At 45.3% G+C, this 72089-nt stretch overlaps 1 pseudogene; it reads left to right on the top strand.

The window, feature by feature from the left end:
• Positions 1–23971: 23971 nt before the first annotated feature.
• LOC144252175 (ruvB-like 1) lies at positions 23972–46358 on the top strand (annotated as a pseudogene).
• The last annotated feature ends 25731 nt before the right edge of the window (positions 46359–72089 follow it).

Genomic DNA, 72089 nt, shown 5'->3' with positions numbered 1-72089 from the left:
ACCTGTACAGCCCTCACACATGCTCAGATACTCAGGACTTTTCAGACCAGTCCAGGCAACAGTAGGCATCCATTCATTGTCTGCAGTCTACAGATTCCTAGATGCATGGCATTCATTACCATCAAATGCATAATTTTCATCAAAAACTAATATATATATATATATATATATATATATATATATATATATATATATATATCATTCCAATCTGAATCAAGAAAATCAGAAATATCCCCAAATCCAAAGAGTGGATCCCCATTGTGATGCTACAAGTTGAAAATTCCACAGCTGACCTCATGGGATTGTTCACAGTCAAAAGACAGCTGCATGAAAAATATTACATGACATGACCTTCCTGCTATGTGAAAAGTGTCATGTGAAGTACACATGCATGTCTTCCTCAGACATGGGTTCATTTGCAAGACACCTTGTGCACTTGAAAATACTCCAAAAGGGGAGAAATCAGAACCACGTCTCCAAAGTATTTCAGCAGAGACCAACTCCATCTGTCTATCTATCTCTCAGTGAGTGTGTGTGCTCTTGTGTGTGTTCGTGTGTCTTTGTTTGTGTTTGTACCATGATAGCCGATACTTCATTGCCCCCATTGGAAAACTGACTCAGATAATGCCATCTGCCAAACTCCTAAAAACCAAAGTTCTTGCTGTTAGAATGAAACATTCCTTCCTGTTGGTTTGGATGTGTCCTTTAGGAATCACTGCTACATTTAGTATATTCAAATCATCAGAGTAGATCAGGTAACAAAAACATATATATTTTAAAATAATAATATATTAATGGAAACAACAAATACAGGATAGAGTAACAACTGTGTTACTAAACAAGGTCAAGGACAATGGCAAACTATAGATTCAAACTTTGAAGCAAATAATCATCAATGTAAATATTCCTGGGCTGCCTCAGCCCTGCCCAGGCACACAGCAGCAGAATGGTTTTGCAAGCATCCTCAGGAGGGCTGGAGCCTTCTTTGCAGGACGAGAGGGAGGTTGAGGCTGGATCCATCCATCATTCTTTTGGGAGAGGCTCCTTTTCCTCAGCACAAAGTTGGATTTTTTGTGAGGATTCTTGGCATAAAATACACTGGCCTGCGCTGGAATCCTCAGCTCTGGGAAGAGAGGGGTGTACAAAAAGAAGGTGGCACTCAGGAGGTGCTCCCTAGGACATGCCAACATCTGAGAGCCTGTGCCAGAAAAGGCCAGAGCCACAAACCTGAGAGCTCTCCAATTCAGCACCAATACCAACAAAGACAGCCTCCACAGTCCTCCCTGAGGAAGAACTAAGCAGAGCACTTCAACAGACCTAATGTCTGTTCCTACCAAAGGCTTTGGACTCCAGAACATCTCAGGTCCTCTTGCATCTGACAAAGCACACCACTAGATTTACATCTGAAATCTCCCACATGGGGCTCCTGTGCCAAAGATTCAGTCCCTACATGAGCCATCTTCATAGGTGGGTTTGGAGGGAAGCATTGGATGGTGAGTGCTCTAATGTCAACATGAAATTCTCATTCAAGATGAATACACTACTGGGAGGTGGGAGGGCCTGGAAGAAAGGTTGAGCATGGTTGGAGGAAGACCTAAACAGGGTTGCTCCCTGGGCAACAGTACATCGTTCCTGTTGGCTCCACTGAATCCTCATTCTCCAAGTAGAGGTCCTCCTTCTCCTCTCCATCTTTCTCTCTCTCCTTCTCTGCCAGCCTCGTTCTCTCTCTCCCAGTCTATGCCTGTGTGGCAAGGGCTGAGGAGCTCTCCACTGCCACACACTAGAGCTTTAAGGACAGCCTCAGTGCACAACCAAAGAGAAAGCTATGAAACCCAGAGAAAAGGCCTAGGATTCCTCCTCTGAGTTATTTTCCTCAAGTATGGCCACAATGAGGACAGGCTGACCAGCACGGATACCACCTTAGAGCCATGCTTTTGCGTTGGTGGAGCCCGCCTCCATGTGAACCAGGCTTCTGAGAATGGAGGCCACATTCCAAATGCTGCCCTACTGAGAACAATGGTTCCAAAGAACAGCAAAGGGACTGCTTCCCTCCAACATGGTGTATGGCCTAGTGGTGCCATGACCCCGAGTTGGGGAATACAACAGCCTGCTTCTCCTTCCTCTGAACACCTGTTTCCTGTCGCCCTCCTCTAACCTAGAGCCTGTTCTCCATCACTTCTGGGTTGGATGTGGGGATCTCTGCTATGAATTTCTTAGGCTACCAAGGCCCCAGACAGACTTCCTCTTCCATAGACTCTACTAACCTAACAGTAGGTTAAGATAGGAGACAAGTGATCCTAGAACTCATAGGGATGGTGGTCTTCAGGGTACATAGGCTGGGATAATGGCTGCTGTGGTGTTTGGCTCACAAAAACCAACCAACCAACCAAAGAAAAAGTACTGGCATTATTATCAGATGAGCTTTGTGGCTAAGTGCTCAGGAAGCCCTCATCTGACTTTAGTTAGGGATCTCACAACCTGGCTATTGTGATCACTCCTTGGCAAGTGGACTCAGGTGCGGAAGACCATGGAATTTATGCAAAAACAAATGATTCAGGCTGTCTCCCAGGCTGTGTTTTCTTCCCAATTTCTTCCTGTTACTGCTTGCTAGAATCCTGGCAATGCTCTGCCCAGGCAGTGGATTTCTGGTCACACAGAAGGCTTTCAATAGTACTGCTTCAGTCCACAAAATGCCAGTTCCATCTTTAGCCCATGCATTCCCATTTTCCTTTGAAACCACTCCTATCACAGACCATGAAAGCATACTGCTCCTGGAAAGAGGCTTTCCTCCTCACTCCTCAATGATGTCAGTTTTGTATGCCTGTTCATGTCCAGGGGAGGGCACCTGGTGGGGAGCCGCAATATCCACTGGGGTATACTATTGGACCTCAAGACCTTCCACCAGCAGAAGTGCAGTTGGCTTTGTGCACGAACCAACACACCTGTTGGAGTGTTCTTGGGGGTCAGAGACTACTCTTTGGTGCTAAGAGTTGACCTGAGTCCACATCCTGACCCTTGCTCTCTGCCATCTGATTGTCCCACTTACTCTGATGGCGAGAGATGATTTGGCCCAGCTCATAATCCTCCGGTTTCTCCTCAGTAAGCAAGTGTAGGTCGAGGGCGCTGCGGATGACGACAGGAGCCCTATCGTGGCAGGTCACCTGGAGCAGCATGGGAGACAGGCCTTCAGGAAATGGGCCTTGAAGTGACTACTCAAGGACAGTGGGCAGGGGCATTCCGGAGGCACCTCCACTCTAAATACAAGGGCAACATCCATGTCCCTACTACCTGAGGCTGACCTCCTGCTCATCGTGTGGGTTCTTCCCATAGGCTACTAGCCCAATCCTTGTACATAGGACTTCCTGGGCTTGCCATTGCTCTTTGTGGAGCTGCACTCCTCTCTGAGTGAAAGGACCCCACTACCTGCATACAGATGCAATCTCATCCCACAAGTTGGGAGGAATGGGACAATAGCCTCCAAGATCCCAGGTCTGCCCGAGGATGCAGGCGGCATTGGGAATGGCCTAGGCACAAAACCTAGAGGCTTTGGTCTGGATTGCCAGGGCCAAAAACAGACCCAGGAACATGACCACACACAGGAGTGCTGAAAGATAGCCACGAGAGCTCCTGGCCTCCAGAGGCTTAGTGCTGACTGGGATGTAGGAGGTCACCTCATTCGGCAAGTTTGGTCATTGGGTTACCTGGACATTTAGTGTGCTTGCTCCACATCCATATCGACTCTGCAGAGAGACTCTCTCAGCTCCTTGTTCAAGGAACATGGAGAACCTCACACTGCTGTCCTCCTCCATAGATGTCAGCATCCCATACAGGGGAACCTGCAACCTAGGTCCTGTCCTATTCTCATCTGTCACCCATACCTGCCCCTGCCCTTCTGGACTGCATGCTGCCACCTGACACACAGACTCCCTCAGACATGGCAGTGGACAAACTGCTGCTCTCCCTCACCTCAGCTCCAGCCCTTCACACTGACCTCTCCCTTCTTGATTCCCATCTATCCTCCTGATCATCCAGAAGCTCCAAATTCAAGAGGGCATGAGTAGTTCATGGTATTGGACCAGTGTCTGCTCCCCACCCAGGTGTAAGCACCAGGGGACACCCCTGCTCCCAGGCTTACCAGAACACTCTTGGCCATCTTTGGACTTTGTGTTTCTAAGTGGACACGAATTAAGCAGGTGTCTCCCACCTGCTTGTGGGAAAGCGGCCTGGAGGACTTGCAGGTTGATTCTGATAACTGTGGGGGATGGAACATCAGCAAACCCAGAAACAGAAAGCCACCCCAGCCTGTCAGTTGGCTCTATGAGCTTCTAGCACATATGTCCAGGTGCTGAGGCTTCTTATTTCCTCAGGTGGGAGTGGAATGGCAGCACAAGTACAGCTTGAATAAGGTAGGTGTTTACCTCCTTTCCCTTGACCTGGGGGCGTTTCCTCAAGATGAAATATTTTATTCCCGGATTCATGGACAGACACACGAGTGAGTGGTCAGAGACCTTGATTTCTGCAGAGTGAAGTGGAGAGAATTGTTAGGTGGCACTCAAGGATTATACCACAAAACACCCACAACCCCTGAGAGTCTCTGCCAGGCCCATGACACTTTGGTATTTGGGGGCCAAGGCCCACTTTCTCTTGGCTGTGAGTTATCCTGAGCCCACTGTGGATCATGTCTCCCCACTGTCTGATTGTCCTACTTACTCTCATCCTCAGACATCATACTCAGCAGCTCAAAGTTGTCCACATCCTCATGCTGCAACAAATTTTGGTCCAAGGCCCTGCGGATGAGGCTTGTCACCGTCTCCTGACAGGTCACCTGGATCAGGGTGGGACAAATGTCATCAGAGAATGGCTTTTAGAGGAGCTACCCAGAAGCCTTTGGTCAAACATTCAGGAGAAATCTCAGCTACATATACAAGGGCACAATCTTGTTATCCTGCTACCCGAGTGTGTCCTCCATATACCCCCTGGGTTCTTGCAATGTGCTACTAGAACAATCCTGGTACAAATATCTGCCTGTACCTGCCATCTCCCCTCCCCCTGGGGAGCCACATTCCACTCATGTCAAAGGACCAAACTGCCTATGCACAGACACACTCTCATCTCACTGAGATGAGAGCAATGGGCCATCGATCTGCGCACCAAGTGTGCTCTGGGATGCAGGCTGCCTTTGTGGGTGGAAGAGGCAGATGCACTGAAAATTTTCGTCCTGACTGCCACAACACAAAACTGACTCAGATACAAGAGCGTGCACTTGAGTGCTTCATGATAGCTTTGAGAGGCCCTGGCCTCTGGAAGCTCGGTGCGGGTCTGGTTGTAATGATGTACTTGACTCAGCACTGGCAGTCACTGAACATATCTCCTCTGCAGCTGGACACCTGCAGCATTAGCGTGTCTACTGCACATCCATAGAAATTCTGCCAAGAACCCCTTTAGCTCCATATTTACATACATGCAAAGGCTAACATTCCGAAGCTTTGGCATGACCCCCCAGGTGATCCCGACCCCAAATTCCTACACCTAGTCGTGCTAAGGAGGTTCTCTTCCCTGCCACCAGGAACACATCCCCTCCTACACATGTGACAAGTCACTGCCACCTCCTCTGCTCCAACTTCACTCATTGAGAATACCAAGTTCTAGGCACTGCAGCCTGCACCCTGGACATATCTCTGCCTTCATCTGTCCACAGCACTTCCGTCTGCACTTCTGGCCTGCAAAACCCACAATACACAGGCCCACTCACCACTGGAGCTGGGCATGCTGATGCTCTCCCTCCTCAGGTCAAGCCCTTAAGACGGACCTCTCTCTTCTTTATTTCCCACCACAGGCCAGGGGTTGGCTGTGTCTCCTGCCTTCCACTGTGTGGACACCCAGGAGGCAGCCCTGCTGTCAGGCTTACCAGGATGCACTTTGTCTCCCTCAGGCTCTGTCCCTCTAGGAGGACGTGAACAAAGCGGCTGTCTTCCACCTGCTCGCTGGGGTGAAGCAGTGAGGAGCTGCTACTGGTGACTTTTCTCATGCAGCACTCATTGCTTTGGGTGGCCTGGGGCAATGATCCTGCAGCCACTGCAGAGCTGCTGCTCACAGCTGCTGGGTTCATGGATGCCACTGCCACAGAAGGCTCCAAGAACTGTGGGGGATGACAACATCAGCAAAGCCCAGCAACTGCACCCCACCCACCCTGGCAGTTGGTTCTGTGGGCGTTCTACAACATCCATCCAGAACCTGAGGTTCTTGTCCCCTTGGAGGATGTGGAGTGGCACCAGGAGTAAAGAGTGAAGAAGTTGGCTGTTTACCTCATTTGGCTTGACCTTCAAAGACTTGCTGGCAGCTGTTTCCCTAAGAAGAAAGTTATAATCCACTCCTCCATCCAGGTCGTAATATACTTTCCCATCAGCAGGGATCCTCAGCTCTGGAGAGGCAGGGGCAGAGGCGTGGGAGGTGACACTCAAGGAATACACTACCCAACATCCCCCACAACTGAGAGCCTCTGCCAGCTCAGGTCTCACACACAGACCTGAGAGCCCCCGAATCCAACTACTGTTCCACCAAAGACTCCCCACTGATTCCTCCCTGAGGACCCTCTATGCACAGGAGGTCCACTACAGGAACACCTTTCAAGGAAATAGCCCCTTGTACCCCAGAACCTCTTAGTTCACGTTGGACCCACCAAAGAGAAATAGCTAGACTTTGTATCTGGATTGGTCCCCAAAGACTCATGTGTTCAAGGTTTTCTCCCCACTGCAGCAATGATCACAGGTGGGTTTGGGGAAAAGCACTTGATTGTGGGTGCCTCCACCTTTGCCAGTAGATTCATCCACTCATAGAGGGCTACACTAATTTGAGGGGTGTGGTTTGGAGGTGTGTTGAGCGTGGGTGGAGGATGTCCACAGCAGGGCTGTGCCATCCAGAGCAATATATTTCTCTTGAGTTCCCCACTTCTGCATTTCCTCCTCATGAGTATAAGTCTCATTCACATTTTTAATCAATTTATTGTTATACTTCTTGTTCGGCTTGTGTTTCTCCTTCTTGTTCTTGTTCTTCTTCATCTTCTCCTCATGCTTCTTCTTATAGTCATCTTGACCTTCCTATTCATGGTCTCCTCCTTCAACTTATTTTCATTTTCTACTCCTCCTTCTCCTCCTCCTCATCCTCCTCCTCCTAATCCTCCTCCTCCTCCTCCTCCTCTCATCCTCCTCCTCCTCCTCCTTCTCTCCTTCTTCTTCTTTCTCTCTCTCTCTCTCTCTCTCTCTCTCTCTCTCTCTCTCTCTCTCTCTCCTCCTCCTCCTCCTTCTCCTTCTTCTTATTTTATCTCTCTCTCTCTCTCTCTCTCTCTCTCTCTCTCTCTCTCTCTCCAAGAAGGGTTTACAAGCTGTGAAGGGTTCTATTCTACTACATACTTCTCTCTAGAAATGGCCTCTGGTCCTAAGTGGACTCAGTTTGCAATGAATAGAAAGATTGGAAGCTAGAAATGATTCTTCATTGAACTGCTTTTCTCATGTACTCGTCTAGGTCAGGAAAGGCTGCCAAAGTAGGCACCCTGTGGTTGTCTGTCTTCTTTGACACAAGACAAAGAAGCCTCTCTTCTTGGCCCCATGTGGATAATAGCTTTGCAATGCCTCCTCAGGCCAAGGAAAGAACACATGATAGGCAGGTCCACAGCCCCTGGGGAACATGAAGAACCTGCAGATTTATGCCTCATCATTACACTTTGTTTTGTGCACAAGTCCCACCATACTCTTCCTGGGCATTGGGTCAATGCACACTGTGTTTTGGCTCCCAGTTATCGTGAGCCCACTGTGACTCACTGCTCCCTACCCTCTGATGGTTCCACTTACTCTGATGGTTCGAGACAATTTGCAGAAGCTCATAGTTTTCTGGATCCTCCTGCTGGAGCAAGTGTGCATCTAAGGCCCTGCGGATGATGACTGGAGTGCTGTCCTGGCAGGTCACCTGAGCAGGGTTGGAGAAAGCTCATCAGAGAGGGAAGTTGGGAGTAGCTACCCAGAGGACAGTGCTCAAGGACAATCAGAGACAAGAGAGCTCTCAACACAAGGGCACCATCTTGTTACCCTGCTACCTGAGGCCTTCATGTGATCATGTGGGGTCTTCCTATGAGCCTCTAGTCCAATCTTGGTACAAGAGTTTGCTTCAACCTGCTATGCCCTACAGGGACAAGGGAATAAGGACCAAAAGGCTTTGTACAGACACACTCTAGTCCCATCAAGATGGGAGGAATGGTCCAGTGGACTTCCATATCCCTGCTCTGGTCTGGAATGCAGCTGCATTTTTGTGTGGACCAGGCACAAAACCTAGGTGGTTTGGTCTTGACAGCCAGGGCACAACACACACTAGGACTCTTTAATGATAGGCATGGAAGTTGCTGGGCTCGAGAGTGTCAGTGCTTGCTGGGGTGTCAGGAGGTTCGGACCCAGCAGGTGCAGTGGTTCAAAAAGTCTCCCCTGGAGGTGGACACCAGAGTCTCAGGATGGATACTCCACACCCAGGAAAATTCTGCAGAGAGACCCGCTAAATCTCTATTCACATACATGCAAACTAGGACACTAATGGGCCCCTCCAAGGCACCCAGTTGTCTGTGACCCACACCTACCCACCCTAATCATTTTACAATAGCTCCCTTCAACAACCAGCAACATATCCCCCTCCCACACACAAGAAAATGACTGCCAACTCCTCTGCTTCAACCTCCACAGTTCAATATACTCCTCCTCAATACCAAAATCAGTAGAGGATGGCCTGTACCCTCGATATTTCTCTGACTTCCTCTGAACCCAGCACTCACTCCTGCACTTCTGACCTGCACACCCCAAAACACGCAGGCCCACTTGCACCCAGACCTGGCATGGTGCTGCTCTCCCTCCTCTCTCTTCCTCATTTTATGCTCTCCTTCCTGACCTTCCATAAGCTCCCGTTCAAGAAGACAGGCCTAGTCCAAGGTGTTTGCTGTGGACTCGGTCTTCCTCAGTGTGGGCTCCCAGGAGACTCCCCTGCTCGAAGACTCACCAGGATGCTCTTATACTGTGTCGTCCTTTCATTTTCCAGGTAGACGTGAATGAGGCACCTGCCTCTCACCCGCCTGTTGTACTGGGGCCGTGGGGAGTACCCAGTGGAGACCCCTGATGTCCTGGACTCTGGCTCTGCCCCTTCCCTGGGAGAAGGCTCTGGCTCTGGGGTTGGCTGAGGAGCCATGACAGGAACTGAGCTTGTAGCTAGAGGAGAAAAGATGCCAACATGACTGCCTTGCCCTGAGCTTCACACAGACAGACAATACCCCTGCTGCCAGGAAGGACTCAGGCCCTTAGCCCACACAGGACCTCTTTGCAGACTGGGGTCACTTCCTGAATGGACAAAGGCTTATCCTAATTTCCAGCCCAACACCAGGCATACAGACTCCCCGCAGTGGGACAAGAGTCGGACCTTTCCTCATATACCCTTAGGTACTCACCCCGGTCCGCCTGGCTCTCAGGCTCTGCCTGGCTTGATATGCCATCTTCAGTTGGGGCCAGCAGGTGGTGTGCTTGATGCTCCAGGTACAAGCCAACCAGCAAGAGCCCCATATATGGCAGCAGCTGCTGCAGACTCAGAGAGCCTGGAGGCTGATGGGAAGCCTCGGAGTAGAAGTTCACCCAGGTCCCCAGGAAGGAAGGTGAGGCACTGTGGGGAGGCAGGTGTGGAGTCAGCAAAACCCTGGCCTTGCCTTCGCCATGGCCTCCAGAGAGAACCTCTGACCCTACACTTCTGAACCGTCCCTGGTTCTGAACACACCAGTCCACCTCAGACAAGACACAGTGGCTAGACAGGCAGGGATAGGACAGGTCACTACAGGCAAAGAACCTTCAACCAAGGAGCGTTAGATCCATGGTATGACCAGCTCTCCCCTCCTCTGGGCAGGCCTGACACTCTTCTTCCTCTTGGCTACATGCTCTGCAACCTGGAATGCACCTTCTAGGAGTGTCTGTCCTCCTGCCCACTCTTCTCGGGGCTCAAGAGACACCTCCTCCCCTGGCGTGGGCTGCAATGCTACCTCATTCTCTGTGAGCTCTCACTGAGTCCCCCTGAGTAGCGGTGGACCTCTCTTTTCCCATGAGTGCAGACCACATCTCTGTGGCCCTGGGGGAGGACAGGGAGGTGTAGTGTGGGGGGATCCATTGTCCCAGGTGCTTTCCCAGAGGACCATGACTACCTACAACTCCCTGCATTACCCCTCCTACTAATGAAGCCCCACACCTTACACTTCAGGCAGAACACAGAATTGGGGAGAGCAGCCTTTCCTCAGCCTTCCCAAGTCAAATCACCTTGCAGGTCCCTATTCTGGAAACAGGAGCCCACCCTCTTGACTCCAAGCCCATTCCATGTTGAAGTTGGTCCAGGGGTCCACCATAGTCACTGAAGAGGACAAAGTGCAGTTATGCCTCATGGAGTCAGGGATGCAGTCACATGTAGGATATGTACTCATGGCACCTGTGGTTTTAGGCTGACCTCCACGAAAAGGGACACAATGGCAGTCATTTGCACCCCATTTTTCACTGAATTATGAAACGTGACTGGAAACGTGTCTTCACACAGTGGGTGCTTTCTCCATGTTCATCAGTGAATGAGCCCAAACTGCTGATTCCCACATATCTCGGGGGGTGGGTGCTGCCATGTCCAAAGCCCCTGTCCAGCTATGTCCCAGCTAGGACGCTCTGTCCCACTATGTATACTAACATGTCTTTATTAACCCAAAAGTGCTTTTCCCAAGACCCGAGTTTTGAGACGCCTCTGGCACAGATCTACGTTCTTCACAAAGCCAACATCAACCAGAAAGACCACCTGGCCTCGCTGAGTCCACCTGGGAATGAGCTCAGTGCACACCATTGAGCTGTGGTGCCCAGTGTGTGGGGACTGCTCCACGGACCTCTGTGGATCAGCTGGAGTCAGGATGGTTTCTCTGCCTGAGAGGGAAAGTTCACTCCCCTTGCAAGGCTGTGGCAGGCACCTCCAGGACTCATCCCATTCGGGGCTGACATTCCACTATGAGTGTGGTCCTCTATCTCATTAGGTATCACAAAACTTTGGGTCCCTGAGAGGTACATGGCAGCCCCAAGACCCAGGCATGAGGGGGCTACACACTTGGGCTTGATGGTCTGGTGCTTACCTTGGGAACAAGAGATCCAGCACCTGCTGGGTGGGGATGGAATCCCAGGAGATTAACCCCATGTTGCTGCTAAATGTAGGTTCCTCCCACCAATGACAGGCAGGAGCTCATTCCTAAGCTGGTCCTGCCTGTAAGGTTCAAGGCTCTGTACCCTGATGGGCTCCTCCATGTTCTCATCATTTTCACCCTGGGTTGGGACCAAGAATGGTGGGTTCAAAATGGAAATGTTAACAAACAGAAAAATGACTTGTGCCAATACACTAGAGTCAAAGCACAAAGGGACAGTTCCCATCAGTACAAACACACACACACACACACACACACACACACACACACACAGTCAGAATAGGAGTCCTTTGCCATTCATCAGGGATCAGACTAGAGGGCCTGCTGGGGTCACCTGCCCTGTGCTACTCACTGTTACTCTTGAGCTCCTCTGCGACAATCGCCAGAGGCTCTGGCATCTAAGTTGAAGCCTCACCCAGTGTAACCACAAAAGTGCTAGTTGGCCCCTCTGAGATTCCTGGGAGCCTGAGGCTCGGCATTGTTTGCAAGGACAGGGGAACATCCTTCTCACTCCAGTGTCTCCAACCAAGTGAGCTCGGATGGCTTGGTCAGTGAAGTGGGTGCCTGGATACCAGGGTTCCATGTTCTGTTTGATCCATTGTCAAGGCAATGATGTCATTTCCTGTGCCCATACCTGAGCCTCTTTTCACATAAGACCACTTTCAAAAGCCCTATGGGCTGCTGATTTCTCCTCCATGCCTACCCATCTCAGGTGCGCAGGTGTTCACCAACAACTACCCAAATATACCCACCAGCATCTGCCCTGCTTGGTGCCACTAGAGTTCCAGCTTGGCGCCTTCAAAAATGCATTCACAACCAGTCCTTCCCTCTCAGCAGCTTTTGGACCCTGGTCCCATCATTGTGAAACTCATGGTGTGCCCAGTCTTTTCTGGAAAGTAGGGTAGCATCTAATCTCTAGGATTTATTGTGTCTATTGGCCCATAACACCCTCTATTCTCTCTGAAACCAGGGATGGGACTCACAGGTGGCTAAAGCACAAATGTAGAGATGGGACAATCACAAGAAGGGGAGAGACAAAGAATGCACCCTAACTCAATCAGGCCTGTGTCCCACACAGGGACATGGCCAATGTCCGTCCCATCGTGGCTGCAGTTCCCACTCTATACCATGGCAAGTTGGAGGGGACTGAGATGGAGAGGCTGCTCCCCTCTGCCATACAACTTCCCAAGGCTTCTCCTAAGATTTCAAAAGGGCCAAGTGTGTCTAGTGTTGGGGTCTCACAGAGACTCAGAGGTACCACAGCATCCTGCTGCCCAGAACCAGTTCACCCCTCACCTCAAGGGGGCTCAGCCTCTGGATTCATGGGAATTGAAGTGGGTACAGGTGATGGGATATCACCTCCAAGACTGAGTTATGCCAAGTCCATGACCCCTGTCTGCATCCCTGTCTCCAGCACCACTCCCCCCTCTCTCTTTCCTCCTCAGAGCAAACAAATCCATTTAGCAAGTGTGTCCTGTGATAAAGACATACAGTCACCCATCCTCTCATTACAAAAACACTGACGCTCAGCCAACATGGATCCTACCAGGAACACAGGCATGAACTCAGACTCCGATCCTCCCAGCCGAGCCTCAGTGGAGCCTGGACTCCCAGCCTCCTGAGTCAAGGAAACAGAGGTGCCTAGCCGAGCCACCTTGGATGCAGCCGCACACAAACTGAACTTATCAATGCCTCTTGCTCTCAGTTGTGAGTAAGAGGGGAAGTGGTGTTTCACAACCCTGGACATCAAGTGCAGCCTCCAGGCTTTGGGGTGTGCCCTGGCCTCTCTCTATCTGCCCAGGCCCTCCAACTCACACTGGCCTTTTACCCAACCTCCTCCTAGGGCCAAACTCAATCCTGCCTCTCAATTTCTGCTGCCTTCCCCAACACACTGCTCCCCAAAATGAGCAGGGCTGGCTCTCGGTTATCATGCTGATGCCAGCAGCAATGCCACCCCACTGACATAATTCTGAGTCCCAACCTAGGCACTCCAGCTGTCTTTGCCACACCTGGCCTGTCTGGGCTCTGGCTCTTGCTCTTTTCTTTCATGTGCATGTGTTTTGAGGTTTTGAGTTTCTCCCACTGCAGAATTGCAGCTGTAGCAGGGTAGAGCTCATGAGGGTGACATTCTGAGCCACATCCAATCCCATCAGGACTGTTGACTGGGGTGATGCTGGAACACAGTGATGAGTGAACACATGGGAGGTGGTTGGACCCACCTTGTCTCTGAGTGGCTTCCTTTCAGGACAGGAATGTAGGGATGGGAGCCCCTGGCGTGGGATGCTTTGGACAAGGCGTGACCATGGGCTCTTTCCTGGCAAAAATGGCTCCACTAAGCATGGAAAGCACTGTCATTCCTGGTGGCTAACAACAGCCCTGGATCCCAGAAAGGAACCCACACTCAAGACCTACACCTGAGTGTACGTGTCCTTGAGGAAATGAGGTCTCCTGATCCCAGGTGCAAAGGGGTAAGTCCTCTAACTCCAGGGGCCATGAACGGACATCTGAGTTTCCCTTGTCCTTCTTTCCCTCTCTGAACCCATGGTGTCCTCACACTAACCACAGTTAGGACCCTGGCTTCATTCCCCAATGAGGATCATTAGGCTCCATAAAGGACAGTCTCTAAGATGCTCAGTGGACCAACACCCTCTGCACAATGCATAACCCTATTCATCCAAGATGCAAGAGGATTTCTATTCAGAAAACCAGGAAAGGGAGAGCCTTTCTCAAGGACACAAGGACATTAGTGAGTGAGGGAGTGATTAATGGATGGAGAACTATTTCCACCACCAACTTCCAAGAGCATATATGGCCCTTTGGGCACAGGTCCGAACCCATTTTTTCCAATCAAGTTTTTCAGAGAAGTGAGGCTGCCTTCTAGATGGCACCTCCACACTAAGGGGGCCTCCTACTTCTTCCACAGGTACGTAGTGGGCAATGGGCCTCCCACTATGTGCATCCTAGAACACTCTGTGGGCATCTGTAGCCTTTCAAGACCCCAGAAACCATGCGGGCACCCCAGCACCAGCAGAGCATTTGTGCACATCACAACAATCACCCCGAGTGAGAACTCTCCATTCCACTCTGTACTATGCCCTGCCATCTGTACTGATCAGTCCAACCCCTCTCCTTCCTGTTTGTTGATTATACTACCATGGTTCCCACACATGGATGCCAGGGTGCTTGTGGCCCCCCCAACCATTTGAGTTCCAGGAACAGTGGAATGTGTTTGGGAACTTCTGGATGACGGGAAGTTCCACCCTCCAGGTTTTCATCTTCAATGTAATGAGTGCAGAGGGAGCCAGGAGGGCTCTGTCAGGTAGAGAGAGGTGGGAGCTCATGGAGCCTCAACTAAGTGCCCAGGACTCTGGGTTCAGAGCTGGCATTATGTGGAATTGTTGAGAGACATGAAGAAAACCCAGCTCACTGTACGCAGAGACAGCAGATGCCCTCATGTGGTCAGGCTGCTGTGCTTCTCAGAGCCCCAAGATGTTCCACAGATGTGGAGGTGGGGAACCCACGTGCCAGCCAGGCTGCTCCCGAGCACCTCTACCTGGATTCGAAAAATGTGACTCTGCATCAGAGTCATCACATCAATGTATCCCGGCCCCCCACCCCAAAAGTTCTCTCAGAGACACTGAGGTTCCACTGGCTCTGGACTTGCCCTTTTCTCTAGGATTCTGGGGGCACATTAATTAGGAGGTCACAACAATTCTCAGCACACAGGCTGAGCCCACTGAGATCCCAGGAGTATCCAGGCATTGCTTCTGTTTATAGTCCATCATGACCCACAACACTGTGGACATATATTGCACTCACCTAAAGAAACCACCAGGCCCAGGGCCTTCGTGCCACTGGCCTGCAGAGACCTGGAGGAGCAGGCAACCTATAGGCTGCGTGGAACCAAAGACCCTAGATCCTGGGATCTGAGCTGGACACACAGCTCATCTGCACACAGTCACCACTGTCACTGAGAGTGCAATTGAAATACCCGCAGAGTTGGCAGTGGACCTGGTATGCCCATGAGTGGGGGTGAACTGCATCCCTTGAAAATGATCGTATCCAGAGAAAGGCAAATTTTGTAGGATTTCACTTTTCTCAGATTCTTAATTATCAGGTTCGTAAAAAGATAAAGTACAATGTTCTTTTCCTGGGCCTCAAGGGCACTATAATTCAGCATTGATGGCAAGAGTATGTCCACGTTAGTTCTGGAGATGCATGGTGGTGATGCCTATACACCAACATGAACATGCTTAATGCCACTCAACTGTGTACTCCAAAATGTTTTAATTACAAAACGGATGTTTGGTGTCAATTACCACATTGTAAACACTTGGGAGACTGCTGATTGACTTATCTTAGCATAGTTTGTGTTGTGATGGCAGAATATAAGACACTGGGTAATTTATAGCACAGATTTTATTTCTCAAACTTGGGAGACTGGAAGACCAAGACCGGGGGCCAACTTGTAAGAACGTTCTTGTTGTGTCCTCCTGGGGAAGTAGGTGAAACAGGGACAAGGGCTGATTTGAGAAGCCCTTTCCCAGGGAAGGAGAATCCATGGCCTAAGCAAGTCTTCAAGTTCCCACCCACTAACACATCATAATGCAGAGACAGAATAGAATGACAGCCCATGCTTCCCAGAACATCCCAACTTTTGGCATGAGTCCATTTCTGCAACATTTCACAACTCATGATTTTGGATAAGACAAGAGTTAAGCTGAACACATGGGGAGAGGGCTCCCTTCTCGTTTGCTGCTTACAGTGTTGCAGGTGGCCTTACAAGGCATCACTGAGGTTCTGCACAACAGCTCCGACTGCCCCCCATCACATCCCCATGAAGCTGACTCACACACAAGTCCTGAACACTTCTAAGACCAGAAACCAGAAATGTTACAAGAAATCCAAGGGAGATTTGTTCATAGTCTGCCCAAAACACCAGTCCACACAGGCTCAAGTCTCTTACAAAAGTGCCCAAGATTTGCATCTAAATGCTCCATATCTTCTTCCTGTACCACTTCCATTATCTCTAGATGACTTCTGACACCTAATACAATGAAAGGGCAGTGTCATTCTCTGTAACACTGTAAGATCCAGGAAACAATGAGGAGAGAAGTATCTGTCCAGAGAGACACAACTCCTTTCCTAATAGTTTGGATTTCCAGCTGGTGGGGATCATGGATGCAGAAGAATGGGTGCAGGGCCAACTGCACTTTCTTGCTTTGCATTGAGGGTAGGAAACACTGCAGCAAGGATGAGGGCTTCTAGGAGCTGATATCCTTCAATTCAACATCTGGACACATATGACCTTAAGGCTGGAAGACTTTCTATCAGGGGATCCAAGAACTTGCCTACTGTGGAAGGAATCCAATAGTGTAAGGGTAAAATTTCTAAGCTGATTCTAAACTGCAAAATTAAAATGTAAAAGACCCAGGCATCGCAAAGTTCCTCTGCTACTCCCAGATTCCTGAGATAGATAAGACAACGCCCTACTGGCCATTTAGCATAGGGCCCTGTGCAGTTTGTCACAGGGCCCGAACCAATCAGTTTGAATGTGTAACCTGCTTAGGAATGACCAATCACCCCCGGCCGACCTGTTCCTGCCAAGGAATGCGCTAACCACGTCTCAGAGTTGTTGTTCAATTTTCCTGCGCCTCATGATGATTTGTTCCGATGTATGCAAAGCCCACTGCCCTCTCCAGAAAGTGTACTTAAGCTCTGCTTGACCTCTGCTCTGGGCTCTGGGCTGCTCTCCCTTCTTGAGTGAGCACGGAGCCCCAGCGCGCTGGAATGGATCCCCAATAAATCCCCTTTTGCCAATTGCATGGAGCCAGTCTCTTGTGTGGTCTCTTTCTCCAACGCTCCACCTGACCCTTACAGTAGCCTTGTGAATCCAGCAAGAAGAGCTGACCAGATTCCCTCTAAGAGTGGAGGAATGTAAGAAAAATGTTCTCACATGTGTTGAGAATTAACTTCTGAACTATTTAAGCAAACATTGGCTTATCCTCTCCTCGTATAAGGTGTATCCAGCAAAGAAATGAGAAAATTGGGAGGCTATTATTTTAAATTACATCATGAGGGGGCTTGTTTCTGCTGAAGAGCTCAGAGGGTTCTGTCTGAAAAATCACATCACCATCAGCACACTCAAAGACAGAATTGAGTGCTTTCTTCTGACTGGAAGTTCAGGAATTCACAGGGATGGATAGATGATATATATGTATATATATATATATATATATATATATATATATATATATGAGAGAGAGAGAGAGAGAGAAATAGGTAGGTGGATAGGTAGATAGATAGATATATAGAGATTGATACATAAACATATATAGATAGATAGATAGATAGATATAGATATAGATATAGATATAGATATAGATATAGATATAGATAAAGCAAGAGGTATTTTAAAATAGTGTGCATGCATTGCAGGCTGTCTGACCCGAGCCAGGCCTATAGCAAGGATGATTATGGAAAAAGAAATGGTTTGTGTCACCATCACACAGAAGTTTCTAATGGTTCTTCTTTAGGGACATGACCTCTTATTTTTTCCAGAGACCCTGTGTGAAGACTTCCAGAGGTGTTGAGGACCTCCAAGGACATCCTGCCTGCCCCAGCACCCACTTTGAGTGCAGAATTACTTCTTGGCAGGATGGGCCAGGAAGAATTCTAGACAGTTAGGGCTGGCCAGCCAGCTTCCACTGGCAGATCAGAGTTGTTGCAAGGCCACCAGGCATGGACAGAAAAGTTGGGGTCCAGGCTTTGGATGCTGCCAATGGACCCACCTTCTTTCCTGTTCCTCTTCTGACCACCAAAAGATAGAAGCAGGTTCAAAGTCCCTTTCCATGACACAGGTAGGCCCTCTTCCAGTTCCACCCAGGCTGCATTGGAGGTGTCATAAACACTACAGGGAGTTGGAAGTCTTCCATGAATGCCTTCTATGACCCCAATACTAACCTCTTCTTTTTGTGCCTCAGTTTCCACATGGGTCAAAGAAGCTGGATAAGATGATCTTCAAGGCCCTATCAACTCTGCACATAACAGTGTTTGTTCCTAAGATTCCCTGGATTTTTTTCTTGTCATAGATTTTTTTCAATAAGCAACTTTCCCTTCTTCTCCCAGGGAAATCTTAGCAACATATTTCTGAACTTTTCCACACCACCTTCACTGGACTCGTCTCACTGAATCTTTGCTTTTTTTCAGGTTCCTGGTGGCCAGAGCTAGCCTTGCCTGCCTTCTCCCTGAGACACACTGATCTTATATTTTCATGTAACTTCTTCCGTGGAGGGGGAAAGACAAAGGTGCCCCCTCTATTTGAGCATTGGCTCAGTCCTGGGCCCCAGGCTGGGCTCTTTCATTTGGGTTTGTTAATTCATTAAATTTTCAAAGCATCTCAGAGCCTCAGAGGAGTCAGTTCAGATGAGGAAACTGAGGCTCAGAAACCATGGCTTGTGCAATTTCCCAGATTAAGAAAAGGTGAACCTGGGAATCCAGCTGGGAATCCAACAGCATCTATTTGGCCCTAAAGTCAGATTTTATTTTTTGCACCATGTAACCACCTGGCTTCTTCCTGGAGGAAATTCCTGATTCAAGGACAGCGTTGCCAAATAGCAGAGAAGGCAGAGCACAGAATGTTGCTCTGAAGACACAAATACATCTCAGGTAAACAGGAAAGGGAAAAGGAGACACTCAAGTTTCAGAAACTGGCAATAATCCACTTAAAGCCAAAGCTCCTGGCATGTGACATCACACCCAGACTGCTCCTAACCCAGCTTTGTCAATCTGACTCTTTAGAGAGGATTTTGTACCAAATCCTACAAGAGCCCAAATGGCAGAGTGCAATGTGCCATCATTTTCATTACAGAGGAGCTGTGGGAATTTGGATAGGTTCCTCCCATGCTCAGAAAACTTGTTTTATTTTCATGAGTAATGAGTGTGAGACTCTGCACCTATCTAAACAGAATATGGTGGGCAGCAAAACTGAATAGACTTCTCTGACTCAGATGGAAAAATATATTATCCTCTTTCACTCACAACTCCCACACATCTAAAGTATCACCTGTAGCAAAACCCGGCAGACATTTTTGAATTTCTCCCTGTCATCAACTTTGAACAGTCCTTTAAAGCTTCATGAGTATTTCCATACTTTCTAGTCTGTAATTCACCCAACAGACCTGTCTGTAGGCAGGGCTGCTCCTGTCCTTGGCTGTAGTTCACAGATTTAGAAACTAAGGCCCACCATTTATGGTTCCCAGCTTGTTGAAGTGTTGACATGGAGTTGGAGACACTTCTCCATCTTCTTGTCATTTGGAGATAGCAGGCTAGTAAGGATATCTCTACAGCCATCTGTAGTACAGATGTGCCCAAGACCCTCCTTGGCCCCATGTACCTCCACAGCGGCCACATGCCTGAGTTCAAAGCCAGCCTCGGGACTGAGTATGGAGGCTAGAACACAGGTCAGCCCTCCTGAGGCCACCCATGTCCTGAGGGCTGCTGGTCTTCTTTCCTGTATTTTTTTCTTTTTTTCTGTGTACTGGGTACAAAACCCAGGGATGCTTCACCTCTAAGCCCCATCTTCAGCCCAATTTTGTATTTTATTTAGAGACAGGGTCTCGCTGAGTTGCTCAGGGCCTCATTAAGTTGCTGAGGCTGGACTCCAACTTTTGAACCTCCTGCCTTAGCCTCCTGAACCGTTGAGATGACAAAATGCGCTACCCAGCTCTGAGTCTGCATGGACACCTGTAAATATAGCATGACCCCAACTTTAGTAGGACTCACCCCCAGAACACTAGTCTATATAGGCATTTTCCTCTACAGCACACTCCCGAGGTCCCCTTCAGTCCCACACACTGGTCACAGTCCCTGGGGACATGACTGGTGGAAAAATGCCCACAGAACTGGATGATTTGGAATATGTTCTTCATGGTCATAGGATGCTGGCTTATTTCTGTGTCTTCAATGCCATTTTGAAACCGAGGTGGTTCAGAGTTCTTTACAAACAGCCAGTCATGAATTCAACTTCATTAAGGCCAATTAATCCTGGATTCATTATAAATTTGCCCAGAGGAAGTTATTAGACTTTCCCCTTTGATTGTAATTTGTGTTTTAAAGATGCTTTCAGGAGTATAATAGAAATTTCTCTTTTCTCTTTTCTACCTTGCCAGCAATTGCCGTTAATGCTGTGTGTTCATTAGTGGGTCATACACCAACCTCAGAGCAGACTGTCAGGCCTCCAGCTGAGCTCCCTGTCACCCCCAGAACTGAACAGATCTGCTAATGCCACACTGAATCAGAGGTGGAGGAAGTCTGATGCAGTGGCAGAATCTCATTCAAGCAGGGCACAATGGTGTTCATCTGTCATCCAGTTGGCTCAGAAGGCTGAGGGAGGAGGATGGCAAGCAAGTTGGAGGCCAGCCTTCACACTTAGTAAGACAGTGACTCAAAATAAAAACACCAAAAGAGTGAGGGATACAGTACAATGGTAGAGCATCCCTGGGTTTCCTCCCTAGGACCGCAATCAATGAGCAAACCTGCCGCTGAATTTGGTTTACTAATACCAGATTTTTGTGAGAAATTTTGTGTCTATGTTCATGGGGATATTGACCTGGGTTTTTGTTTTGTTTTGTTTTTCCTTGTAGAATCTTTACTTGATGCTGTTACCAGTATGATACTTGCTTCATGGGAACATATTAGAAAACATTTTTTCTTCTTTATTTATTTATTTATTTATTTATTTATTTATTTATTTAGTAAGAGTTTGAGATGCATTTGGTTTCATTCTTTGTTTTGGCACTGGGATTTGAACCCAGGGGCGCTTATCCACAGAGCCCCATTTCTAGCACTTTTTTATATTTTATTGAAAGACAGGGCCTCACTGAGTTGCTTAGGCCCTCGATTTTGCTGAGGCTGGCCTCTAATTTGTAATCCTCTTGCCTCAGCCTCCCTAGCTGCTGGGATGACAGGAATACACCACCTTGCCTGGCTGGTGTTTATTCTTTAAATATATCATAGAATTCACAGTCGAGTCAAGCCATTGGTTCCTGAGATTTGGTTTTCTTTTTTGGAAATCCCTTGCAGCTAGCCATAACTTTTTTGTTGTTTTTGTTACTGGAGCTTGAACCCAGGTGTGCTTAACTACAGATCCACATCTCCAGCCCTTTTAATGTTTTATTTTGATACTAGGTCTCACTAAGTTACTGAGGCTGGCCTCCAACTGGACATCCCCTGCCTCAGCCTCCTGAGCTCTGTGATTACAAGCATGTGCCAATGTGCCCAACTGAGAAAAATAAATAATTTCTATTTTGCTTTATCCACCATTATTTTGAGTCTCTCTGTTAATGCAGTTATACTAACATTCTAACTAATACAACATTAGATCATCACTTGCACAGTTGTGAGTGTTCAGCTGAGGTTGGGGGCCATGATGACCCAAAGACTCCTGGGGAACCCTGGGTGATTTTCTCCTCCTGAGCACCAGTACAGAAGAAAAGGCAGGCTTGACCCCAGGCTTGGGGGTTCAAAGGTCAGGTGCAACAGAGGTCAAGGCAGGCTGGGAGCAGAAAAGTTGGGAACCAAGTGACTGAGGGCATTTGTCTTGGGCTGGAGAGAAGAGAGGTTGAAGAACTTAAGGTGAAAGTTGCTGGGACTGAGAAACTGAGAGGCGGCAGAGATGGGATTGTCCAGTGCATGGTTCTGGAAGGTAGTTCTTCATAGGATTATTGGTGTATGTTTCATTGTATTGATCTGGAATTTTAGTACCTATTAGTGGATAAAAATATAATTGAAGCCAGGCACAGTGGTGCTGCGCCCCTCCCCTGACTCAGGCAATGGCAAGGCCCTACTGAGGTGGATGGCGCAAGGCGTCCATCCTCTAGAGGAGCGCAGTATGTTTCTGGGAATGGGCTGATTTGTTTTTGTATTCCTTTAATAAGTATAGTTGTGATTTTTCATATGACCATTAAGTATGAAGGAAAAATCATGACTTTCCCAATTAATGCAACTACTTCTAAAGCATAGATCTGTTTGCTCTAAATGCAATGATTCAGCTGTGGAGCGTAAATTGTTAATGTCTAATGAAAAACTCCCTGTATTCCTGTCAGGGAAGTTTTTGAGAAATTAAATTAAAATCTAGAGAAGATAGATTAGTGCTTAGTACTGGGAAACTTGTTCTTGTTCCTGTGCACAATGGTTTGTGCTCTTACTTTTGTTTGATTAAAAGTAATAACAAATCAACCACTTGCCATAACCATGGCACCGGTTCCAGTCAATAAGTCAAGAAACAATAGTCAAGGTATAGGCCAATAGTTTGGGACATTTGTAACTATTATTAAAAGTTAACTAAGCAGAAACAGCTCAAAGCAAAACTCAACTGAAAGTACAAATGCTTGCTTATGCATAAGTCAAAATACATTCTTCTATTCTAATTGTAACTATGTAATATTTTGTTTCTTTGAATAATGATTACTGTTTTGTAACCACAAAGTACTGTAAGCCTGCCAAAATGAAAAGTATATATGATCAACTTCACAAGTAAAGATTGGGATCAACACCTTCACTTTGGTGTCTGTGTTGTTTCTCCACCCCCTCTTTCGCCGACTCCTCACCATCCGTTCGTCTCCTGAGACCCCCTGTTGGAGCTGGTCTCCGACACAGTGGCATATGCCTGTTATCCTGGTGACTTGGGAGGCTGAGGCAAGAGGATCGCCAGCTGGAGGCCAGCTTCAGCAACTTAGTGAGGCCCTAAGCGACTCAGTGAGACCTTGTCTGTAAATAAAATATAAAAACAAGTGGGGATGGGGCTCAGTGGTAAAGTTCCCCTGGGTTCAACACATAGTATAAAAATAAAGAGCATGGATTCAACAGTGTGTGTGAGTGTGCAGGGGGGAAGGTGTTTCTAGAACCTTCTTTGAATTCATAAAAAGTCTTATCTAGAAACTGGTTTGTAGACTGTGTACCATGTTCCAAAATTAAAATTAAAATGGGAAATATGTGTTCTCCACATTCATAATGTAAAGCAATAGAGGGAAAGAGGCAAACATGGACTCAATAATGATGTCAATGATCAGAATAAAATAATTAGATTTAAAAGTCAGACTGGAGAGGACAAAGAAATCACATGGGCATCAGCAATCCCCGCAGCTGGATTGGACCTCATGCATGTCTTCACCCTCCTGTGAGCTCGCTTATCTCTGAAAGTTCTGTTTTCCTCTGGATGCCTTTTCTTCATCTGCAAAATGGTAGAATTCCATTTGCTTCTGACAAAGTCTCAGTCATTTATTAAGATTCTGAGTATGTGCCAGGCATGGTGGCACACAACTCTAATTCCAGTGGCTTTGGTGGCTCAGGCAGGTGAATTGCAAGTTTGAGGCCAGCCTTAGCAACTTAGGAAGGCCCTAAGATACTTAGTGTGACCCGATCTCTAAATAAAATACAAAAATGGGCTGGGGCTGGGGCTCAGTGATTTAGAGCCCCTAGTTTCAATCCTGGGTACCAAACAAACACCCAGAATAATGCTCATCAGGGCCACCCACCGCCTGGGCTCAGCTCCTCAGCCAGGGAGCAAAACTCCAGGGCTCCATCTTTCTGCATTCACACCCCAGAGTGCCAGAAGTACTGTTGCCAGGGAAGTCAATTCAGAGACACAATGGGAAGTGTGTGGGCGGAGCTCTACCAGCAGCTTCGATGAGCACATGCCTGAGCCAATGGAGAGTGGCGGTGTTCCAATATCTTCCAATGGGGCACCAATGGAGGCGGGCTCTTGTGAGCTTCCCTAGTAATGGCTGCTTGGTAACCCCTGGGCTGAGGCAGGGTAGTGATTTCTGCGTGGGTTGGGCTCCAGCTTGCTCCTTGAAAATTGAGGAGGTGGAGGGCATGACGAAGATGCCCCATATTCCCTCACACAGCCACGAGAATGGGCTGGGGCTTGACGAGAGTGCCCTGGCCAAGCAGGCGACCATGGGGCTCCTTGGCCAGGAGAACACGCGAGAGGGGCGGTGGGCGGGGATGGGGTTCGGGAGCATGGGGGCATGGAGACTATCCTGGTGTTTGCACCAACTCAGTGTCACTTTGGTTCTCGGAGTTGACCCAGGGGTGCTGTCCGCGAAGCCATACTGAGGCCCTTTTTGTGTTTATTCTGAAACAGGGTTTGGCTGAGCTGCTGAGATGGTCTTCACCTTGCAGTCCTCCTGCCTCAGCCTCCACGTGCCCTGGGATGACAGACCTGCACCACCGCGCCCAGACCAAGCATCCTTTTACCAGTCAGGTCTGCTTTTGTTAAGTGGAAACTCTACCAAGTCCCAGCATTTATGGTATTATTATTATTATTATTATTATTATTACAGAAAAAATGGCACATACATTGGCCAACCAGTTTAGAAATGACAGCTGGGGGTTTGCACTCCATTGCCTCTAAGCTGCTGGACTCTAGAGTCATGGCCTGTGGTCTCCCTGGAGGTTGAGCAGCTACAGAAACCTGCAATTTATATGAGCTTGGGACTGTGGCCTCAGATCCTCCTATTAACAGAAAGTGCCAAAGAAAAGTCTCTGGTTTCATGTCTTTGTCTCATTTTGGAGGGTGGGGGTGCCAGGGATTGAACTCTGGGAGGCCTCGACCCCTGAGCCCCTCCCCAGCTCTATTTTGCATTTTATTTAGAGACAGGGTCTCTCTGTGTTGCTCAGGGCCTCACTTTGGCTGAGGCTGGATTTGAACTGACATCCTCCTGCCTCAGCCTTCTGTGTCCCTGGGATCACAGGTGTGGGCCACTGTGCCCGGCAGTCCAGTCTTTTCTCTCTCACCTCCACTGTCGGGGCATCCAGAGCAGTGCCTGGAGGGCGCTGGCACCCAGGGTTGGTTGGACGTGTCTGTGAATCATTTGGACCAGGGACTGCATTTTTTTCCCCACTGAAACACAGTAATAGTGACCAGGGATGTGACATCATAGAAGAGTTAATCAAAAGCAAGAAGATGGCAGGAAGAGCCATGCTGTGGGCTGGACCTCTGGGAATTGGAAAGGTCCTTGTGTTCTCATTGATTTCTGATGCCCAAGAGCATGAACCTCAGGTCAAAGCCAAATGGAATATACATTTTATACATTTTAACTTGTCTTTGTTTAGTTACATGGTCATATGTGTGTTTAAGAAAAGAATCTGATCTCAAACTCATACTTCTAGAATGAAAATCATACTTGCCAGAGGGAAGGGAAAGTCCTGAGAGGGGTCTGGTAACTGGGGTTGTCCTTGAACTCTTTCAAGTCTCTTTTGCTTGGGAAATGCATCTCTTTTATCTTTTCTTTTCTTTTTATTTTTAAGCAGTGATTTAACTTGGGGGGCACTCAACCACTGAGCCACATCTGTTTTTGCTAAAGGTCTTGCTAAAGTTGCTAAGGGCCTTGCTAAGTTGCTGAGGCTGGCCTCCAACTCATGATCCTCCTGGCTCAACCTCCTGAGCAGTAGGATTATAGGCATGCACCACATGCCCAGCTAAAAATCTGTTTCTTTTGGTCCAGGGCCTAGAAAAAATTTGTGACAGGCTGTAGCTCAGTGGTAGACCACTCACCTCACACGTGCAGGACCCTGGGTTCGATCCTCAGCACCACGTAAAAATAAATAAGTAAAATAAATGTATTGTGTCCAACTACAACTAACAAATAAGTATTAAAAAAATAAAAGAAAGATATTGTGTCCATGTACAATTAAAAAAATATTTAAAAATCTTCTGTGGCACATTATTGGAGAAGGAAAATTGAGTCATCCAGTATTTTTTTGAATGCAAACTTTGCCCACCACTATTTTGGCTACATACATGATTGAAAAATAACAGAAACGTCCTTTTGATCTTCAAGGGGCTTCTAGTGTTTTCCAGACAGAGAACCAGGAAGTCTCCTGATGGCACAAAATGGCTCAGTTGAGTGCTGAGCTTCAAACTGTTGACTGATTTTAAATGCTGGAATTGGGCAGAGGGTTTGGTAATTCCCCTTCAGAGTTGGGCTTTCCAGGGGACAAAGGAGGACACCTGGTGGAGCTTGTTGGGATTTGCAAGGGGATTGGCCAGATCCTCAGGCTTCCCAGAGCTCCTGGTCTGGGCGTGGCTTGTTCTCTGGAAGGGCCTCTTGGCATCAGAGAGTAGGAGCCTACGCACTTGTATGTAAAGAAGTGGGCTCTTACCAGGGATGGTGGCCCCTGCCTGTCATCTCAATACACTCTGGAGGCTGAGACAGGAGGATCACATGTGGGAGGCTAGCCTCAGCAGTTTCACCAGGCTCTAAGTGACATAATGTGACCCTGTTCAGAAATAAACAACATAAAGTTCTGAGATGCATCTTGATGGGTATTGACTGATCAGCTGGGAGGCCTGGGGCAGGCTCCTGACCTTTCAGAAGCAGAAACACAATCAGCTGTGAAGTCAAAGCTTGAATTCTTATTTTGAATTTGTACATATGGAGTTGCCAGGGTGTGTTGTGTGGTGTCTGATGATAGATGAAGAAGTTCTGTGTCTGGGGGAAATTTTGTGAGGCTGCAATGCCATACAGTGTGCACTTACAGGAACATTAGCTTGTCCAAGTCGTCTTCCATTTTTTTTCTGGAGGGGGGATTTACCAAGAATTGAACCCCAAGAATTGAACCCAGGAGCTCTCAACTCCTGAGCCCCATCCTCAGTCCTTTTTACATTTTATTTAGAGACATGGTCTAATTTAGTTTCTTAGGGCTTCACTTTTGCTGATGCTGGCCTCCAACTCATGATCCTCCTGCCTCAGCCTCCTGAGCTGCTGGAATAACAGGCCTGTACCACAGCACCAACATAATAGCTGTTTCCTTCAGTGCTATTTCTCTCAGTGTTATTTAGTACTTTTTGTCTTCCAGTGTTGCTTTTAAGAAGTCTGATTTTCAGGGTTGGAACCTTTGTTTCTGGATGTTTTGGAGGTACTTTTGGATAGGGCACCCTCCCCTGATTTTCCTTTCTTAATGTCCACAGAGCTTTCTGAGTCTCACTGTTTTGTGTCATTGGTGTGGACAGTCGCCAGCTCTGAACCCCTGAGTGGTGACCTGTTCCCGTTCTCTGTGTGGTCTTTCTGGAAGTCCAGCAAGGTGAGATTAGTTCTGCAGTGATTTTCAAACTGGGCTGGTTTTGCCCTCCAGAAGATCTTTGCCAGTATCTGGAGAGTCGTCTCTTGTGGTTTTCAAAACATGATGGGGGGACTCCAATGTTAGAGGCCAGCAATGCTGCCAAAGAACCTGCACTGCAAGGCTGTCCCCAAAAAACAGAGGAAAGAATGAGAAATTCTTTTTTTGTGTGTGTGTGGGGGGATACCAGGGATCAAACTCAGGGGTGGTTAAGGACTTCAGTCCTTTTTGTATTTTATTTAGAGACAGGGTCTTGCTGAGTTGCTTAGGGCATTGCTAAGTTGCTGAGGCTGGCCTCCAACTAGCCATCCTCCCACCTCAGCATCCCAAGCTGCTGGGATTATAGGCATGCACCCCAACACGCAGCTCTCAGTTTCTTAATCCATACAATACAAGTTAGCGGGCTGGGATTGTGGCTCAGCGTTAGAGTGCTCGCCTAGCATAGGCAGGACCTGGTTTGATCCTCAGAACCACATAAAGATAAAAGCATTGTGTTGTGTCCATCTACACCTAAATCAGTTATATCAGTTCAGTCACCTATATCAGTTCAGTATTTATTCCTATGGGGAGGGGAGCTTAACTTTATAATGGCTTGATTTTTGAGCATTTTTATTAATATTTAAATTCTTCCCCTAATTTAGGGTTTGTTTTGAAGAAAAAAATTAAAAATAAAATAAAAAATTAAAAATTAAACTTGTTTTGAAGAAAAAAAATTAAAAATAAATATAAATAGTGTAACCCTGTTTAAAAAACAACATAAAAGTCTGCGATGCATCTTGGTGGGTATTGATTGATCAGTTGGGAGGCCTGATAATATTAACATATAAAAAAGATACAAGTTAGACTTTCAATTGGGCTGGAGATGTGGCTCAGCGGTAGCGCACTCGCCTGGCATGCGTGCGGCCCGGGTTCGATCCTCAGCACCACATACCAACAAAGATGTTGTGTCCGCCGAGAACTAAAAAATAAATATTAAAAAAAATTCTCTCTCTCTCTCTCTCTCCCCCTCTCCTCTCTCACTCTCTCTTTAAAAAAAAAAAAAAAAAAAAAAAAAAAAAAAAAAAAAAAGTTAGACTTTCAAGATAATAGGCTATGGAAGGATCAGTGATATATATACAGCTCCATAGGAAAGGGTAGGTATATGTGCCTTTCTTCCATGAGTTTTTTTATAATATTATATTTTTTTTAATTGTAGCTGTACGCAATACCTTTGTTTTATTTATTTATTATTATGTGGCGCTGAGGATGGAACCCAGGGCCCTGAACATGCTAGGTGAGTGCTCCACCACTGAGACCCAGTCCCAGCCCAGCCCCTTCCATGAGCTTTTAATTGGAGAAAGCTGGACAGCCATGGAGCTATTCTTAATCAAGTATTGGTACTATTTGAATGGAAGGGTAATGGTCACCCCTTCAGTATTAGGTCAAGTGAGGCAGGGATGCTGTTCAGTGGGACATGGTCACTGTTTTGACACTGGAAACTGATAATGGGGGTTGGGGGCTGGGAAAGAACAGGGAAGAGACATTCTGGGTAGTAGGTGGACATAAAAACCAGGCACAGTAGCTCACAACTGTAAGCCCAGCAACTCGGGAGGCTGAGGCATGAGGATCTCAAGGTGGAGGCCAGCCTCAGCAGCTCAGTGAGACTCTGTCTCTAAATAAAAAAATGCTGGGCCTGAGGCTCAGTGGTGGAGCAGCTGCCTGGCACATACAAGGCTCTGGGTTCCATTCCCAGAACCAGCAAAATAAAACAGGTGGGAAGAGCTGCCTATGGCCTCCCCTGGTTCATGTGGTGTTGGAATCACATCCCTCTGTGTTCTGTTCTAGACATTTTCCCTTTGCTATTAGAACACATGCTTTGGGCTTGCCAACTCAGGTCCCTAAGCATTCAGGCAGTGAGGTAAGCAAAGTGACTGGCTAAAGCCCAAGGATGTGGTGCTTTTTCACTAAAAGAGGGCCACTGGGTCCAGACCTGGTTTCTCAAAAGAAGCCAAATAGTTGGATTTCTACAGGAAAGTTCCTAGTCAAAAATATGGCAAGAGCCGGGCACAGTGGCATATGCCTTTAATCCCAGTGGCTGGCTCGGGAGGCTGAGACAAGAGGATAGTAAGTTTGAGGCCAGCCTCAACAAAAGTGAGGCCCTCAGCAATTCAGGGAGACCTGTCTCTAAATAAAATACCCAATAGGGCTAGGGATGAGGCTCAGGGTTTGAGAGCCCCTGGGTTCAATTCCCCCACAATAAAAGCCAAGTTTAAAGGCACATCTAAGACTATGTGGTCCAAACCAAACCATCCTGTGGGCAGCTTGTTGTCTCCTTGTAATCTAGGCAGTATTTTAATTTGCCAGATGAGGCCATCCAGCATTAGCACTACTGTGTGCTCAAGACCACACTGGAAAACACATAGAATATCAAAACTAGAACCAGCCTCTGCCCCCACGGGCTAGTGGATTTTGCCCAACAGTGTTCACTGATCATCCCCCAGGTCGGCTGCACAGAGGTGAAACCAAAATGGTATTGAAAAGAAAATCTGGGCCATCTTTGAAGAAATAGCTCCACTTTGCCTTGTCCCAGCAGCTTGGGAGGCTGAGGTAGGAGGATCAAAAGTTGGAGGCCAGCCTCAGCAAATTAGTGAGGCCCTCAGAAACTCAGGAGGCTCTGCGGGGCCCACACACTGGGGGTCTGAGCTCATTCTTGTTTCAGAGATGAGGAAGGATGAAATGGCACTCAGAGTCAATGGCATTTCCCAATCCTGGACCCATGTGAGAGCATTTGCTTTCCATAACTTGCTATTTGACGAGATGTCTGTTCCATCTGGTCTCTTTAGCATCTGTCAACCGAAGTTAGGGTACTGAGCATCAATTTATAGTTGACCACAGGGCACGGTCATGAGGAGCTTGTGCAGACCACCCACCACTTCCAGATTTGGCCTCACTTATCATACACTATTTGCTGGCCTTTTAACATTAAATGAGTGTCATGTAATAAATCCTTCCTGATTTGTTAGTGTTATTTATTTATTTGGTCCCAGGGATTGATCTCAGGGGCACTTAACCCCTAAGACCCATCCCCAATCCTTTTATATTTTATTTAGAGACAAGGTCTCACTGAGTTGCTCAGGGCCTTTCTAAGTGGCTGAGGCTGGCTCCACCTTGCCATCCTTCTGCCTCAGCGTCCTGAGTCTCAGGGATCACAAGTGTGTGACACCATGTTCAGCCTCTTGAATAAAATTTTTATAGATGGCTTTGAATTATATTTTCAAGACTATAAAATGAAAACCTTTCCTTTCTTGCCTCTGTAGACAGCCCTGGCCCTTGCAATTGCTCAGGAGCTTGGGAGTAAGTTGCCTTTCTGCCCCATGGTGGGGAGCAAAGTTTACTCCATGGAGATCAAGAACACAGAGGTGCTGATGGAGTACTTCCACAGGGCCATCGTGAGTGTCACGTTGGAGTGACAAATGGCTGTTGCTTCTCCAGTGCTTTGAATCCTTTCATCTTAAAAATGTTTCTGTGGTGTGTTGATTGTACTGCTCCTGTTCTTTTGGTGCTGATGACAAGACAGGCAAGAGCAGCCAGCCATTCCATCAGCTTGGGAGGCTAAGGTAGGAGGATCAGAAGTTGGAGACCAGCCTCAGCAACTTAGTGAGGCCCTGAGCAACTCAGCGAGACTCTGTCTCTAAATAATATATAAAAATGGCTGGGGATGGGGCTTGGTGGTCAAGGGCCCCTGGTACCCAAATACATACATACATACATACATACATACATACATAAAAAGATAAAAAATTCTACTTGGGGAGCTTTTGATTTAATGCTGAAGGAAAGAGAATGCAGTGGAAGTGTGCAGCATTTGGAAGTGGGGAGATGTCATGGGACCCTGTTTCTCCCCCCACAGCCATCTGATTTTCTTGTGGCTGGCACTCTTTCTTCCTGCAGTGCCTCTCTGGGGGACTGACTCTACCCTTGATCTTCCCCAGCAGGTCCCCGTAAGCACTCAACTATGGTCTCTTGCTTTCTCTCTCTCTCCCCCTGTCTCTCTCTCTCTGTCTCTGTCTCTCTCTCTTTTGGGTCCATGGCTGCTGAGCCACCCCCAGCCCCTGTATGACACTAATGCTGAACAGAAGTGTTCTAATTCTGAACTGTGTCCATAAGCTAAGCTTTGTGTCACATTGAACTTAGGCTTTTTATTTTTAATTTTTGGTACCAGATATAGCACCCAGAGGCATTTAACACCTGAGCCCTGTCCTCAGCCCTTTTTCTATTTTCTTTAGAGACAAAGTCTTGCCGAGTTGTCGAGACCTTGTACAACCACACCTGGGTTTTATGTTTAAAATTTTTCTCTCCGTTGTTTTTCCTTCATTTCTCCTTTTCCCTTTTTATTTCCTATTTTCAGGGTCTCACTATGTTTCCCAGGCAGTCCTGGAACTCCTGGGTTCAAACCATTCTCTTACCTCAGTATGCTGTGTAACTATGGCTACAGATGTGTGCTATTATTCCTTGTTTAAACATGTGCCAGTGATTTTATTTAACTCATTAATTAAACATATGAACAATATTCCAGCAGCTCAGGAGGCTGAGGCAGGAGGATCACAAGTTGGAGGCCAGCCTCAGCAACTTAGCCAGACCCTGAGCAACTCAGTGAGACCTCGTCTCTAAATAAAATATAAAAAGGGCTGGGGATGGAGCTCAGGGGTTGAGGCCTCCTGAATTCCATTCCTGGTACCAAAAAGAACCAAAAAAAAGTGTGACCAGTAAGATAGGACAACCTTTCGAATTCCTGAATATCATTATTTTTAAGAACCTAAATTTAAAAAAAAAACACCATTTTTTCTGGGCTGGGGCATGGGCTCAGTGGTAGAGCACCCACCTAGCATGTGTGGGGCCCTGGGTTCAATCCTTAGCACCACATAAAAATAAGAATAAAAAATAAAATAAATGTATAGTGCCCATCTACAACTTAAAAAAAATAATAAAAAAAAACATTTTTTGTGAGACTGAAACCTGATAAAACTGGCCTTTACACAGTTGCTTGTGTTGCAATTGCTCAGCAGGAACTAAAATGCTTTAAAATTTGAAAAAGTAGAGGTCACCAGGGTCCTTTGTTGGGATTGGACCCTGGGGTTGGGTGGGGAAGGAAAACACAGCAGGGGCTTTTGAGGGCAGCAGTTGAAGAGAAATTTCTAGATTCTGCCACAGAATGAAAAGGCAGGCCGTGACCTCCCCTCAGACATGAGCCTGCTGTCCCTGCACCTTTGACTTCCTGTGAAGCTGAAGAGGGAGGAAGAGAGGGTCATCTGTCCTTGTCTGTGTCGCTCCCTTGACATGATAAAGGTCCCTGTCAGGGACTTAAAACCTGAACCAGCAGATGAAACCCATGTCCTTTGTGCTGTTGTGGCTAGAGACACCACCCTCAGTCCACCCCCTGGCCCACAGCTGGGCCCACTGTCCGTGGGGCCTTCCCCTGTCTGCTGGTCACCACCATGAAACTTCTGGACAAATATGAGTGGCTGAGAGACAGGGAAGCCTTTCTTCCCCTCCTGGGGGAATTTCATGTCACTGTCCCCTCACAATGAATATGGGCAGACATTCCATTTGGAGAAATTTCCTCTTTGAAGAATAGAAAAGGTTCTATAAAAAAATAAAAGTAGACTTGAAAGCCCAGAATTTTCCAAGCAGGACAGTTTTCTGATACCTTCATGTTATCTGGGAAATTTCTTTTTTTTTTTTGTACCAGGGATTGAATCCAAGGGCCCTCGAACTCTGAGCCCCATCCCTAGCCCTATTTTGCATTTGATTTAGAGACAGAGTCTCCCTGAGTTGCTCAGGGCCTCAGTGTTGTAGAGGGTGGCTTCTAACCAATGATCTGCCTGCCTCAGCCTCCAGAGCTGCTGGGACTTGGGGTGTGCACAGCTTCTCCAGACATTGTTTGGGAAGTTTGTCTTGGGGTTCAGGAGATGGAAATTTGGTTCATCAAACACAAAATGAGGCTTCTCTCTTGTGTGTTTTCCAAAAGCCCCACTTACAGGCTCTCAGGTGGATCACAGGCAGAGGAGAGCTGACCCTTAGCTTCCAGTCTTGAGTGTCCCTGTCCTTGTTGGGTTTCTGGAGAAGAGAAGGCAAGGGATGGTGTGATAAGATAATGCCCCCCTTGAACACTGGGAAGTGGCCTGAGTGTCTGATCCTGTGGCCGTGTGTCTCTGCCTTTGGGACATTTCCATATCAGCTCACAAGGAGCCCGATGGCTGCCTGCAAGCAGAAGTCCTCTGTGACCTCCCCATTTGTCAGGAGAGCAGCGACCCTCAGCTCTTCTATTTTTTTTTGAGGAGGGGCACCAGGGATTGAACCTGGGGCACCTAACCACGGAGCCACCTCTCAGCCCTGTTTTGAATTTATTTGGAGACAGGGTCTCATTGAGTTTATCAGGGCCTCACTGGGTTGCTGAGGCTGGCCTCCAGCTTGCCCTCCTGCCTCGCCCTCCCGAGCTGAGATGACAGCCATTGGCCACCACTCCCTGCAGTGTTGCTCTCCAGCCATGATGGTGTCACTGGGTTGTACTGTAAGGTGACTTGTCAGTTCTTGTGCTGTGGTAGTTTTAGGTAAGAAGGTTGTTGGTGGAAAGGAGATGGATGTGGAGAGAAGGATGGTCCCATTTTTCACCATGTCCCCATTGGTCATCCCTCCAAGAGCTGTGTATAAAGGAGGCCAAAGAGGTCTATGAGGGGGAGGTGACCGAGATGATGCCATATGGGACCGAGAACCCCATGGGCGGCTACGGCAAGACCATCAGCCATGTGATCATAGGGCTCAAGACAGCCAAGAGCATCAAGCAAATCAAGGGGAGTCTGTCCTGAGCCCTGTCCTCAGCACTGTGGCATGTGGCAGGTGATGTGACCTCTGTGTCCCTCTTTCCTTGGCCTCTGCATTGTCAATGCCATATGGGACACTCAGGATAACATCGTGTAGTACAAAGGGTCACCTCGTAGAGGGCATGGACGTAGTTCCCTTCATGAGGTAGCTCTTTCTTTTTTTAATACTCCTGGGAGTTGTGTGATTAAGTCAAGAAATTTTTTCTGCCATCTCGTCTGCCACATGATTACTATTGGCCAGCTAGTCACAGTGGAGCACACCTGTCATCCCAGCCACTCAGGAGGCTGAGGCAGGAGGATCACAATGTGATGCCAGCCTCATCAATTTAGTCAAGGCCCTGAGAAGCTCAGGGAGAGCCTGTCTCCAAATAAAATAAAAAATGGGGCTGGGGACGGGCCTCAGGGGTAAGTCACCCCTGGGTTCAGTTCCCAGTACTGCCCCCCCCACCTCCCCAAAAAGTCAAAGTGGACTTAATTTTGTGTAGTGAGCCATTTCTGTGTACTGTGGCTGCCATTACAAGATGGCGCTGATAAGCGCCGTGGCCTGTGATAAACAACTCCTTATTTTGGGAGAGTTGGCACGTAGCTGTAAAACACCCTATGAGAAAGATCCACGTGGCAGTTGTGCATTGGGGCTTTATCTGCTTTATTAGGGCTGGGGCACGTAGCAGGAGGAGTAGTAGTAGGAGTAGCAGTAGAAGTAGCAGTAGGAGTAGAAGTAGAAACTAGAAGACATGTCAAAATAAAGGCCTGAATAAACTGCTGAAGGAAGAATCCTGTGTCGTGTTTCCTTTGCTGGCGAGGGGACGCGGCAATTTTGTTTTATTTTTTCTTTCTTTTTCATAATATTTTTACTCATCCACTGTTGTTATGATTGACTCACACTAGCTCTGTATCTGTCCCCTGCTGCATAGTCAGGTCCCCTGCTGCGGGCTTTTGGAAATATTTTACCTGTGGCTCCTTGAAGCTTTGTGCCTGTGTGTGCAGGTGCCATGAATCTCATTTCCCTGTTTTCCAGATCAAGGCCTTAGGCTCAGAAAGAGGCTCCACAGTCATCCTGCATCCAGTGCTTGCTGAGGGGCAGGGTGACTGTGAGTCCCTTTTTGCTGCGTGACCCTTGTGAGTCCTCTGAGCTCTATGTGGCTCAGTTTCTCATCTCTAGACCACTCTCTGTTCACCATAGAATCTCTCCTTCTTTCCCCCTTTTATAATTTGATGGTTCTTTGATTCTCTGAGGTGTTTTCTGGGTCAATACTTTATGGAGATCATGAAAATGTCACTTCTTCCAAGGGCTATTTTTCTGTTTCCTAAAGGGGCCTGAATCTCAGGACCTTAGCTCAGCAAACCTCTCTCTCTCTCTCTCTCTCTTTAATCCCTCACCACATCCTGTTCACCCTGGATTAATGAAGTTCTGAGAAGGTGGCCCCTTCTCAGGAATGACACGTTGAGCCAGTTCATCTGAAAAATCAACCATATGAAAGTGCCTGAGATAAAAAGAGAAAATTTGTCCTCTTCCAAGTAGGAGAGAGGACACAGGAACACAGTGGAAATTTGATACATCCATCGGTCTTCATCATCCAGCTTCTCGAAGAAAATAGCCTAATGGAGAAGAGGAAAATTGTGTTCCAAAACAAAGATGGTACCCACCTCTGATCCCAGCAGCTCAGGAGGCTGAAGCACAAAGATCGTGAGTTGAAAGCCAGCCTCAGCCAAAGCAAGGAACTAAGCAACTCAGGGTTACCCTGACTCTAAATAAAATGCCAAACAGGGCTGGGGATAGGGTTTGGTCGTCAAGGACCCCCTGATTCCAATCCCTGGTACCACCAGTCCCCCAAAACCCAAGTCCTTCTGGGCAGTTTTCCCTCATGGATGAGATATTGGGACAGAAGGACCTCAGGTGCATTGTGTGGAGTTGTGAAGTGTCTGAGATTGATGGAGATTTATGAATCTTGGCCTGGGGACTCCCCAGCCCTGGTCCTGTTTGCACAGAGCCCCAAGGAGGCCAGAGAGGCTGAACCCTGGTGAGCTTTTGGCAGCTCTTTTGGGATGCATTTGGAAACAAGATCCACCCATTTTAAGTGTGTGTGGCCCACAGGATTTTGATGCATGACATAGTTTACACTCCCCATCTTAATTCTAGAACATTATCATTACCTTCCAAGGGACCTCATTCCCAAGAATGGCCACCTGCTCTCCCTCCCCCTGGCCTTTGGCCACCACATACCTACTTTGTTTCTGGATTGGACTTTTGGGTGTCCCCTCCCCCTGAGAGAGCCCTGCAGTGGGTGTTGACTCAGGACTCTGTCTGGAACAGAGCTCAGGTGTGTTTCCACAGGGTGGCCTTCTGTAGAAGCTGCCCTGGAAGCTCAGCCTGAGGGCCTGTCTGCCAGCTGGGGTCTGCAGAGGCTGCTGTCCTTTCCCAGTGCACACCCCTGGGGAAGAGCAAGGCCCTATAAAGCACTGTCACCCCAAGATTTGTGTGCACAGCCCCAGGGGCCAAAGGGTGCTAGGATTTGCTTTTTTGTGGTCCTGGGGCTCAAACCCAGGGCCCTGGCCATAGTGAACTAGCGCTCTGCCACTTAGCTGTACCCCAGCCCTACGGCCTATCTATGTGGTCTAGACTGGCCTCCACCTTGGTGATCCTCCTTCCTCAGCCTCCTGACCCAGAAAGTTTGTGGGGATTCCAACTTATGTTTCCCCTTCTGGACTCCTCTGTGGGTTCTTCTAGGTGCTGTCACAGAGAGGAGGAGACCGAGGCCCAGAGAGTTGGAATCACGGGCCTCATCAAATGCAGACTCAGGTCGCTAAGCAAGAAGCTCTGATGTCCCAAACCCAAGGACTGGAGCTGTAGTGGTGATCCTGGAGGGTGCCATGGGGCATGGCCAAGGACACATGTCCCCCTCATAGTATACAGGTCCCTGTGAGAATGCTCCTACCACTTTGAAACCCCTTAAGTCAAGGCAAGGAAGAGTAATGGTGACGTTCTCTTGTCTCCTGGAGGCAGACATGGTCACCCTCAGGTTCATCTCCTGGTGTGCTTAGCCCCCACTCCAGGCTCTTGTGCCCTGCCACATACGCTCATACCACCCACTCCTAGGGTCGCTGGCTACCTCAGGTGTCTGTCTGTCTATCTCTCTCTCATGTTTAGCCCTGTGAACTGAACCCAAAGTGCTTAAGCAAGGAGCCAGAAGCCTGCCCTTTTTATTTTGCTTTGTATTGTTTTGAGAGAGAGTCTCCCCTTGCTAAGTTGCTGAGGCTGGCCTCCAAAGTGGTGATCCTCCTGCTTCAGCCTCCTGAGTCCCTGGGATGACAGGTGTGCAACACTGTGCCTGGCCCCCCAGGTCTGTTACAGAAAGGAGCCTTCCCTCGGGGTCAGAAGGAACTGGAACGTGCTTCATGGTTGTCTGAGTCCCCCTTTGTCTCGTTTGGTTTGGTTTTAGGTGGACCCCAGCATTTTTGAAAGTCTGCAGAAGAAGCGAGTTAAGGCCAGGGACATCATCTACATGGAGGCCAACAGTGGGGCTGTGAAGGTATGCTACCCGGGGGACATTGCCACATCTGAGGGTCTGCCAGAGGGAGACCTGGGTGACCAGGGCGTCATATTGCTCAGCGGGTTTGGGTGGGGGAAGGTTAACAGCTGTCCCTTTACCTAACTCATCTTGGCTTTTCTCTATCTTTATCTCCTGGTGACTTAAAGCAGGCAGAGTGTTCAAGACCCAAACCCTGGGGGGACAGGGACCAGACAGCCTTTGTCCCTTCCCGTTGCACCAGGTGGCATCTTCCATCTTCCCTTGTCTCCCTATGTCCGTCCTTGAGTCCTGAGCCTGGGGACTGCACCAGGTGGCTCCTCCTCTATCTGCTGCTGTGTCCTGTGGTGGCCGCGCCTCCAAGGTTGATGGATGAGCCTCAGGCCTCGTGTCACTCATAAATCACCACCTAGAAGAGCCCGGGCCCCCGGCTCCAGTGAGTCCCATGGATGCTCCTTTAACAGGAGTGAAAAGAAAGGGGAGAGAATCTTCCAGAAAGTCTCAGGTGTTGCTCGGGTGAGTCTGGGAACCCAGTGTGGCACCAGGCCGCAGGGTGCAGGTGGAGAGCACCCTTGGGGGCCCTCAGTGGGCAGCAGGCGCATTTCTGTCACTGAGCTCTGTATGGTCCTAGTGCCCAGTGGTCTGCTGGCAGAGGCAGGGAGTTCCTAGGCCATGGAGATTGCCCTGGAGGCCGAGGAGGACATGCCCTGCCCTAGGGTGATGTGAACAAGAAGAAGAAGGTCATCTAGGATGGGACATTGCATGACCTGGAAGTGGCCCACGCCACGCACCAGGGACAGGCCCTGCTGGTCCAGCACATGACCAAGGCTCTGGGAACCAGTGGCCAGGGCCATGCTGTCCTCCTGGAGGCCCTCTGGGATGCTCAGCAATGAGCATGACATGAGCTTTGGCCCCTTTGTCCCAATATCCAGATGCTGTCACAGCTGATCTCTGGGCATTGTCTGCCCCTGGCCGCCTGCCAGCCTGCTGGGGGCTGCTCTCCAACTCTGGCTGGGGTTTCCTTGTGGGAGCCTTCACAGCACTTCAGACAGCCTCACGGAGGCTCCAGCCACTGCAGATCCCGAGCCCCAAGTCCTCCAGCTCCCACCTGGTGCTGCTCTGAGCCCCACTGGACAGAGTCAGGTTTGCTCTTCATCTTGAAGGGGGCCTCCTCCTCCCCACCAGGAACGGATTTTCTGCTGGGAACCTGGTTTTGCTTTTTTTTCTCTTGGGATTGGAGTTTCTTCCTACCTTGCCAGAGTTTTTTTTTTTTTTTTTTGAACTGAAGCTTAAACCCCAGGGGTGCTTACCCATGGAGCCCCGTCTGCAGCCCTTCTTACATTTTATTTAGAGACAGGGTCTTGCTGAGTTGCTCAGGACCTCACTAAGTTTCTGAGGCTGGCCTCCAATTTGCAGTCCTCCTGTCTCAGCCTCCCAAATTGCCAGGATTTTTAAAGACATGTGCCACCATGGACGACTCTGCTTGATTCTTGCAGGTCAGGGAAAACCTCAAGGGGATCCCTCTGAGTTCAGGAGCCCCTCATCCTTCCCAGGGTAGCTGTGCTGAGCATTTCCACCTTAGGCTTTCAAGTTGAGTGACATCAGGGACCCGCAGGAGGCAGGAGCATGGGCCTTGGTAGCAGCCTTAGAAAGTCCTCTCTCCAAAAGGGGGGAAAGACATCATGTCCATGATGGGCCAGTTGATGAAGCCAAAGAAGACAGAGATCACAGGGAGGACAAGTGGTGAAACCTGAGCCCAGAGCCAAGTTGAGGCCCTGCCTCTGACATGCTCCCGGTTCTGAGCGCTCCCCACTGCGCTGCTCTGAGTCTTTACTTCATTTAGAACCCGTGGCCACACTGTATTCTCTTGCCCCACTGAGGTCAGCATCTGCTTCCTTTGAGGTCCCAGAAAGGTGCCGACTTTGACACCAGGCACTGGGTCTCCCTTGCTCCTTTGTGAACTTATTGGGTTTTTTTTGTTTGTTTGTTTGTTTTTTTTTTTTTTTTGATGCCGGTGATTTAACTCAGAGGCCCTCAACCACTGAGCCCCATCTCAGCACTTTTATTTTTTTATTTAGAGACAGGGTCTGGCTTAGTTTCTTAGGCCATTGCTAGGTTGCTGAGGCTGGCCTTCAACTTGTGATACTCCTGCCTCAGCCTCCCGGTCTGCTGGGATGAGAGGCATGTGCTACTGCGCCTGGCTCTTCCTCAATTTTATGTCCTTATCTGGCCAATTACCTGTTTACTCCCTGAAAACATAAGTTCAACATGAATCCACTATTACCTTGAGGCCTTGCAGCAGCCTAAGCTCCTCCATGAGTGGCCAAGAGCAGATCCATCTCTGAACTTGGTTTTGACAGCCCTGCATCATGGCTCTTGGCGAAGACAGGCTTCAGATCCTGGTTCTTTGGGAACAGCTCCATCCTGATGATAGGAGGCTCTGGTTTGGAAAGTGAGGGCTGCGACCTGAGGCAGGTCTGCCATTCTGCAGGGGCTAATGGTTCTGGGGCCGAGGCTGGGCCTATTCTGACCCTCTTTGCTCAGGTTTCCTGGGGAGAGGATTCTAACTGCACTTGAAGGAAACCTGAGCATTGTCATGCAGGGCCCCCAAAAGGGCTCCTTGACTGAGTGAAGCAGAGTACAATTCATGTATGAAAACCATCTCCCTGGGGCTTCCAAGTGGGGAGTCTCAGCATCAGGCTCGGGGCTCTTTGTGGCAGTTCCTGGATACTGCACCCCACACAGTTCCACAAAAGTCTTTTTGTGGCACATTGGGGTGATGATGCCTGCTTTCTTTTTTTTTAGATGAGGGTACAGGGATTCAACTCAGGGGTTCTTACCCAATAAGCCCTGTCCCTAGTCCTATTCTGTATTTTATTCAGAAACAGGGTCTCAACTGAGTTGCTCAGGGCCTTACTAAGTTGCTGAGGCTGGCCTCCAATTTGTGATCCTCTTGTCTCAGCCTCCTAGGATGCTGGGATTATAGGCATGTACCACCATACCTGGCATGATTCTTGTTTTCAAATGATGACACCAAACTTGGAATGGGTCCTGTACCCAGCCTGGTGTCAGAGAGCTAGTAGGAGAACCAGGCTGCAGGGTTGGGTCTGGAGGGAATTGAGGTGGGGAGAAGAGAGCAGCTGACATTTCTCCCCTGGCAGGGACCCTGGCTGAGGTGAGATCAACTAGGTGGTGAACAAGTACATCAACCAGGGCATGGCTGAGCTGGTCCCAGGTTGCTGTTCATGGATAAGGTGTACATGCTGGACATAGAGTGCTTTACCTTGCTCACTGAGCTCTGGAATCTTCCATTGCCCCCATAGTGATTTTTGCCTCCAACCGAGGCAACTGTGTTATCAGGTAGGTGCTGCCAGCTGTCCCTTCTCCCTGGGTCTGTTACCACCCATGATGTCATAACTCAGGATGGGACTAAGGGAGTGCATGTTGCCCCTGGGAGGAAACAGCAGAGTGACTGAAGGCCACAGCTACCCTGTCCCTGATGGGCAGGGTTTCCACTGGCCTCTGAGGCTCCTTGTTCCTGTGGGGAGCAAAGGCCTGAGGAGGTGGGGCTTCTCTGGTGACCTGGCTCCAGAGGCTCCCTCACACTGGCTCCCAGAGGCCAGAAGAGCCCACTTCATCTTTAATGAGGATACTGAATGAAATTGCACCTTGTCCCTTGTCATAGGTGGGAACACAGGTTTGTCTGTGATTTTGTTCTTCTTAGCTCCCCATGACAGCAGTGTGCAACCTGCCATGTCACTTATATGGGGTGTGACTTTCATTCCTGTAGCTGGCCCTTCTGTGGGATGTCCCTGGTCGTGTGTTCCTATGTGAACATGGGAAAGGGACGTCCACTCATTTCCCTGTCTCCCAGTCCTGGCTCTCCCTGCCATTTGTCTCGTCGAATGAAATTCTATTCTCTTCCTCCACCTCTGCCCACCATCTCCTGGTCCACTCCGGCCCATGTCCCTACACCCTGACAGCTGATGTCCTGCCCGTGAACACTGTGCTCAGCCTATTGGGGAGGAACCTTCTGGACTGGCCAGCTGTCAGGTGCTTCCCCCTCCCACTCACTCAGTGGCCCTCTAACATTGAGGTGCTCAGTGATGGGGACACTCTGAAGGGACCCAGGAGCCAACAGAAGGCTCTCAACTGCCCAGTTGGTCCAGCCTGAGCAACCAGAGAGAGTCATTCTGGGTTTTCACCCAGTGTGCAGTGACATTCTCGAGTCCCGCTGATGTCAGAGGAAGTTGGTCAACACAGGGGACTGGGCTTGGCCACCTGCGGGTTCCAACTCACTGAGGTAAATGTGCAGCCATTGAGCCCAGGACACCACCCTTCACAGGTGGACAGGAGAGGAGGGACCGGGTGGGTCTGAAGCATCCCCTCGACCCAGCCAGGAGTTGGCACTCAACGCCAACTGGACGCATCCACAGCAAGCCCCTCGGCAGACACAAGGGTACGGTGGACTCCCCATACCCAAGGTCCAGGTCAGGCCATGAGCTCAGCTTAGGGACATGAGCACAGCACCTGACCAGTCCTCCCCCAAACTGTTGAGGTCACCAAGAACAAGGGCCATTGAAGAAAAGGTCACAGCCCAGAGAAGCTTCTAGAGATGGGACAACAAGGTCCCTGGCTGGGATATTAGGACACAAAAAGGGGAATCAGATAAAACAGAAGGTGGTTGGTGCAGGTGGTGACTAGGTGCCAACTACAAAGGATGATGAGTGACACACAGTAACGCACTGCCACCGTAACACTGCTCTGCAAATCTAAAACTGTTCTAAAATTCTATGTTCCCCCCTTGTGGCACTGGGCATCGAACCCAGGGCCTCACATGGTCGTCAAAGTTCCAAGAAGGTGTGCACAGTGGGGCTGGCCTGACATCCCAGCAGCTCCGGAGGCTGAGGCAGGAGGATCGCAATTGGAGGCGAGCCTCAACAATTTAGCCAGGCCCTAAGCAACTCAGCGAGACCTTGTCTCTAAATATTATATAAAATAGGGCTGGGGATGGTGCTCAGGGTTGAGTGACCCTGGGCTCAATCCCTGATACCCCCCAAAAAATATGGAAGCCGACTGGCCATGAGAGCCCAGAGCACCCTGGGCTGCACCCCCTCCCTTGGTGCGTGGAACTGGTCTCACTTGAGTCCTGGGTATTTATAGGTCGCTGCGTGTCTTCAGATCTGACCTCTAAGGGCAGGTTTCGGCCTGGCCCCTCCTCTGACCCAGGCTCCAACCTTTCCCAGGAACAGACGAAAGGCGGCAGTGACAGCAGGCCCCAGCTGTGGGTTGGGACGGAGGTGCCCTGGTGACCAGAGGGGTGTATATTCTTCTGTTCCTGCTTCTCAGGTGGCCAGCTGGCTCTGGTCAGAGATGGCGCTGGGTGGGCAGGTTGGGTGGCCTGGATCTCCTCTGACTCCCCAGCCGCTGGGCCTGATGGTCACATTCATCTCCCAGAGACAGTTTTTCCAAGCAACCCTCGCCAATGGGGGAAAGTCTCTCCCTCCATTATGAAAGGGACACAGCCCAGGTGGAGCAGGGTATTTGTCACATCTTATTGCGCTGACACGCCATCTAGCGGCCATGACAGCACTCCCATTTTTTGCACTATTTCAGCTCCAGCCTGAAAAATGGTTGTGATGTTTAGGTGAAGAGGGGGGGATGGTCCCCTGAAGTGTTTGAATTGGTCACAGCTGGGCCCAGGCTCTGGGGTGCCTCCCAGTGCAGGATTGGGTGGCCCATCAATCCCAGTTTCCTGCCAGCTCCCAAGGGTCCCTGTGGGAGTGAGAACCCAGGACAGGAAGGGCTGTTTTTTTAGCATCACGGACTGAACCCTGGGTCCCTTACCCACCGACCACGTCCCCAACCCTTTATTTATTTTATTTAGAGCCAGGGTCTCTCTGAGTTGATCAGGACCTCTCTAAGTTGCTGAGGCTGGCCTCCAACTTTCAATACTCCCCCCTCAGCCTCCCAAAATGCTGGAATGACAGGTATTTGTTACCAAGCCATGCTCCTTTCTGTTCTTGAACCTCAGATTCCCCATCTGTAAGATGGACCTCCATCTCCTATCGCTGGAGGTGTGTGACCATATCCCATGGACCTGGGAGGTGATGTTTGATCAGCCACCCAAGCAGCCCAGATTGAGAGGCGCCCCCTATCTGAGTCCCTCCAGGAAGAGTCCTTGGCAGTCTGTCAACAAGGAGACAACCCCACCCCCCTGCCAGTTCCACCATGCCCTCCCAGATGCTGGGCTTAGAAGAAAAATCTCCTTTTGGGGGATAAGAAACCAAGGTCTGCAGAGGGCCTCAGAGCCCATAGGATCAGACCAGGTGAAGTTACTTGCTTCACCCAGTGTCCCCACTGGGAGAAAGATCCAGGGCTGCTGTCCCAGGGCTGCACTGAGGGAATGGAGCAGCGGCCTCCCTTGGTCCCAGGCCTCAAGGGAAGCAGAGCCAGGGAAGGAAGGCAGCGGCCACCCTTCTCCCTGCTTATCCATCGGTCAGCACTGTGCCTTCTCCAACTCCCCAGGGCGATTCACCAAACTGCCACCTCCAACTTGGAAGACAGCGGGCCTGCAGCCTGGTGTAGGAGGCCTCTGTTGCCCTCTACACCGCCATAGGCGATAATCAACAGGTGGCGCGGTAAGATGGGCCAATGGGCGCCCACCGATTGTCCTCTCCATCACCTGCTGTCACTGCCACCGTCATGCTGCCAGCGTGCAGGTCTTCGCTGTCAACCTCATGTGATTAATGGGGACACCAGCAGCTGAGGGGAAGGACATCGAAGGACGCCATGCGGAACACAGGGGATGCAGGGCAGATGTGGCCCTGGGGATGCGCAAGGGGACCACTAGGGCTCGGCTCCTGCACCAGGCTCACCCAAGGACCAGAGGGACTTCAGCAGGGGTGGGGGCGGGAGCACAGTTACAACCAAGCAGGCTTCCCGAACCCACCCCTGCCTGCAACAGACTCAGCCTCTAGGGCCACCAACATTGTCCCTTGCGAACCCCTTTCCGACTTTCCCAGCCATTGGAGAAGCCCAGATCTGAGCCAGGCGCCTGTCATTCCATGCTGGAGGCTGAGGCTGGAGGATGGCAAATTTGAGGCCGGCCTCTGAACTTAGCAAGAAGACGCTGTCTTAAAAGTCAAAGGACTGGGAAGTGGAGCAGTGGCCAGCGCCCCTGGATTGAGTTTTGTCCCAATCCCAGGGGCGAATCCCAAACCCAACACACCAGTGCTCAGCAGCCTAGGGGCAGCTCTGGCCGCAGGCCACCTGCACTCTTCACGCTAAGCGGGAACTTGTTGCACTCAGGACGCAGTGGCGGTGGTAACAAGCTGCCAGGGTCCCCGGGCTTCTGCACACCCCACCCAACTCGGATGCATTCCTGCAGGTGACCAGGGAGACCCCTGAGGTGACCTGTCCTCTGGGCAGCGTCCCTGCAAACCAGAGGCTCCGCGGTGGTCCCCAGCCTAGCAGGACCAGCATGGGTCCACGGAGGTCGGGGGCGTCCCGCAGTGGCAGCGCCAGCCACTGGGCAGGGGAACAGCCGCGCCCTCCCTAGAGGAGCCCAGCTGCCAGCGGGGACTAGGTGTGGACTTTGGCTAGGTCGTCTGGGCCTCACGAAACCCACAGCGGAGATGCGTTGTCGCCTTCTCCCAGTTCCTGGGGGCTATGCAGTGGCCTCAAAGCAAATTGTGGCCAGCAACAGGGAGGCTGCAGCGTCCCCACGCAGATGCAATTGCACTGCAGGGTCCTGGCTCCACCCATTCCCCCGCCCATGCCTCTCCCCAGAGGCATAGCCACGCCCCCAATTCATGCACCGCTCACTCCCCCGCCCCTGGGTTGTGGCCACTTCCGCCCCCCACTCCTGCGCTGCCCACTCCCCGCCCCTGAGGCGTGGCCATGCTTGCTCAGCTCCTTTGCCGCCAGCTTCCTATCAGAAGAGGAGCAGAGCGTGGGAAGGCGCCCGTCAGGGAGCCATCTAAGAAGGCAAAGCTTGTGGTAGGTGTTTGCTGGCACAGGGGAGGGGGATGGCTTGGAAAGTCCGAAGGAGCATGATGTGGTGAGGTGTGTGTGTCATCCCAGTGCCTCAGGAGGCTGAGGCAGGAGGCTTGCCAGGTGGAGGCCAGCCTCAGCAACTCAGCGAGGCCCTGTCTCTAAAGGGCTGGGATGGTCAGTGGGTAGGCACCCCTGTGTTCAGTCCCTGGGACCACAATCCAGGAAGGCACAGAAGGGGTTCTCAGTGGAAGTTGCCCCGAGGTGCCCACCCTTGGCCTCTGGTCCCTGACCAAAAGCTCCCAAGGCCTCCTCTCTGGAGATCCCCAAACCAGATGAAGGTGTCTGTCTGACATTGACTTTGTGACTTATCAAGTGCAAGGCTGAATGGCACTATGAGGGTGATGGGCCTGGATGTGGACCTGGAAAGGACGTGCATTCTTGGTCCTGGGGTGGAGTTCTGTGATTCTTGTCTTTGTCAAAAGGTAGGTAGACACTCTGTCCCAGAGGACAGGATACAAACAGATTTAAAATCAATCGTGTTGTTGCAGAGTTAGTCAAGATGAGGTCACATTGCCGCAGGGAGTGCCCCTATGCAGGGTGACCATGTCTTTATGAGGGGCTGACTGAGTGAAGAGGACACACAGGGGCCCTGTTATGACAGAAGAGGAAGCTGGAGCCAGGCAGCTGGGAGGCAAAAGTCTTTGAGGTTTCCGGGGATCACTGAAGCTGGGAGGGCACAGGAAGGCAACTGGAGGTGACCTAAATCATGGCCTGGGCACTGGCTCAGTATTTTGGCCTCCAGGCCACAGAGGATAGGTCTTTAAGCCACCCAGGATGTTCAACATCACTCTAGCATGGGGAGCAGAGGCTTCCAGTGTGGCCATTTGCAGATGCCCAGGCTGGCCAAAGCTGAAGGTGTGGCCACCCAGGGGCTGGACCCTGAAGTGCACCTTTACAAAAATCACCTGCGTGAACATTGAAGCTGCTAAAGTTCTTAAATGTCCCGTCGGGCAGGACACATCAACGTGGGCAGGGAACCTAGATGGGGAGGAATGAAGGGACAAGAGACAGGAAAGGTGACAGCAAGACAGGAGTTCTGATCAAGCTGCAAACTTTTATTGTTCACACAGGGGTATTTATATGCTGGGGATGGGGAAGCTCTCTAATCAGCAATTGCTGGGTGGGTATTCACATGCTAGGGATGGGGAAGGTCTCTGCAATTGCTGGATGTGGGTGGTAAAACTGCCAGCTGCCAGATGTCTGATGATCCTGATAACCAGATGTCTGATGATCCTGATAACCGCAGGATGTTCCAGGGAGATAGGTAGCTGCAGGATGCCTTCTGGGCAGGGCAGGATGTCTCCCAGGGGGCTGTCAGGCTAATCTTTGAAGGAGAATGTCCTTCTAGTTCCCAACATTTCTCCCTTTCTTATATAAAATATTTGACCATACCTTACCGGCCATGTTTTTAGGGGGTGATAGAGGCTCTGTTCCTCTAGAAGGCCTTCACCAGAGTGTGTCAGAGGTCTTGGGTTTTGGGATCTGTGGATCCATCCTCCTGCAGTCCTTCCTGCATCCTCTGTTATTATGGCCTAATGTCTTCACTCCATGGGTGCCTCCTCCCCCAAGCGGAGGGGCCCATGGAGGAGCGAACCCTTATGGCAAGGGCAGAAGATGGTTGGTCAGAGCTGTTACTTATACTTTTATATAAGAAAGAGAGATCTGTGGGGATGTAAACTTAAGAAATAAGCCTTAAGGATATTTGTCACATTGCCAGAAATGTCAGCGATGTAAACACAACATTTAACTTTTAGGGTTACAGATGTCCTTTTCCTTAAGATACAGTTTAATAATTTAATGTCATCTGATCTTGCAAAATCCTTTTATTAGTATGACCTCTGTGTCTAATAGAGAGACCTTTAATTCTATTACTTAGTATGGATAACCATACTAGCAAACACCAAGCCTAGCTGTGTAGGTTAGGGATATCTGTGGGCCTTAAACTAGAACTACTCTGGCAGTTTCTTTTGATAGTTATCGAGCATTCCTACCTAAGAATCTCTTTTGCAGCCTCCAGTTTACTTATTTTTGGAAGTTACATTTAACTATTATTATCATTTAAAATGCCCAGGAATAGCTGTGTTTTGGCTTTGACTGCCTTTGCTAAGTGTTTAAGATGAACAAAGTCAAACTGACTTTTGTTTCTACCTATTGTTAACAGTCAGCTGAGTCTCTAGGTGTCCTCGGGAACTTCACAGCAGCTTCTCAGTTCTGCTAGTGCCATTTGCGCTCATATATCTGCCAATTGTCATATAACTGCATGATATATGGACATACACACATACAGACATACAGACATACAACACATAACACAAGTGTGCACACATATACAAGGCCTTGTAGCTTTTTTTTCAGGTGAAATCTCCATTGCAATGTTTAAAAACTCCACAGTTGATCAAAAACAGAACTGATCAGAAAACATTAACTTCTCTGTAGGATGAAAATCATGAGCTCAAAAAAATATATATAGAATCTAAGAAAAAGCAAGAGTCCTAAAAAAGATGACCGGCCAGTAATTAGTAAATACCATACAATTTACTTTTTGGTTTGGTCTAGTTTGAGTTCAGGTAAAAAGACACTTTTACTCTATCTCCTACTGAGTGGACTCCAGGCTTCTTCTATTTGCATATCAACGTAAGTCCTGGCTGAGGTCTGGAAGGAACTGGTTAAACTGACTAAGCAGGGTCGGGCCTGGTTAGGCAGGGGAAGTGGGGAAAAAATATCTGAGTGGGCAGCTGGCCCCTGAAGGGCTGGAGCACAAAAGGCAGGAGGGATATAGGAGGGAGGTGGATGTGTAAGTCCTATAGGGTGTGGCAGGGTCTCGAGAGGTGGCAGGTCTTCTGAATAGTAGCAAGCTGCTTCCTTCTCCAAGGTAGCCTCCTCCCCAGGGGTCAATGTGTCTCCAGGATTTAAAACTGGATAAAGGTGGTTGGTAATTTTTTAATTAGTGCATTAGAGTTGAACACAACAATGGACTTGGTTTTGAAATAATCCCACAAGCAAGGAAGATTGTTCTCTCCACTGCAGTCCCCCTTGCCTCCCCCTTACTCAATCCTCTTGCCCTGCCCCCTCCTCTACTTCTCTTCTGTAATTTATAGTGTTTTTTTTTTTTTAGAGAGAGTGATAGAGGGAGAGAGAGAGAGAATTTTTTTAATATTTATTTTTTAGTTATTGGCGGACACAACATTGTTGTTTGTATGTGGTGCTGAGGATCGAACCCAGGCAAGCGCGCTACCGCTTGAGCCACATCCCCAGCCCTAATTTATAGTTTATTTGTAGTGGGTTTTCAACCTTTAGTAGGAAGCTGCATATGTTCATATTTAGAAATTGCTTTCTTCATCACATTTCCAGATCTGTGATTCTAAATATTGACCTTTTCAAAAGCAAAGGATGCTTAAACAATTCAGATTAAAAATAAATAAATAAAAGAGTTCCACCCTCCCATTCTGTGCACTCTCTGCTTTCTCCTCTGTGATAGACAGATGAGGTCCTACAGGCAGGCCACCAGGGCTTCCTCTGTGAACCTGAGGGGCTCGAGCTTTGAACTGTGCTACTTTGCTTCTAATTTGGGGGGTTGTCTCTGCACCTGCAACTACTGTATATTTCCCAGAAGAAGCAAGATCTGGCAGTGGACCTAATTTGGATTTTTTCTGTGTCCAAACCCTCAGAAAGCCCAGTTTTCAGGGTAAGTTGTAACCACAGCCCTTGCCTTCAGGTTTAGTCGCCTAATGGCTAGTGACTTCTCCGTGCTTAGGTGGCAGCACCCCCATCCTGAACCACAGTTGAGGCCTGAGTCATGGAATCTCAGGCACTGTAAATCATTTTAGAAAGGGCTTTCTGGGGAGTCAGTTTGTAACAGCCTTTTTTTTTTATCAAAGACCATTGGTCCTTCTAATTTCCCATTTAACTAAAATTACTTAAAGAAATTTCTTTCAAGATAGTAACATTTTTAAATGTGATTATTTAATGAGAGTGCTGTGGGAGAGACAGATAAGCCTAATAGCCAACTTTATTTCATGAGTGATCCCACCTGGAGCACTAGCAGCCATTCTTTGTGGAGACAGTGAGAACAACCATGTCTGCCCTTCTATTTTTAGGCTGAGTGCTCAGCCAAGCCTTCCACCCAATATTCACTCTCTCTTTTTCTTCCTCCCTTTCTTTCTTCTTCCCTCCCTCCTTCCCTTCCTTCCTTCTTATTTTCACGGAAACAGATGCTGTTCTACATAGTTGAAAAACCAAAAATTGCAAGATAAATTTTCCTGAGTCTATGAAATATATCAGATTGTTATCTTCCTTTTGCAAATCACAGAAAATCCAATTAAAATAGGTTTAAATGAAAAACAAAGAGCAACATTGTGTACCTAAACTACTCAGGGGAAAAGTGGACTGCAGGTCCAGTAGCATCCAGGGGTTCATCAGGATATAGTTTACCTTATGTTTCATTTCTTGCCTTCTGCTGTGCATTCCCCATTGTCAGACAGGATTTTCTCTCACAGAGGCAGGCAGTTCATTCTGGGTTTAAATCTAAAAAAAAGAGAATTTTTTCTCAGGGAGTAATCAAGCCCTGGATGTGTTCTAACTGCATCCTGGATAGAAGTGGAGCAGCCTGCCTGGGTCTTCTGGATTCAGTCCCTCTTAAGCATTGATCTGCATAAATGGGCTGCAAGGCAGCTGGCAGGTCCAGTGGACATGGGGAGGCTGGCACTGCCAGTGTGGGAAGCAGTGGGTAAGAGGATGAGGCACTGTGTCCAGCTGACATCAGGTTTTTCAGATGTCACCAGAAAAACCATTTCAGGGTTGTAGACTGATACCACTAGGGAGAACAGGAGGGTAGTGAAACATCACTTACCACTAAGAGACCATCAGGTGGATGGGCAGAGCCAGCACCAGACCTCTAGCCTGAGGTCTCACAAAGCACACGTGCTGTGTGTTCTGCCATAAGCTTCACCTTCCAAAAGATTTGTGCATGTCAATGCCATTTTCCAAGGCCACTGAGCTTATTTTCATTGGGTTTCAAGGTGACACGCCCATTCCCCTAACAACTCCTCTGGTTGGCAGCTGTGACTGACTCCCCAGCCTGCCCTCTCCTCAATTTCCATGAAGCATTACTCACTGAGGATTTGCAAATGTGCAAGTGGAGACACCATGGAGAGCAGTGTGGAGGTTCCTTGGAAGAATAAAAACAGAATGACCATATGGCCCAGCAAGCCGTCTTCTGCATATATTCAAAAGAAATAAAATCAGCATGTGGATGAGATATGTGTCCTCATGGGTTTGCTGAATACCCTTCAAAATAGCTAGGGACAGAATCCATTTTAATGTCCTCTGGATGGATGGATAAGCAAATCAGTGGTTTTATACTGAAATATTATTTAACCTGAAAAGGAAGGCGATGCTGATACTTGCAAAAACTTGGATGGACCTAGAGGCTGTTGTGCTGAATTCCATAAGTCTGACACAGAGAAATCCGGCATGACCTCACTTACATAGAAAATCCAAAAATGTGAACTTACAGAGGCTGAGAAATGATGGTCACCAGGTGGGGAGTGGTGAGGAATAGGTGTTGGTCAAAGCTACATGCTCACATGTGTGCCATGTGAGTGAGACCTAGAGATCTCCTGTATCTGAACTGCCCATAGTTCAGAATGTGGTAAATGTGGCATTTTGCCCTTTAGCTCTCAGGTTAAGTATTCTTACAAAATGAAGCAAAGCACACAGGGGTGTAAGAGAAAGGCAGGAGACCTGTGCCTCACTAGGATATTCCAGGAGTATGCATTTGTCCAGCTCACTGAGCTGTGCCATCAGATATGAGTAATTGTTTCTGTTTCATCTGTGCCTCCCAACTAGGAGGAAAGGCTCTGTGTTCAAGAGTCTCTACTGCACATTGGAGGGAGTTGGAACCACAGGGCAGGGGTCATGATGTGTCAGTGCAGGTGGCTTCTCCCTGGGCCAGGAGGAATCAATTTGGCCTGAGTTCTGAAGTGGATGCAGCTGCTCAGGCTGGAGCCTTTTTACCTGGCCACCCCATACACACTGACTGTAGTTGTGGGAGATGTGAAGCAGAGGTGCACATGGGCAAGGGCTGGGAATGCAGCCCCACCCTGCTCCCCAGGCCCCTCTATAAGATGCAAGAAGGGTCCAGAGGCTGGCTGCCTCCCTTCCTCTTCCCCTCTGCTTCCTCTTTTCAACTTCTTTTTTATGGTACGTAGATTAGTTACAAATCCTTCAGATTTTCTTTTTTTTTTTTGAGGGGGGAGTGGCTACTGAGAATTGAACCCAGAGGTGCCTAAACCCTTAGACACATCCCAGCCTTTTAAATTTTTTTTTTGAATTTTGAGACAGGGTCTCACTAAGTTGCTCAAGCTCTTGCCAAGTTGCTGAGGCTGGCTTTATAATTGTGATCCTCCAACCTCAGCCTCATGAGTCTCTGGCCTTACTATTTTTCATAAAGAGGGGTAAGAAATTAATTTGTGGCTTTCCTTTTTATTTGTTTCTTCACTATCAAGGTCCCTCTCTCTTTATACCAGAAGCTGTTTTTTTCCAAGACACTCCCACTGGGGATATTCATGAATCAGACACTTGAGTACTTTGGGGATGGTGGGGAAAGCCCAAGGGTGTTTCTGCAGAGCTGTGAGTTCCACACTTCCTCCACAAAGGAGCAAAACTAGGTAGGGGGATGTGACCAACCAGGGCCACCAAAAAGAGTTCCAGGTGAATCTGCCCATTAGGAGAGCATGGCCACAGGTGCCTGGCCTGGATTCACCCTGCAGACAGCTAGGCCTTGGTCACTGTGCAGTGGGTGGCTGCACTGGAGGGGCAGTGGAACAAGTCATCTCCTGGGCAGGACAGAATTGTGACTCCTACTGCTGCACACACAGGTGAAATGTTGGCTGGATGGGGCAGTTGGCCAGGGCAAGAAGAAGTGAGTGGTGTGAGGTTCTGCTCCTCTGCCAGGTACAGATTCCAAGAAAATAGGAGCAGGAAGCAGGAGCGATGGCCTTCTCTGAACAAGGCTGTGCTGTTTGGACCAAATGCTCATTAGAGAGTCAGCTTTGCACACCTGTCAGGACCTCTGAGAGTGAACTATGAACCATGGAGCATTGGTGCCTATCAAGTGAGACCCACTGCTTCCCTGACCAGCTGGGGTCAGACAGTTTTGTTAGGACCCTAGGGGCAGGTGAAAAACTGCTTAAGGTGGGAGACAGAAAATTTGGAATCTGACCCCTTCCGTTGTTGAGCTCCTGAAGACAGCCAGCACCAAGAAGTCCTCATGCTGTGTAAGAAGGGACTGTGTGTCAAATCAATGTGAATTTTTAGGATAGTGGCAGTTGTATTTAAGAAATAGAACTCCCACCATGTGGTATGAGGAATGATACCAGAAAAAGAAAACCAACAACTCATTTTTTTGTGCGCCATCTTAGAAGTTTACTAACGTTGTTGGTCAGAACACGGAGCATAATGCATTTAGAATAGGCTTTGGAAAAGAAATCCTGACTACCATATGGGTTCACTTTTATTCTTTTGGTGACCAATCCTTTTTTCTTCAAATTCAATCAGGAATCACCCCTGGACAAAGGACTTTGTTAAAGGTGTTCCCACAAATGGGCTTCAAGGTCTTTTACATTTGAAATAGGCTTTAATGGTGCTCATTAACATATCTTTCAGTTAGCTGCCAGGTGTGGTTGAGTGAGGCCCATTATCCTGATTACATGGTCATTATACTATCTATTCTATTTTATACTTATTCACTGTGAAAAGAAAACCCTAGTTTTGGATATGTGAACAGAGAGCTAGAAAACTAGGGGTTTATTCTGAGACCTATGGAGAGCTAAACTGAAGTTCTGGATTTCAGATTTTTGTTCTGGATTTGAGATACTGCTTCATCTACATTCAAAAATCTCAGGACTCATGAAGAGAATGAGTTAAAAGCCAGCATCATCAAATTTGTTAGGCCCGAAGAAATTCAAAGGGACCCTGTATCTAAATATAAAAAAAAGGGGTGGGAATGTGAATCAGTGGATGAATGCCTCTGGGTTGAATTTCTGGTACCAAAAAAGAAAACAACACACACACACACACACACACACACACTAAAACAAACAAACAAACAAACCCTCATGAGTAACAAGCCCTAAAATCAACAGCCTCTCTCATGCATGAGTACAACAAATGGATTTGTGGTTCTCTCCTGATAATTATCTCAGTCTTCACTATGCAATCTGGAGACATGTTGGACTCATGGCACATGGAAGCCCACAAAGGGCTTTAGAAAGAAGCTGAAAACACCATACAATTATGGAAAAAATGTCCAGGTTTTCAACTGCCGATCTAAGCCTCAGTAAAGTAGTCAGAGGCAAGTGAAGGTTAAGCTGCCCAACAGAGATCCTCTGGCCACAAGATTCTGGAGAGAACTATAGCCATGACTGCCAGTTTCCACCATTGCCACTCCTGTCAGCTTTAAGCCACCTTCCTACCCCATCTCAAGATCCCAAGGCACACTTACCATTTTCTGGTTTTCAGGGTTCTCAGCATTCTCTCTGTGATTTGTTTACAGATTCTGCATAGCACAGACACCTGGGCTCCAGATCCAGGACAGAAAGCCTACAAAAGATTTAAAAAATGGTGGGCTCCAGACAGGAAGGGAACCAAAGATTGTGGAAGCCCTCCCCCTCATCACCAGCTGTGTGAGGATTGGACAATTCTCACCTAAAATACTGATTAGTCAAGGCTTCAGGCCCTGCCTCCAACCTGAGTCAAGTGGATGCAGAATCAAAGTCTAAATGGCAGGCTGCTCCATTGTCATTTTTAAAAGACTACAGATCAGGCTTCAGAATATAGCTTAGCCAGTAGAGTGCTTGTTTTGCTTATATAAGGCCATGGATTCAATCCCCCTGCACTACACACATACACTCCTGCCAAAAAAATAAAGTAAAGGACTTTGGGGACTAGGGGTATAGATCAGTGGTAGAGTGCTTCCCAAGCATGCGTGAGGTACTGGGTTGAACACCCAGCACCACATTAAAAAGCCAACCAACAAACAAACTACTAATGGTATTGTGTACATCTACAACAAAAAATATTCAAGAAAAAATAAAGACTGTGTATTGGACTTGTGCACCCTCACTACAGAACTCATAAACACTTTTTAGATATAATTTATACATATATGTATTCAGACAGTGTATAAAATTCCCCCTGATGGCTTTTCAAGTAACTTATATTACAGGTATGCTTCACAACCCTGAAATCACCCCCACTTCAATTATTATTATTATTATTATTATTATTACTTGAGGGTCTGTGAATGCCGTTATTTTAAGGCAAAGTTTTCTTCCAATACTAGGACCTATCCCAGAAGGAAATGCATTGACATTCATAACTGTTTATAAGGTTAAAGCAATTTGTGAATAAATATGTCTATATTTATATTTATAAAAATGATATCACAATTTCTTTAAATTTTTTCAACTTCTCTGTTCTCTGTCTCATAAAAAACAGTATGAGCTTTAAACTCATTAGCAATGTCCCCATATCCTTTCTCCCCAAAAAAGTGACTCACAAGTATAATTTAAATCATTGAGACTCATAAATTTTGGATCCTTTATTTTAACTAGTGAAATCTATAGATTTTCTTTTTATTTTCACCCTTAAATGAAGCCCAATTTTTATAGCTTTCTTGTTGTGTAACTGATCCCTAATATTCTGCATATTTTAGCCCCAAATATGATCACTTTGGACTATTGATGTTTTCATGGAGGGGATCTCAAAGTGGTCATGCACAAGGCAGAAAATGAATATAGTAAAATGTAAGACTGGAGATTGCTGAGTATGTAGATTTTGCATTACAAAATAAGTATTGGTGGACTATATGGAAGTAGGAAGAAAAAGAGCAATGAAAAAAATTTTAAAGACTTGAGCAGTAGACAGGTTCATATGCTACAAGTCTACAATGATGGTTTGAATGTAGAGGGCTAGTGTTCTTGGAAGCAGCAATAAAATTTGGAGGAAAAGAAAAAGGTAATTTTATGTACAGTTCCCAAGTGAGAGAGCCAGGTGAATGGGTTCTGTGTTCAACTCTTGCCACCTAGGAGTGGAATTTATAGTTCATAGGGTATATCTCAGTAAGCAGTAAAACACCATTTCCATGTACCTTTACACTTTTCATGGCTACAAGCTGAGTTTGACAATTCCAGTCACATTACATCTTTGAACTTGTCAGTTATTCATTAATTAACTAATTGATTCCATTATTTATTTGTTCATTAATTCATTTTTTCTTTAGTTGTCATTGTTTTTACATTACTGATGATTATATAATTTCATAAATATTCTGAATGTTAACTTTTTCTTAAATATTGTTATATGTGTTTATTCATATACTTACTTTTCATTTAAATTTTTTTTCTTTGCCAAGTCTGATTTATATTAGATTATATTAATCTTTGTTTTTGAAGGCTAGATAAAATCACATTATTCCAAATGACTCAAGGATCTATCATCTTGGCAGAACACTAATCACCCACTAAAGTTTGCCCAGTCTGGGTAAACTAAAAGCTGTGTCAAAACTCCTTTTTTTCTTATATAAACTTTAATAAATAATTCATCTCTCACTTTTATATGTTGGAGAGCAGACTAACTTTCCAAAGCAGCAGTTAATAACCTAGATGTGTTTTCCAACTAGCTCATTATTATTTTTAAATTATTTACATCCTTGACACTAAGAGTGTCACTGATAACTTTTTTTTAATTTTGCAAGATCTCTCTCTCTCTCTCTCTCTCTCTCTCTCTCTCTCTCTGTCTCTCTCTCTCTCATATTACAAATTGAAATCAGATGTGCTTTTTTGCTAGGAAACACTCTCAGACTTTAATAAACTATTTTATAAAGAAAAATGGTTTGCTGATTTTCTTAAAGCTTCACTAAGTTGCTGAGGATGGCAGACTTTAATGTTTTAGAAAATAATATTATAGATGTTAGCATTATATATATACCATTGTGTCTATGTGTGTGAGTGTGTGTATCATTGAATACTCAGCAGTTGTATATACACAATAACAGTAAAGCAAAAGTGAATGAAAAATAATGGAATGAATGAATGAATGAATAAAAATAAATAAATAAAACAGATGAAAAGTACAAAGATTTTATGTGACTGGAGTTGTCAAATGTTGATTGTGGCCCCACAAATTTGTAAAGTTACTTGGAAATGGTTTTATACTACCTACTTAAACATACTCTGTGAATTATCAATTCCACTCCAAAGTGGGAAGAAACAAACACTTAATCCATTCATCTGACTCTTTCTTTTGGGGACTGTGACAGAGTTACCTTTTTCTTTTGCTTCAACCTTATTTCTGTCTCCAAAGAATGTACCTTTTACCCTCATGCTACTATTCATCTACCACTAGACTTTTAAAATCTGAATCCTTGAGCTTGTTATTCTTTTCCTCTTTCCTTTACAGTACTTTTTTCTCTACCCCTATCTACTCCACCAATACTTTTTCATGAATGCTCACTACTACATACTCAGCAACCACCAATCTCACATCCTGACCATTCCCAATCCTGCTTTTTCCATGGATCACTTGAGATCCCCTCCACTCAGATATCAATAGTCCAGAGTAAGGTCAGGTTAGGGTGTTATATGTACAGGTTTTTAGAAGTCATTTACATAACAATAAGCCTATAAAAAGTGGGATGTATTTTAGCTGAGGAAAAAAAGAAAATCTACAGACTGCACTGTTACACTGAAGGGTCTAAAATTCATTAATCTCAGTAATTTGGAAAAAGAAATTGTATAAAATGGAGAGTAAAGAAAAGAACATAATTCATAAAGTGACAAATTTGAAGACACACCAAGTATATATATCTAAAGATTGTCATATATTGGTGCTTTCAAAAGACAAATTAATTTGAAATAAATGTGGCTAATGTGAGTTGTAGTAATCATTTATTAATTATATATAATGGTAGTATATATATATGTATATGTATAAAATGCATCTCAAATAATCATGAGTATATGTTGAAAGAAATGAACTCTACAGATTTTTTAAAAATTTTGCTGAACCACTAGAAATACCTAAATCTGGGTTTATGTATTACCAATTATTCAGTTTACATTTTATACTTTATAAAGTTTATCACTAACCAACAGGCTTTCTTTTTCAAGTTTTAAAAGGAGTAGTATTTATTTCCAATTAGAACATAATGTCATCATTTATTTTTCATTTATAATTATATACAACAGCAGAATTCATTACAATTCTTATTAAACATATGGAGCACAATTTTTCATTTCTCTGGTTTTATACAAAGTATATTTACACGACGAATTCACTTCTTTATACATGTACTTTATATAATAATATGCATCATATTCCACCAACATTTTTTAATAGAGTTTTTTTTGAGAGAGACAGAGAGAGAGAGAGAATCTTTTTTTGTAGACGCACACAACACAATGCCTTATTTTATGTGGTGCTGAGAATTGAACTCAAGTCCGACCCATGCTAAGTGAGCACTCTACCACTAAACCACAATCCCAGCCCTCCTCCATCATTTCTAACCCCAATAACCCTCCCCTCCCAACCCCCAACAGTCATTTTGATACACACTGAAGTATGCTATGAAGTTAAAGAGTATATACCTTACAATAATATGAACAGATAAACTTTTGTAAATAATACATATAATAATAATAATAATAATAATAAACTTTCCATTTAGAAATCAATAAAGTATACATCTGGTAATACTGATATCTTTTCCAAAAAAAAATGACATCTTTTCCAAAAGAAAAAAAAGGGGGTTATTTATGGGAAAAAATGATATTCTATGCTTTCTTAATATCAAGAATACATGTTTTTCAGAAGTAATATATATTTAAATATAAGAATAAAATAGAAAAAGGTTCCATGGCACACACCTCTAATCCCATTAGATTGGGATGCTAAGCCAAGATAATCCTGACTTCAAAACCAGCCTCAGAAACTTAGCAAAGCCCTAAGCAACTATGTGTGACCCAGTCTCTGTGTGCCCCTGATTTAAATTTCCAGTAAGAAACAACAACAACCAAAAGAATACAGAGTATTGATGAGGACACAAACAAATTTTCATGAAGTAAAGATAGAGTAGATAGAAATTGCTGTTATTTCTTCATGAAAACTGTTTATGTATGTATGAAATATTCCTCACCAAGCAGCATAGACCTGTAGAAATTATAGTATGTGTGTACCATGACAGTGTACAGTTACATGATAGCATAAGGCTAGAGCTGTAATTGTCAACACAGTAGAAATCTGGGGCCTTGGAGGAAAGAGGAGGTTCATTAAAAAAAATAAAATTAATAAAGCTTGAGAAAAGTCAGTAAATAGAGCCCAGAAAGATTTTTGATTTAATTAGAGTACAAAATACCACATAAATGTATTATACTGAAGTTACATCTGTTAAATACATTACATGTATAATGGCTTTCATGGAAAATATGTAGAACTTATCACAAACTAAATAAAAATTACAAAACACATAAAATACCATGTGTGTAAATAAAACTAATCATTACAAAGACAATTATTTTAACTCAATTTAACATATAATATTTTCCCATCAAAATTTTAGCATGTATTTTTTAATAAAATAAGAGTGCTTGATGTGATGGTGCACAATTGTAATCCCAGCACCTTGGGAGACTGAGACAGGTGTATTGTTAGCTCAAAGCCAGCATCAGGAAACATGAGGCCCTAAGCAATTCAGTGAGACACCATCTCTAAATGTCATACAAAATAGGTCTGGGGATGTCGCTCAATGGCTAAGTTCCCCTGAGCTTAATTCCCAGTAGCAAATAAAAGAAAAGAAAGGTTCAAAAAAATCTATCTTGGAAATAAAATATGTAAAATACTTCAAAACCTTTAATAAAAAACAAATAATATAGTTATTTTTATGTGATACATTTAATTATATTGCAATAATACAGAAGAATAAATCATAACATGAATCAAATCTGAAACCATATGTATATCAATAGTAGTGTTAAGAGCAATAGAAAGGCATATGTAAAACCAACCATATGAAAAATAACATTAGATTGAATGAATGAGTCTATCCAACCTAAAGTTAGAGTTGGGACCTAGTGGCAAAGTTCATTGAAAGAGTGTGAGTGCACAATGTGCAAGGTAGTCAGTTCCACCATTTGCAACACTATGAAAGGCAAATGTTAAGAAGGAATGATGTTGAAAATAAAGCAGAATATTAAAATGAGACACTCTCTCTCCATCTATAGATACATTTAAGAAAAAACTGCTATGAGTGTCTCTTTGGCAAAATTATAATGAGTAGAGAGATTTATATACACTGGATATTAGTCGTGTCTTGAGCAATGTACCACATTTAAGACAAAATTCCCAATTACCATCATCACTTATAGTAAACAGAAATGTGAGAGAAGGGCTGAGGATGTAGCTCAGTTTTTAGAGTGCTTGCCTTTTATACACAAGGCCCTGTATTCAATCTCTAGCATCACAAAAAAAGAAAGAAAGAAGGAAATATGGGAGAAGTGATAAAAAAAAATGTGTGATAGCTAGGAGCCATAAAAGCTTTTTCAAGTGTTTCATCAGCTGTGATAAAGACACAGAAATACCCAAATATCAAAGCTGTCAATTTATCTCAATAAAACATCTGCAAGCATATTTTCCCAATTGCTGTTGCTAACAGATGAAGTTCATTCTAGCTTGTATTTTAGGGGAAATAGGGAGAAATCCAGTAATCTACTCTTAGCTTGAGTGACATTTTAGCATTTCCTGAATCCTGCCCCAACACTGACACACTAGTAATAATGCCAGAACTACCAATTGCTCCTAGAAAAAGTTGTGTGTGTATATGTGTACTGAATACTTTAACATATTGTTTACATTACTATGTTTCTGATACACTAGTAATAATTCCAGAATTACCAATTGCTCCTGGAAAAGCATTTTGTGTGTGTGTGTGTGTGTGTGTGTGTGTGTGTGTGTATGTGTGTGTATGTGTGTAGTGAATGTCTCAACTTTCATATATTTTATGTTACTATGTCCTGAAGTTCCAAGCTCTGGAAAAAAAGGTGACTGAGCTTATGTAAATCTCTGTAGATCTCAAACAAATTAATTTACATCCTTTCCCAACACTTTTATGAACTATGATACCAAAGAGTAATTGAGAAAGAAGGTTAAAAACCAATGATCCCTGTTTATTCCAACAAATCTTTACTGAATAGTCCTATATTGGCTACTTCATATAAACTTTCCTCAGGGATAAATTGCATCAGTCAAAGAGATTTTTTGTAGCCTGATCAGTGTTGTTGAAAAAGTTATTATAATAATCTGAAAGAGCTAGGTGTGGTGGCAAATATACTAGTGGCTGGAGAGGCTGAGTCAGGAGGATTGTAATTTGAAAGAAAGACTTAACAACATAACAAGGCTATAAGCAACTTAGTGAGATATTAGTAATATATCACCTGTCTCAAAAAAAAAAAAAAAAAAGGACTGGGGACATAACTCAGTGGTTAGCACCCACAGAGTTTAATTCCTAGCACCAAACCACACCAAACCAAATATCTGAAAGATAATAGGGACTCCAGAGTATATGTGTATATGTATAGATAAAAAGTTTGGTTAAAATATAAAATGAATACAGATAATTTTGAAAAAAACTATCATAGTTCTTAAAAGCTCAAAATACAAATGCCATATAATCCACCAGTAGTAATATTTTGGAGCAGAGTATTATTGTGAATGTCTGTACTCCCAGTGGCTTTGGAGGATGAAACAGGAAGAATGTAAGTACAAGACCAGCCTCAGAAACTTGGCAATGGCTTAAGTGACTCAATGATACACTGTCTCATTAAAAAAATGGATGTAATACAGTGGTAAAGTACCTAAATAAACAAAAAAAAAATAAACAACAATTCTTGGGTAAAAAATGCCCTATAACCAAACAATTATAATTCTGGATATATAGCAAAAGAAATTGGAACATTTTTGTTGAAGAAATTTCTTTATTTCCATTTTCATTGTAGGTTTATTCACAGTATCTAATAAAAGGAATCAAATGAAGTGCATTTTAGATACAAGGTATTGATGAAAAGGGTCCTTTTATCTACTTGCCTTAAAGGCTGCATACTTATAATTCAAACTGCTCCCTAAAAGGCAAGACTGAAATACTGATTTTTCTGAATACTCCAAGAGATTTTGGTACCTCTGGGCAAATTTTGTAAGACTTTTCTAAAACTAAGGAATAGGTAAATATTGGGTTTGGAAGGTGGACAACACACAGCAAATTCCTCAAGGGAGAATCTTAACTCAGACACTGTGATAAGGTGTCTGAGTCTGTAGAAGAAAGAGGAAGTAAAATTAGAGTTTGAGATAAAACTAGGCTCTCAACTTCACTGATTTCTAAGTTATTGATTTAATCCAAATAGATATTGGAAAAGGCTTAAAGCTACTAATTAAAATTTATATAAAACTGGTATTTAAAAAGTAGCAGGAAAGAGCTGAAGGTGTGGCTCAGTGGGACAGTGCTTCCCTACCATATATGAGGCCTTTAGTTTAATTCTCAGCACCACATATAAATAAATAAAATATAAGTAAATATTTTTAAAAAGCAGGTAAGTGTCCAGGGTTGTGGCTCAGTGGTAGAGTGCTTGGCTAGTATGCATGAGGAAGTGTGTTCAATAATGGATCCACATTAAAATAATAATAATAATAATAATAATAATAATAATAATAATAATAATATTTTGTTCATCTACAACTAAGAAAAAAATTATTTTAAAAAAGTACAATAGTGCCATGGCCTGTGACCTTCTAATTAACTGTGTTCTAATTAAGCCTTTCCAATTGAACTTGCTTGTAATTTAAATTAAAGTCCAGTTCCACTTTTATTTGCAGCCACACCAGGGCAAAGGAATTTGTGTGAATATTAGGAATCCTACTAAATGTCATTTTAATAAACTTGTCTTACATATTAAAAACTCACTTGAAAGCAATTTGGTAGCACAGGCCGTAACCCCTGTGGCTCAGGAAAATTATATATGGGTATCATGAGTTCAAAGCCACCCTCAGCAAAAGCAAGGCACTAAGCCACTAATTGAAACCTTTTCTATAAATAAATACAAAAAATAATAAATGGGCTGGGGGTGGTTTCTCTGTGCCACTGAGTTAAATACTTGATATTAATGATAGACCCAACCTGATCTTTTCTCAAATTTGGGAGCCATCTCGCCACAAAGCCATGAAAAGATAATTTTGGCTTTAATATAAATTACTGCAAATTCTGAACCTGCTTGGAATGCCTGCCTGTGCCTTGAACTCACCCATGCCTGGCTCTCTGACCAGATAGCAGCCCTCTCTGAAACTTTTAGTGATGCCTCACAAATCTTGGCCTTCCCTGAACAGAAAACAATCCTCTCTGAGGATCTAATGACCTTCATAAATTCTGATGTTGGGGCCAGCAAAAATGTAAACTACCATTAGTGTTATGTTTGTCAGAGTTCTGTTATCTGTAACCCCCCTTTGTGTAACTTTCTGGGATATAAAGCTGGGCTGCAGGAAAGCTGCTGCTGCTGTCTTGTTCCTGTGGTTTTGGGTGGGAGAGGCAGCCCGGCTGGTCAAAATAATAAGTTTGCTTTAATTTGATTTTAATTGGAGTCAGTGGTCTTTTCTTGCTTCCCGGTCTAACATTAAAAAAAAAAAAAGAAAAGAAAAGAATAGAAAAAGAAAAAAAAAACTCAATTGCGGACAAATACATTAAAGAAACAAACAAACAAACAAACAAAATAAGACAAAACAAAAACCTTAATTTTGAACAAATACACTACACTATTGTGAGGATGGTCTTATGCCTGGCCTAAACAACTCCATTTTAAAAACTTCAGTTTGATACCTGCAGTCTCACCAGGCATGCCTTAAGAAGCCCTGCAGTATTGCCTTCAGCCATAAACAAATCACTTCCCCTCAACCCGAGAAACAGAGTGATGCCTCTGGCAAGTTGTCAGCACCTAGTAAGAGGGAAGGATGAGAAGGCCAGGGTACAGACCACAAGACCAGATGTTTCTGGCCCTAGAGTAAATTATGTTATGGAAAAATCTGGTGGTAACTAATAAGGATTGAAAAGGGGGTAAAAAAGCCTCAAAATTTAGTATAAATAATACAGCAAATGAACAGATTTTCAGCCAACTCAATGAAAAATGCACTTGAGCTCCAGAGGCTAATGAGGACTTTCAATGACATCTCATTACTTCTCATAATTTGCATTATCTTCACCACTCTTAAACTCTACAGAAACATAATGATCTTAGTGAAAGGGGGAAAGGTAAAAGATTATGTGATGTTCTTCTCATGTGATAACTTGATTTCAGTGGGAATAAATCCAATGGCGAAAATAAAACCAAGAGGCAAGATTTCTCACACACCCAACATATATATTTTTATGAATAAAAATTTCATCACAATTACTTTAAAATTTTACTTAACTTTACTGTCGTCTGGTCTCATGAGAAAGCAAATTGTATTTTTAACATCTAAGCAATGTCCTAAGGCAATAATATTTCCCCAGATGGAAAAACAATAGAACACACGAGTACAATTTAAAAATCTCTATTAAAAAGTAAGAAGAACAGTTTAAATCAATTGCAATAACTTAAACCACTATATACAAAATATTATTATTATTATTATTTTAAAGAGAGAGTGAGAGAGGGGAGAGAGAGAGAGAGAGAGAGAGAGAGAGAGAATTTTTAATATTTATTTTTTAGTTCTCGGCGGACACAACATCTTTGTTGGTATGTGGTGCTGAGGATCGAACCCGGGCCGCACGCATGCCAGGTGAGCGCGCTACCGCTTGAGCCACATCCCCAGCCCCAAAATATTATTATTTTTGACAATATAAATTAACTAATAAAAAATGTATTTTTCAAGCTTCATCCTAAACTTCACTCTTGACCTCTCAGAGATATCTATGTTCACCACAGCTATATTCCATGTTTGAGATCTATGAATACCCTGACCTCAGCAAGGTGAAAAAACTGGGTAACTTAGTTCTGTGACATAGGTTATGAAATAAACTTACCAAACAACATTCTCTCAGGGTCAAAGAACAGGAGAGACTGTGAACTTTAAGAGAGCTGCCATCTACAACTCAGAAGTGTAGAAAAGTGGACACTGTTTCTCACAGTATTCTGGGCAGAGATCCATTTCCATTTTACATATCATACTGTAACCAAAAGAGATGGGCATCACTGTTGAAAAGACTCTAGGTCATCACATCATCAGTAATCCAGAAACTAGAGTCTAAACATTTTAAAGAAAAACTTATTTTGTAGTTTTGTCTTTAGCCTAATGTAGGGTTGTGATTTCAATTTTCTTCTTTGGTATGGGGTACTGTGAGAACATCATCAAATATTAAAGCATTGAAGTCTACATACATTTCTTTATAATTCAATAACATCTGTCAAGAGATTTAAAGTTTAAATTTAAATTAATAAAAATTTAACCACTCCCTATAAGGCATGATGTGTTTTTCACATAACTTCAGTTCCATGTGTGATTGAATCCTGGCACTCAGCCTGTGGTTAGTGGATTAGTTATCTATTACTGAATAAGAAGAAACTATATAAAAATTATTGTCTCATGTGTGGAATTGTCATCAATTAACGCTGGTTTCATGTGGGATCTTTTTACTGCATGTAATTAGGTGATAGTTGATAAGGTTACTAAATTTCAGAGGGAAATAAGATTGCCAAAAAAAAGCATCCTTCATCTCAGAATCAAATAAATTAAGGTGGACTCATTCTCAAGGAGGTGACAGTGTTGTGAAAGCAAAAACAAAGTATTCAAAATGTTTCCTGACTAATACACTTTCATAGTCACATCTTTACATAAGTCACACACAAAAAATAAGAGCTCAGATCCAAAGTTTGGGAAAGATACTCTGCCCTTTGGCTAGAAGAGGAGTAAGAACACATTGTCAACTTTATGTGTACAGATAAGGCTAAAGAATTGCCTTAGAATTGCTAAAGAATTGACACTCAGTATCATTTTGCCTGTTGTAATAGATGAGGTATACATAGCTTTTCAGTGTGAAAGAATATTTGAAAGGTGTCACAAATATTAAGCAACTTAACTGGAATTCAGGATCAACTGTAAGTGACCCTCTAGACTACATGAATTATCAATATTTCATTATTGTCTTAGAAGTTAGATGGTGGCATAAAAAGCAGGATTTTTTTTTTGTACCAAGGACTATACTCAGGGCACTTTATCACAAATCACATCTCCAGCCCATTATTTTAAGACAAGCCATGTTCTTACTAAGATGCTTAAGGCCCCACTGAGTTGTTGAGTCTAGTTTGAACTTAAAATCTTTCTTTTTCAGCCTTTTGAGTCATAAAACTTGCAGACATGCATTAAAATATTGGCTCTTGTTTTCAGGTTTATGAACAGGCAAAATTGAAATTTAAACAGAGTAACCGTTGTTATAATCACCCCTTTGTTAATTATGGCTTATTTCTTATGGTTTAAATATTGAAATCAATATTTAAATGTATATTGAAGGTAACATTATCTATTATAGTCATCAGTCTGTTGATCTGCATTCTACCCAGACACTTTTTTTTTTACTGACTAAATTTTGATTTAATTTGAAAATGTTACTCAATATTTTTGAACTTCTGTTTTTTCTGCTGGCATTATTAGGATACTAGGTTCAAACCTTACAGCTATGGAAAATTATGGTGTGGTCATAGGTAAAGAGAAGGCTTTATGATACATAAAATTTTAAACTCATTTGGTTGAGGTATTTTCTTTGTTTTTTTTATGTATCCTTGGTGAATACAATGCAGAGTACACAGTAAAATCTTAAATCATACAAAGCAGGCTCTATCTCTAGTTAATAAAGAAAGATATTAAATACAAAAAGTTTTGTTGCAAAATCACATGGCACTTTTTTGTTAACAGCAGCACCTGAATGGATTTCTGCCATATTCAGTTGTATGTATATTCTAGGTCACCAAAATAATATCAGTATTACTTCAATACATATTACATCTTTAGTTGCAGCCCCACAGCAGTTGATCAATGATAAGTTGAAAGAATGATGAACTTCTCAGGATACTATCTGGAGAATGCTTTTCATAGTCCTAGGCAGGGGGATTGTGTTCTAGTCATATCACAATACTGTGCATTTTTTGTGGCCTGTGGATGCAGAGCTCTTACTTCCTTGCTAATAGATCATTGCAGGAGACTTCAGGGGTGTAGATTTTTTGTTGATGAATCCTAAAAGGGTGGAACATTGGAAAGGCCATACATGGCTATAGCTACTCTCTTGCTGATGCTTCCAACAGGTAGTAATAATAATAATAATAATAATAATAATAATAATTCAAGTAACAAATACTCTGATTTAGTGTATGTATTCATTGTCATAAACATTTTGTTTTGAGCATGTGTTCACTATGTAAAATATTGACCATTCACCTTTGTTTTCTGGTGTATATATGAAAAAGCCTATGGAACGATGCAGGAATCTAAAGGTTGAAGGCTCTGGGATGTCTGGGAGCTTTTTTTTTTTGCATAAGCATGACTACACTGCCAACTCTGCCTAATATCTCTGAATTGCTAGAGATCCAAATTTTACATCCTGAGTCTCAACATCCACACAGCAAATGGCGTAGTCTTTAGGATATTTGCAGGTGAGAGATATCTCAGTCCTGATAGATTAATAGAGGTTGTTAGGGGAGTGATGGCACCTATGGACACCAAGAAGCATACAACACTTAGTTGCCTCAGTCCTATTACAGTGGACTCCTATGGAGAGTTGTGATATAATGGAATTAGTTCCTTGTAAGCAGAAATAAGGATTCTGACATCACTGTGGGCAAACATGAACCCTGCAAGCTGAAGTATCAATGAAGTGTTGAGGCCCAGGCCTCAGCCCCTGGCCAAAGAAAAAAAGTGGCAGCAGTGGCATAGATGATTTGGAAAAGTGGTCAAAGGAGTCATGTGCAGCTGCTCTGGCCATGGGATGAATGGATTCAATAGATCTGACAGCAAAACCTGATGCAAGTGTATGAGAGAGTAGCAGAATGAAGAAATGCAAGATAATCAAGAGGTCTAGGAATCCAAAATGTATCCAGTAGAGTAAGATCTCTGTATTTTGAAAATACCTATCAACCTTCCCCATTGTGATATTGAGTCTATAGAAAAGAAGAAGGATGAAGGCCCTCATGTCCAGTCATTGGATGATGCATAAAATGAAACAACAGCAGCCAATGGCTCCAGTGAATAACTGGCATGGCCAGCCCAGGTATCCAAGTTTAACCTATTTTACCTGTTAAGCAGAACTGATGGGCTTAAAAAATAATTTACCCAGGTGTCAAGAGATCAAGATTATTATATTTTGTCTGTAAGAATTAGAGATAAACAGCATTCTGTATTGCACCCTAAAAATGGAGAGGTTAGCATTGCTCCTTACAGTAGAAGTTGTAAAATGCTCAATTCCAAGAGGCTTTTAGGACCAAAAAAAGACCAAGTGTGTTAGTACAGCTTCCAGAGAGCTATGTTTTTATCAAGTAGCCAAGGTCATAAACACTCAGATTCAAGTACTCAAGGTCAAAAACATTTGTTTGTGAGCAAGCTCTTACATCAGTCAAATGATGTTGATGTGCCTTCTTTGTCTGACCTTCATAAAAAAGTTTCTATTTAATAACTTTGGGTGCTGAGAAAAAGAAGCATGAGGCTGGTTATGGGCTATTACTGCCTTCAGAAGTAGCAAGCCTACCATCTCAAAAGTCTCTCACATCTGGTGAATAAGGAGCCTACACCCTGGAAACAAAATTTTTACTCCTCAAACATCAGATAAAGCTCTAATCTCTAGAGTATACAAAGAACTCAACAACTTAAACAACAAAAAAGCAAATAACCCAATCAACAAATGGGCCAAAGACTTGAACAGAAACTTCTCAGAAGAGGATATACAATCAATCAACAAATACATAAAAAATTGCTCACCATCTCTAGCAATCAGAGAAATGCAAATTAAATCTACTCTAAGATACCATCTCACTCCAATAAGAATGGCAGCCATTATGAAGTCGAACAACAATAATTGCTGGCAAGGATGGGGGGGGAGGTACACTCATACATTGTTGGTGGGACTGTAAATTGGTGCAGCCAATTTGGAAAGCAGTATGGAGATTCCTTGGAAGGCTGGAAATGGAACCATCATTTGACCCAGCTATTCCCCTTCTCGGACTATAGACAAAAGACCTAAAAAGAGCATACTACAAGGACACAGTCACATCAATGTTTATAGCAACACAATTCACAATAGCTAGAATGTGTAACCAACCTAGATACTCTTCAATAGATGAATGGATTAAAAAATGTGGCGTTTATACACAATGAAATATTATGCAGCACTAAAAAATAACAAGATCATGGAATTTGCAGGCAAATGGATGGCATTAGAGCAGATTATGCTAAGTGAAGTTAGCGCACCTTTCATTATTAATGCATACTCGGCATCTTATGGTTAAACCTTTAACAGGATCCTCCTGCCAGAGGCACATAGTTATCTTATTTTATTGCTTATTAAGTTTTTGCAAGGAAATAAGATGTAAGAATCTAAACAGCAAATACTAGACATAAAGAATGTTTCTAGAATGAAACAGGCTCTTCCAAAGCTAAGAATAGGTAACTTAATTGGGGGGATTAAATATTACAATTAAATATCAGTTACCCCAATTCACATAGAAAGCTATGGAATGTACAAAGGATTTGTTTTGCCCTTCCTGCAAGATCATGTACGTTTAGCGAAACAAATGTCGACAATTTACACTTGTATGTGGTCTCAGATGAATCAAGAAACCTGTAACCTCAGAATGCCTCTATTTATTACATCTCAATTATTTCCATGGAAACACTAGCAATGGCAAGCTACACTGTTTCCAGATCCCTAGACTACCAAATTTATAAAATGGACTTTGGAGGAGCTTGGGGCTGCCAAAAGAAGACAAAGAAGGGGAGGAAAGGAGAGAAAAGTTACTGGGGTTAGTTTTAAATGTTGGGGTGGGGTTATGTGGACACAGCCTGAATGCTAATTAATATTAAGAACTGTAATTAACAGGCAGTTGCTAGATGGAGAAAAACTGACAGCAGTACAAATTATTCAAAAGTTTTAAACAGAGGCTGGGAAAAAAGACGTATTCCTTTTCCATAGAAATGAGAGAAGCTATTGTGTGGATTTGAGAAACCCAGCATCAGCCAGCCGTAGGGTAAAGGGAGACAGGGCTCCTTGACATTGAGTGACAGAGGGAACTGCGAGGTAATCATTACCAAACCATCTGATATCATCAGCCAAAATCACATCAGTGAGTGAGATGGGAACATCCTGTAGAATGAGGCCAAAATTATCAAAGGGAACAAATCATTTCAACTACCACCCTCACCACCAGGACTCAAAAAAGGGGAAAGGGGTGTAGGAAAATAAGTCAGAAAAATGTGACTTTTGTAACATTCATGGACTTTTTTTTTTTTAACAAAATCAAAAGGCTTTGGAAAACCAATGAGGCTGCTCACTCCCTGCCCTACCACTCCAGCCCCTTCTCTATTTATTGGGTATCCTCCCCCCCCGTAAATCTGGGTTTTCCAAAGAAGGACAAACATCCTGAGGGGGACAAATGAACCCCCACTCCAGAGGGAGGCTGTGTCCCTGAAGTGGGAAGTGAGGCCCCCCCTGAGGCCTGTTTGATTTTCAAAGCAGCAATGCCTATGCTTTCAAATCACACTCTCTGAGCATCCATTCAAAATTGTTACATTTCTGTCTTTTCTTCCTGCTTCGGGCTTTCATATTTCCAAGATCAATTATGAATTACATGCCTCACATGCACAAGGACCTGGGTTCAATCCCCAGTACCACCACCACCACCAAAAAAAAAAAAAAAGTTCAGTTACAATTAAAAAAAATTAAGAATTACGGTCAAGCGATTTCCACTGCAGAATGCTTGAAGCTGGGGAAATCCACAATGCCTCCACATTAGCCCTGACACACAGCCGTGGAGGCAAAATAAAATAAATTAAAATGTAAAAGGCACCACTGTTCCTTAAGAAGCACCTTCAAGCATCTTTAAAGGTGAAAACCTTGCCATTTCAAACACTTGGTGCGGAGCTGTCCACACTTATGCACACACTTTTGAATATTACTTGCGAGAAGGGGGGCAGTTCTTGAAAAGCAATAAATCCCTCACCTGCTGTAACTCTTATCTATTCAAATAATCTACTCTCTTAACTCCTCCTTTGATAAGTGGCCACATCTCCACCCTATGCACTCCAGTAAACTGAATAAAAGGCAAAATGGTGAGAGACAAAGGTTGTGGCTCCTTTTAGAAAATGTAAAGCTCCATGGGAAGAATCAGGGGACTTCTGATGCCAAGGTTCTGCAGAAAGATTGTGTGGCTGGTATGTACAACACTTCTCAAAATGCCTTCACTAGTCTTCTCCCACATAGCTATCTTTCTTCCTTAATTTGCTTGAATTGTCAGCTACATATACACACATGTACATGTAGATTCATTTAAAATTATTTCAAGGTTCATTTTGTGAAAGGCTAAAGACCAATTCTTGAGTCTTTCTCTGAGATCCACAGCGTGGTTTTAGAATTCGGTTCAAGCAACTCTGAAACACCCACCCATCTGTTCACTGCAAACTGTTCTACCTTTCCTTTCTGTGGCTTGCCTTCTAAAATAAGGAGATATGAAGACACATTACCAGGTTATAGGTTAGCAAGCTTTGCATCTTTACAAAAAAAAAAAAAATCTGCAAGTTTAACCCCAAATCAACTGCCTGATTTAAAGAAAACTCTTTATGCATCCAGTAGTTCCAATTCCAATATCTTCTTCTTAAGTGGCTCTAGAAGGAGTGAGCAATGAGCCAGGAAAAGAGAAAAGAAATCAAATGTTACTTAAAGCTATCGGTGCCCTTCTATTCAGTAAAAGGACAAACATCGACCCTTCTTCCCTCTTCTGTTCTGGGAGTCTCTCTTCTGGTTTCCTTTTCTCGATCAGATCACCCTTGGTACCCCCACCTCTGTGGGACAGAACAGGCTATTCCGAATTGGGATACAGGACAAGGAGCAGAAGTAAGACCAACTTCTCCCAAAGCATAATAGAGGTGCAGTCCCGCTGCTGAAAGTTGAACTGAGTTGGTTTTCTTTTTAGATGACAGGGAGCATCTCTTCAGGCTGGCTGCCACTGGCTTTCC

This window comes from Urocitellus parryii, unplaced genomic scaffold (genome assembly GCF_045843805.1).
Source record: "Urocitellus parryii isolate mUroPar1 unplaced genomic scaffold, mUroPar1.hap1 Scaffold_37, whole genome shotgun sequence".
Classification (NCBI taxonomy): Eukaryota; Metazoa; Chordata; class Mammalia; order Rodentia; family Sciuridae; genus Urocitellus; species Urocitellus parryii.
The sequence above is the reverse complement of the archived record's forward strand: the minus strand, read 5'-3'. Positions and strand labels throughout refer to the sequence as shown.